Source organism: Bubalus kerabau, chromosome 4 (assembly GCF_029407905.1).
Source record: "Bubalus kerabau isolate K-KA32 ecotype Philippines breed swamp buffalo chromosome 4, PCC_UOA_SB_1v2, whole genome shotgun sequence".
Classification (NCBI taxonomy): Eukaryota; Metazoa; Chordata; class Mammalia; order Artiodactyla; family Bovidae; genus Bubalus; species Bubalus kerabau.
Genome location: NC_073627.1, coordinates 162,709,738 through 162,781,563, shown reverse-complemented (window position 1 = coordinate 162,781,563; position 71,826 = coordinate 162,709,738). Strand labels below are relative to the sequence as shown.

The following is a 71,826-nucleotide window of genomic DNA, read 5'->3' as shown; positions in this document are numbered from 1 at the left end:
TGAGATATCCTAACTTTGTTCATTTTAATACTTTTCTACAGGCCAAACATATATTTTAAAGCTCCCCAAAAGAGATTCTATTATGAATTAGAGGTGAGAACCAGTAAAAAGATATAAACTTTACCCGGAAGGAAGAGATATGTAATGGGAAGTATCGGTAGCAGAAAATGTTAAAATCCCTCTGTCCATGGGATTCTCCGAACAAACATACTGGAGTGGGTTGCCATTTCCTTCTGTAGGGGATCTTCCCAACCCAGGGACTGAACCTGGGTCTCCTGCATTGCAGGCAGATTCTTTACTGTCTGAACCACCAGGAAAGTCGACAGAGAAGGTATTATACTTTATTGACAAAGAAGTCTAAAGGGAAACCCAAAGACAACAGAGAATAGATAAACAAGCACAACAAGGGAATTTTAGTCTCTGACAGCAACCGCTATCACAAAAATAAATAAAACCTCACCCTAAACACCTACTTAGCTCAGTTCCCTTACCAGTTACATTATGTCTAACTTTAAGCAGAAAATTATATGGCATCCTAAAAGACCAAAGCCAAAAACACTCATTGAGGTTTAAGAGATAGAGCCAGCACCAGAATGAGACACAGATATGGTGGAGATGTTGGAATTATCACATCGGGAATTTAAAACAACTAGGCATAATATGCTAATGATTCTAATAGAAAAGTGGGCAGCATGCAAGAACAGATAGGAAATGTAAGCAGGGAGATGGACACTTCAGGAAAAAAATTCAAAAGAAATTCTAGTAACAAAAACCCCCACAATGTAACAGAAAAAAAGGATGCTTTTCATGCGCTCATGAATAGAATCAGCGGAAGGGGAAGCATCAGTGAGCTTGAATCAATGTCAACAGAAACTTAGAAGCCTAAGTACAAAGGGGAAAACAAGAATTAAAAGAGCAGAACAGAATATTCAAGAACTGTGGGACAATTTAAAAAGGAAGTAACATAAACATAAGGGGAATACCAGAAAGAAAAGGAAAAGAGAAGAAAAAGAAGTATTCGAGGAAATAATGACTTCACATTTTCAAAAATAAATGATAGACATCAAACCACATATGTAGGAAACAAGCAGAACGCCAAGCAGGAAAAATGTTAAAAAAAAATTTATGCATAGGCATCTCATACCCAAGCTACAAAATACCAAAGAAAAAAAAGAGAATCTTAAAAGAGGCCTGAGGCTCAAGAGGGAGGGGATATATGCATATATATAGATAGCTGATTCAAGATGTTGTACAGCAGAAACTAACAACATCGTAAAGCAATTATACTCCAATTAAAATATTTTTTTAATTATATGGTTTCATGATTGATTGTGAATAAACTGAATTTCAATTCTAAAAAAGAAAAATCCTGAAGGAAAAAGCATTTTTCCTGCAGAGGATGAAGAATAAGAATTGTAAAAAAAAAAAAAAAAACCAAGAAGAAAGTGAGGTAAAATACTTAAAGTGTGAAAGGAAAGAAAATCCCACCAACCCAGGGTTCTTTGTGGAAGAAAATTGTTCTTCAGAAGTAAAAGAGAAGTAACAACTTTCTCAGACAAACAAAAATTGAGGAAACTTGGGCCTTGCAAGATATGCTTTTAGGAAGGTGTTTTGTTTTGTTTTTTTCCAGAAAGAAAGGAAATGATAGAGGTCAAACACTAAGATTTGCATAAAGAAAATAGCTTTAGAGAAGGAATAAAATAAGACAAATTTTTTAAAAAGGCAAATTAAAATCTTGTACTTATTTTTTTGAAAGAAGGTCTATATATTCAACAGTTCTTTATTGAACACCGACTATGAACCAGTAACTCTTTAGACTCTGGACAGCCAGAATGTCATCCTGGAGCTTATCCACTAGTAAATATATCCACAAACCACTTTCTGATTCTTCAGTGAAAACTATATTAATTATATTGCTATGAAGTTTGACTATTTAATCCAGATTAGAGACAAATGACATTCTAAGATTACTTATTCTCGTTTGGTCCAACAAAAACTCTGGAGTGAAGTCACTCAGGTGTGTATGACTCTCTGTGACCCCATGGACTGTAGCCCACCAGGCTCCTCTGTCCATGGAATTCTCCAGGCAAGAATACTGGAGTGGGTAGCCGTTCCCGTATCCAGGGAATCTTCCCAACCCAGGAATCAAACCCAGGTCTCCTACATTGCAGGTGTCTTTACCGTCTGAGCCACAGAGAAGCCCATTTGATGCCACCGATAATAATTTGTTCCAAATGATACTAGCCAAAAGGTATGTAGTGATGATAACTTCTTGATAAGTGAAATGAATGAAAGCAGTATTATGAAGGATGGGAGGGAGGGATTGGGATGGCATTGCTGTTGAGTACCTGTACTGCCTGTGAAGTGATAGTGTTATTAGAAAAAGGACTTGGATTAGTTTTATTTTTAAGTTCTTGTTATTTGTGTATGTGGCTGCACTGTCTTAGTTGCAGCAGGTGGGCTCAGTAGTTTTGGTGCACAGGTTTGGTTGCCCTTTGTAAACCAAAGGACAGCTACTTAGAAAGTACAAAAAGAAAAAGAAGAAGTAAAACTTATATGCCAACAGAGGTTAAAAATGAAATCACATAAAGTGTTCAATTAAACCCACAGAAGCCAGAAAAAGTGGAAGTCAATACAAGAAACAAACAACAAGGCAATGAATACAGAACAGTAACAAATATTTTAGATTTATAACTCAACTATATACATAATAATTAAAACATCAGTGGTCGAAATACCCCAACTGAAAGGCAGGGACTGTCAAAGTGGATAAAAACAAACAACACTCAACTGCATGATGTTTGGGGGAAAAAAAGGTAATGGAGATACAGACAAGCAGTAAAAGTGTAGAGAAAAATATGCTAACACTAAAACTAGAAAGGTGGGATGCTTATATTAATTTCAGACAAAGCAGACTTCAGAGTAAGGAAAATTATCAGGATTACAGAGTGGCAACATGCAATGAAAAAAAAAAGTCAATTCTGCATAATTTTTCCAAAGACATAACAATCTTTAATGTGAATGCACCTAACAACAGAGTGTCAAAATATACATGAAGCAAAAATTGATAGAAAGGCAAGGAGAAATAAAAGAATCCTCTATTATAGCTAAAGACTTCGATAGCCTCCATCAGTAACAGATAGATCCATCAAGCAGAAAATCAGTAAGATCCTAGTTGAGCTCAACAACACCATCAGTCAACTGCATCTGTGACATCTATAGTCTACTTCATCCAAAACCAACAGAATACATGTTCTTTTCAAGCTGACATGGAATATTCACCAAGATAGATCACATCTGGGCCATAAAACACTCCTTACCAAGTTTTAAAGAATAAAAATCTTACAATGTCTGCTCTCAAACCACAATGGAATAAAACTATAGAAATCGATAACAGAAACAACTGGAAAATCCTAAAATATTGGAAATTAAATAATAATTTCTCAATCACACATGGTCACATGAAAAAGGATTTAGAGAAATGGAATATTTTGAACTAAATGGAAGTAAAAATAAAATGTATTAAACTTTGTGGGCTGCAGCACAAGCAGTGCATGGAGGCAACTTTGTAGCAATGAATGCACATGTGAGAAAGGAAGGAAGATCTAAAATCAACAGTCTAAGATTTCATCTTAGAAAACTAGCAAAAAGAAGAGCAAGTTAAATTCAAAGGAAGAGAAAGAAAAGAACAAATAAAAACCAGAGCAAAAATCAACACAACTGAAAACAGGAAATCAATAAAGAATATCAACCAGACCAAAGCTGGATGTTTGAAAAGATCAGTAAAAGTGAGAAATCTCCCATGAGGTTCATGGGATAGAGAGAAGTGGGGGGAGGTGGTGGAGAGAGAGAGAGAAATGACAAATTTCAAGGAAGAAGCAGAGACCATAACAACTAATCCCAGGGATGTTGACAGAATAATCAAGTAATATTATGAACTACTACTATGTCTATGAATTTGATAACCCTGATAAAATGGGCCAAATCCGTTTGGTAGAACTTAAGAAAAATAGACAATCTGAATAGGCCTATATCTGTTAAAGAAATCAAATCAGTAATGAATAAAATACCCAAACAGAAAGTACCAGGCCCAGATGGGTTCACTGGTGAGTTCTACCAAACATTTAAAGAAGAAATTTTACCAATTTTCCACAGTCTCTTCCAGAAAATAGAAGCAGAGGGAATACTTCCTAACTCGTTCTATGAGGCCTGCATTACCCTAATATCAAAACGAAAGACATGACAAGAAAAGACAACTACAGACTAATATCTTTCAAATGTCCATGCAAAAATCCTCAACAAAACATTAGCACATCTAATCAAGCATAAGAAGAATTATATACCATGACCAAGTGGGATTTATCCCAGGTATGCAAGACTGGTTTAATATAGGAAAATCATTCAGCGTAATCCACCACATCAACAAGCAAAAGAAGAAAATGGTTTGCTCATATCAAAAGATGCAGAAAAGCATTTTTGAGGAGAGTATGTAGGGACTTCCTTCATACTGTTAAGATGCTGAAACTTTGAAATCCTGATTTTGCCCACATCTTCCTGGATGCTACTTCCCTGTGGCTTTGACGGTAAAATATCTGCCAGCAACGAGGGAAACACAGTTTTGATCCCCAGGTCAGGAAGAACCCCTGGAGGAGGGCATGGCAAACGAATCCAGTATTCTTGCTGGGAAATGCCACGGACAGAGGAGCCTGGTGGGCTACAGACCATGGGGGTCACAAAGTGTCGGATACAACTGAGACTAACACTCCCAGATCCTACTGTACTTGAATGGTTAATAAAACCACACTTCAGTTCAGTTCAGTTGCTCAGTCGTGTCCAACTCTCTGCGACCCCATGAATCACAGCACGCCAGGCCTCCCTGTCCATCACCAACTCCCGGAGTTCACCCAAACTCCCGTCCATCGAGTCGGTGATGCCATCCAGCCATCTCATCCTCTGTTGTCCCCTTCTCCTCCTGCCCCCAATCCCTCCCAGCATCAGAGTCTTTTCCAATGAGTCAACTCTTCGCATGAGGTGGCCAAAGTACTGGAGTTTCAGCTTTAGCATCATTCCTTCCAAAGAACACCAAAAAAAAGTTTCTCCTAAACCCTGTTTCAAATTGCTAGTGTCCCCCTCCTCCCTGTGGGAAGCAACAGGATTTTTTTTAATCTTCACTATGAGAACCTGGCAGAGCTCCTGGAAGTAAAACTCCTCACTTCAAGGGATTCCTTCTAAGACTGGCCTTCTTGGTGTTTTTAATTTTCAGACTTATCCACACATATAGTTTTTTGATACCTTGATGCTGGTTTCAAAGGAGGATTTCTCTTGCAGGTGTCTGCTCTAGCAAGTGTGATTCTCTGTAGCATATCTGTTTCCCCAGTTTTGGTGATAGAAGTTTGCCCTTTGACCTCAGTTCTCTGATGGGTCTAAGAGTTGCTCATTTATTGCTTTTTCAGACCTTTGTTAGGACACAATGATGGCTTCCAAGTTACTTTTATGCTGGACTGAAAATATAGAACAATTTGGATGGAAAGAGTGGAAGCGAAGACAGTGAGATGACAAAGTGATACATTTGGACTTGCCTGGTGATCCAGTGGTTAAGAATCTGCCTTCCAATGCAGGGGATATGGGTTTCATCCCTGATCAAAGAACTAAGATCCCACATGTGACTAAGCCTCAACTACTGAGCCCAGGTGCCACAACAAAAGATCCTGCATGCCACAGCTCAGACCCAACGCTGCCAAATAAGTAAATATTAAAAAAATAAACGGGGATCAATTCTTTGGAGTGAAATTGAACAGAATCACAAATGGTCACTGAGTCATTCTAAAGAGTTGTGGCTGTTAATAGGTAGGGAGCAACAGCCTCTGTGGTCTGGGCGCTTTGAAGAAAGAAAAGGGATTTCCCACACCTGTTCTTTGCTCAAACTCCTCCGTCTGAACATGGAGGCAATTAAATTTAGAGGTATTTCAGCCCCAAACAGCTAAGAAACAAACAGTCATTCGAACAGATCAAAGATTCAACTATTGTATTAATACATTGTATTCAGGTAAATATTGTTATGCAATAAAGGATAACAATTTGATTAAATTGTTTCTTTATTCAGAGTTTGGTCAATTAAATTCATTCATTTATTCATTCAACAAAGTCCTCCGGATATGCCAGGCACTGTGCTAGAAACACACATAATTAACAACACAGTCCGTAACAGGAGGGCACTTCAGCTAGTCAGAGATACAGGCACAAAAACAGAAACTTAGAAAACAACATGGGGGACTTCGCTGGTGGTACAGTGGATAAGAATCCACCTGCCAATGCAGGGGACATGAGTTTGATCCCTGGTCTGGGAAGATCCTAAGTGCCTCTAAGCAACTAAACCCGTGTGCCACAACTACTTCGCCTACACTCTAGAGCCCAGGAGCTGCAACTACTGAAGCCCATGCCCCTAGAGCCTGTGCCCTGCAACAGAGATGCCACCTAACTGCAGTGAGACGCTCATGCATTGCAACGCAGAGTAGCCCCCACTTGCTATAACGACAGAAAACCTCCCACCCGCCCAACAACAGAGATCTAGTGCAGCCAATAATAATAAAGTAAATGAAGGCAAACAATCTGGCACAATAAATGATAGGAACACAAGATTACAGAAGGATAAGGAGCGACACCTAATCCAGCCTAGAGCAGGAAGGAAGGAAGAGGAAAGAAAGAGATTGGGAAAGTCTCCCGTAATACAGCAGTGCCTGAACAGAATATTAACAAGCCTGCCTTCTCCCTCTGTAAACCTCACAGCTCAGTTCAGTTCGGTTCAGTTGCTCAGTTGTGTCTGACTCTTTGTGACCCCATGAACTTCAGCACACCAGGCCTCCCTGTCCATCACCAACTGCCGGAGTCCACCCAAACCCATGTCCATTGAGTCGGTGATGCCATCCAACCATCTCATCCTCTGTTGTCCCCTTCTCCTCCTGCCCTCAATCTTTCCAAGCATCGGGTCTTTTCAGATGAGTCAGTTCTTAACATCAGGTGGCCAAAGTATTGGAGTTTCAGCTTCAATATCAGTCCTTCCAATGAACACCCAGGATTGATCTCCTTTAGGATAGATTGGTTGGATCCCCTTGCAGTCCATGGGACTCTCAAGAGTCTTCTCCAACACCACAGTTCAAAGCATCAATTCTTCGGCGCTCAGCTTTCTTTATAGTCCAACTCGCACATCCATACATGACCACTGGAATAACCATAGCCTTGACTCGACGGACCTTTGTTGGCAAAGTAATGTCTCTGCTTTTTAATACACTGTCTAGGTTGGTCATAACTTTCCTTCCAAGGAGTAAGCATCTTTTAGTAAATCTCACAAGCTAAGAATAATGTATTTTCCTTCTCATTACTCTTTTTGCCAAGTCCTAATGGCTGTAAATCATAGGAATGAGAACTAGAAATAAATGGGGAATGCAACAGGGTATGCATATTTATACAACAATGATGAGGCATTGTCAATAAGCAGGAGAAATGACATGGGGCATTGTGCATCATAGAGGCATTGCAGTGTTTGAAATATCTGCAATGTTTGTACTTTATGGCTGAAGTTAGGCTGCTTCAGTATCTGGCCAAAAACATATTGGGGCATCAGTATAGAAATAGCACAGCCATGACACACTGATGTTTAGGTGATACTCTGTTCTTCAGACTCCCCAGAACCAGAGGATTTCTGCAATCACACATTTACAGGAGATACTACATTTAAGTAGTAAGCAGGAGCTAGGGAAAAAACTCAAGATCATAATGTAGAAACCTTTACTTCACAGAGGAGGAATCTGAGAGGAAACCTGCCTCTCTGAGTGCTTGCAGCTCTTTACCAATAGACATGAAACCAGAATGCAGGTCTAGGTGATTTCTTTCTTTCTTTTTTAATGGAATAATATCTAAGTGTCGAGCTATGTGCTGGGTACAAAATATGAAATTTATACTCACTGATACTTCTCTACTGTCCTCCACCCAACCTCCTGCCACAATATCATACAATCTCATTCATAAATATTTTTTCCACAAAAGAAACACTATGTGTTTTAGGGATACAGAATTTTTCTAAGTTGTAAAATACATCACCATATACTGTGGGGAAGGGGTGTAGACATGAGCTGGAATGGGACCTGAAGAAGAAATAAAATTAAGACAAAGCTGGAGGAGGAGAGCAGATGATAAATGAGCTGCCTAGGCAGACACCTCTCTTCCCTGGAGAGTGGGGACCAGCCCCCAAGCAGACTCCGCCTTGGGATCTCTCTCTGGCATTCCCCAACCAGAAGCCCTGCTGCTGGAGGATGGAGACACCAGGAGGAAGACCAGAGATTCACCCAGTGGAGCTGTGCCTCTCAGCCTGAAGGGACTCCTGTTTCCTCGGGCCCATGTGGAGCCTGTGCCCGGAAAGCTACCCACTCCCTTGTCCTCCTCTCTGCTCAAATGCTCAGAGAGGGGGCAGCCCCGGCAGAGAAGAGCTGCTGGCCCTGGCCCTGTCCCTCAGGGGCTGGTGTGCGAAGTTGTCTTGACTGCTTCTCTTCTCTCCCTCAGGTCCCAATTAATGGATTCTGACATGGATTATGAAAGGCCAAACGTAGAGACCATCAAGTGTGTGGTGGTGGGGGACAATGCTGTGGGCAAGACCAGGCTTATCTGTGCCTGGGCCTGCAATGCCACCCTCACCCAGTACCAGTTGCTTGCTACCCACGTGCCCACGGTTTGGGCCATTGACCAGTATCAGGTATGCCAAGAGGTAAGGTTGCAAGTCTATGGCCTCACTCATCTGGGTTTCTTCCCCAGGGATCTCTCCAGAGGGGCCTTATGCTGAGCTCACGGAAGCCCTTTAAAGGTTGAGTAGAGGCAGCTGAAGAGCACAGTTCCTTGGGAGAGGCCTGAAGGGAGCCCACTCCAGGGGAGGAGTCCCCAGCCTTTTGTGTTTGTCTGAGCAGAAGCCTGGGGCATCTTGTGTAACATAGACCCCAGTAATGGGAAGCCCTGGAGCTGGGAAAGGGGTGGTGCTTTGGAGAGATGAGAGCTGCCAGGAGAAAAGAAACTGCTGGCTAATGATACCCAAAGACCCAAGGCTGGGAAACATCTGATGGCAGGTACAGCTGGGAACAAGGATGGGCTCCTTGGGAGATCGCATCACTCCCGTGACTGTCTGCCCTCTGGAGTCTCTTCTGTCCTGGCCAGCTCTTGTTAGGGGACTCAGGTGTTCTAGGACACACAGAGGGAGACACTAGTTGTCCCTCAAGCCCCCATGCTGTGGGACCCAGGAGTGAGCTAACCCCACCCCAAGTTGGCATGCAGGGTCCCCAGGAACCATTGCCTTCGCTTCCCCCCCTCCTCCCTGTCCCACCCACCCCCCACCCCCACCAGATGCTAGAACGTTCCCGAGACGTGGTGGACAATGTGAGCGTGTCTCTCCACCTCTGGGATACCTTCGGAGACCACCACAAAGACCAGCACTTTGCTTATGGGAGGTAGGGAAGGCCCCCGCTGCCTGCAGGGAGCCAAGTGGGTGGGGTTTTTCCCCGAGGTATGAGGACACTCTGTGAAACTGAGTTAAAGGAATTTCACTCTGTGAAACTGGGAGGAAGGAGTGGAGAAAACAGCCTTGGGAGACCCTTGACGGGAAGGCAGCCCGGGCTGGGCAGGGAGCCGGCTTTGCAATCAGGAGGCCAGGTTTCAGTTCTCCCCTGTTAACCAGTAACGCTGGGACTTTGAGCAATTAGGAAGGCTGTTCTGAGATGAGTTTTCTCAGATGAGATGGTAAAAGTGGTCATGTCTAAATCTCAAGAGAGCTGTGAGGTCAACCCAAGAGTCTTTGAAAGCTCTCAAGTGCTAACTTGGGGGTATAGAAATAGGAGGTGCTATGATTAAATGTTTTGGGGAAGATCATGTGAGCCGATCCATATGACATTTGTGGGATTGCAGTGTAGGGGTGCCGTTGGGTATGTGTTCTCCCTTGTTCCAGCAGCAGGGAACCTATCACTAGCTTTTTTTGCCTATAACCTCACTCTCTCCCACCCCCAGATCTGATGTGGTGGTTCTGTGCTTCTCCGTTGCCAACCCCAACTCCCTCCACCATGTCAAGACCACGTGGTACCCAGAAATCAAGAACTTCTGCCCCCGAGCACCTGTCATCTTGGTGGGCTGCCAGCTGGACCTGCGTTACGCTGACCTGGATGCTGTCAATAGGGCCAGGAGACCCTGGCTAGGTAGGGAGTCCTGGTGCCTAGGGAGGGAAAGGTGGCAGATGGGGAAGGGGAAGAGGGGGTGGAGGGAGGTTGTGTGTCTCTCAACTCCCTGCTCAGCCCTGAGAGAATGCACAGAGCCTCACTTCTCTCCCTCCATTTGAAACAGATTCACATAGGGGGCCAGTTAGAATGATCATTCTTTCATCCATCCATCCATCCATCCATCCATCTATTACACACTGAGTGGGCAATACTGGGCTAAGCATCATGAGGAGAGAAGGAGAAGGAGAGGTAATCTTTGTATGAAAGGAGCTTATAATTTTGCTGGGAGACGAACTGGATAGGTGAATATGTTAAAAACCAGCATGCTAATTGCCAGAGAGGCCGTCAGCCCTCCCACTACTCTGAGCCGGGGAGATCACCCAGGCCTGCCATAGAGGCCTACCTACCATGGAGGGCTACCTGGAAGAAGAAGGGCTTAGAAGTCAGCCTTGAAAGAATGGTAGGATCTGGCCAAACAGAGGAGAAAGGGAGTGGAAATGAGCAGGGCAGAAACGGGGCTTATACCCAGATCCTCAGCAGGGACGCCCCCAGTCAGGTGAAAAACACACAGGATCGGGGGAATGCATCTCCCTGCCCCCCAGCCCTCCACCACCGACATGAATTTGGCTTCCCTTCTTGAACGTGCCAGGCCCATGAAGCCCAATGAGATCCTTCCCCCAGAGAAGGGCCGAGAGGTGGCCAAGGAGCTGGGTATCCCCTACTACGAGACGAGTGTGGGCGCAGTTCGGTATCAAGAATGTCTTCGACAACGCCATCCGGGCAGCGCTTATTTCCCGCCGGCACCTGCAGTTCTGGAAGTCCCACCTCCGCAATGTGCAGCAGCCCCTGCTACAGGCACCTTTCCTGCCCCCCAGGCCGCCGCCCCTGCTCATTGTGGTGCCCGACCCCCCCTCCAGCAGCGAGGAGTGCCCCGCCCACCTCCTGGAGGACCCGCTGTGTGCAGATGTCATCCTTGTGCTTCAGGAGCGGGTGCGCATCTTCGCCCACAAGATCTACCTCTCCACATCCTCCTCCAAGTTCTACGACCTGTTCCTCATGGACCTGAGTGAGGGGGAGCTGGGGGACCCTCAGAGTCAGGGGGTCCCCGCTCAGAGGACCACCGGGGTCACCCTGATCAACACCACCACCATCACCACCACCTCCACCACCACCATGGCCGGGACTTCCTGCTCCGGGCAGCGAGCTTTGACGTGTGTGAGAGCGTGGAGGAGGGCGGGGGCTCTGGGCCTGTTGGGCTCCTGGCATCCACTAGCGACGGGATCTTACGGGGCAATGGGACAGGGTACCTGCCTGGGCGGGGTCGAGTGCTGTCTTCCTGGAGCCGAGCCTTTGTGAGCATCCAGGAAGAGATGACAGAAGACCCACTGACTTATAAATCCCGGCTGATGGTGGTGGTGAAAATGGACAACTCCATCCAGCCAGGGCCGTTCCAGACTGTTCTCAAGTACCTGTACACAGGGGAGCTGGACGAGAATGAGCGAGACCTCATGCACATCGCCCACATCGCTGAGCTGCTTGAGGTCTTTGATCTGCACTTGATGGTGGCCAACATCCTCAACAACGAGGCCTTCATGAACCAGGAGATCACCAAGGCCTTCCATGTCCGCCGGACCAACCGGGCTAAGGAGTGCTTGGCCAAAGGCACCTTCTCAGGTATGAAACAGGCTTAGGAGCTGGTGTCCCAAAGGCAGGGGACTTCCCTCCAGGCTCTTTCTGCAGAATCTGGGTTGGTCCGAATAGCATTCTGAGTCATCTCAGCCACTGATGTCCTGGAGATACTGCGGCTCTGCTCCTGAAACCTAGAGCCCCCAGCTTGAGATTGTGGTCATGTGGTGCTCACAGAGTGTGGCTTCAGGAGGAAGCAGTCATCTTGGAGCAGTGTCGACCCGTGGGGCTGGTTGTCCCATATTCTTTCACCCCATCCTCACGTGATGCATCTTCTCTCACCCAACAGCTGTGACCTTCATCCTGGACGATGGCACCATCAGCGCCCACAAGCCCCTGTTGATTTCTAGCTGTGACTGGATGGCTGCCATGTTTGGGGGGCCACTTGTGGAGAGTTCCACCAGGGAGGTAAGGCTAGGATGGAAACGGCTGGGAGGGAGAGAGGTTTACTCCCTTTCCATCTGAGGCATCTGTTACTTCACAGTACTTCCTTCAGCCTTGACTCTATACAAACCACCAAGTGATGGGCCCAAGAGAAGTTTATGAGATGGCTCCTATAGTCATGGACTTTGCAGTATACCAAGATGGACAATTATGGTCACATCCTAGCTCTATAGTTGAGAAAAAACTTTTTTCTTAAAGCAGTAAGAACAGATTTTTATTCAGAAACTATTGCAATAGGGGAAGAGAGACCTCAGTATAGAAGTGGTTTTAATTCTTAATTGAGCATGATCAAGTGGGGTTTATAGTCAAGGTGTAGGGTGGGAGTCAGAGGGTAGAAAATTACTAAGAGGAAACATCAGGAGTCAGTGGGAGTTCTAGCCAAATCAAGACTGGAGTTCAAGTCTGATCTCCTTTCTGCCCTTCTCTGAACTCTGACACTGACTGTCCATCCCTCAGCCTTGTAGTTAACAGTGTCCTCCTTTGTGAATCTACTTAAAGTTCCAAGGGTCCACACCAAGTTTCTCCAGCTGATCTGAGGTTTCCCTTGAGTATGGGGATGAGGTCTTTTATTTCTGCTGAGTACCCTTCTCAGCTCTGGTCCCTTAGTCAGTGCTCAGCAAACAGTTGAATGAAAAGCTGAACAAAGAATGTTAGAGCATAGCATCCTATAACCCTGAGAAGGGATTTCCTAAGATTTCTGGGTCTGGAAGATCCTTTGGAGGAGGGAAGGGCACCCTTTTCCAGTATTCTTACCTGGAGATTCCCGTGGACAGAGGAGCCTGGCGGGCTACAGTCCATAGGGTCACACAGAGTCGGACATGACTTAAGCGACTTAGCACACACTGGAAAGGGAGTCCTTCTGGGAGGTGAAGAGGAGAGTTCGAGGTTTGAGTTGCCTCTGCTCCCTGAAGCATGAGTGGGTTGAGATGTGCAAAGTGTGAGATGGGAACTCTTCAGAGCCACAGAAGCATCTGTAAAGTTCCAGCCAATTCCCAGTGCAGCCTGGAGAGGCTGGCGGCTGATGAGAAAGCAGTTTTTGTGTTGGTCCCGCTCTGGAGAGATCCCAGAGGCCCAGAGCTGTAGCTTTGAGCAGCCCAGAGAGACCAGCTGGTGTTCGCTCCATTCATCCACATCCCATTTGCACTGCTCCCCGAAGGATAGAGTGGGGCTGGGTGCAGGTGACCAGAAGGACTCCTTCATGGTTCCTCCAAACCAGAAAGATGCTAACGCGAGTCCAGGTCCTTTTAAAAGCTGTTGGAGCCCTGCTCACAGGTGCTCAGCAGATGGGTTCATTGCAGGCTGTTGGTGTGGGAGATTAGCCTTTAGGGAAGGAGGGGTTCTGAGCAGGTCCAGGGACCGCAGAGGGGTGGCAGTCTGTCTATGGGAGACCAACTGTCCAGGCCAGAGCCTTCTGAGTTCTTCAGAACTGCTGTTCTTTCCCTAAAGCTGGACCTTGCTGCAGCCTGCTCCATTCCTTCCCATCCACAGGTGGTATTTCCTTAGACAAGCAAAAGCTGCATGCGGGCTGTGCTGGAGTACCTGTACACTGGCATGTTCACCTCCAGCCCTGACCTGGACGACATGAAACTCATCATCCTGGCCAACCGCCTCTGCCTGCCGCACTTGGTCACCCTCACAGGTAGCTAAGCCCAGGGGAAGAGCCTCCAGGGAGGAGGAGGAGGAGTCAGGGGATCCCCTGGGAGTCATGATTTCTTCTCTCATCTGTCTCCTCCTAGGGGACAGGCCACCAGCACCAAGGGGATATGTTAACATAGCGTGAGATACATCGGTGCATATTGGGGTTGCGGTGAGGACGTGGATGTAAAGAGATGTGTGAGAGGGATGCTTGGTGGGGTCACCTTATAGGTCTCTCTAGAGGTTATTGCGGTGCAGCACGTGGGCACCAGTAGATGCCAGGGCTCGAGGTTCTCAGCTTGGCCACACTCAGGCAAGCTTAAGAAGCCAAAAAGAACAGAACACCATTCCTCATTCCTACCCTTGCATCTCCTCCTTCTGCCTTTCCTTTTTCTTCCCCTTTCTCATTTCCTTCTTCTCTTCCACCTTCACTTTCTCTTTCTTCTTCTAGAAACACAGTAAACATTGACCTAATTGTTGGTCACTCCTAATTCTTTGATTCCTGGAAGATCCTGTGAGCTAGAGCTCAGGTTTCAGGATGGACCAACCCCAGAGGCTTAGGTGGAGCAGGGACTGCGGCAGGAGGGAGACCAAGGAGCAGCGCTTGGGGTGCCAGGGCAGGAGGAGAGATGGTGCAGTGCAGATGAGAAGCCGTCTGGAGCCCTTGGTGCCCGCCGACAGGTGGAGCTCCTGAGCTGGAGTCAGCATGTGTGTTCCATTGATGTTGGTGTTGGTACCTGTACTGGCATTGATGTCCAGGTTAATGTCCTTGGGTGGGTCGGCGGCAGAGAGCAAAGCCTCAGATACTGAGCTGAGGTTCAGGGAAGGACCTGGTGTTAGACCTGCTGTGGCCCTTGGCAGATGATCAAGATTGGGACTTGGCTATGAGGGAAGCAGCGATCCTATGATGATAAATGAGTTGAAAAGTGGCGCCTGGTCCCTGGAAGAGGTGGAAATGATAGACCAGAATCAAATATTAAGAGCTGAGACTGCAGAGGCAGGCCAGGGGACACTGAGGGCTTTAGGGCAGGGAGTAAGAGGCTTCTAGAGATTTCAACTGCAGAATTCCCTGGTGGTCTGGTGGTTAAGGCTGCACTTCCACTGAAGGGGGCACGGGTTCGATCCCTGGTAAGAGAACTAAGATCCCGCATGCTGAGTGATGCCACCAATAAGTAAATAAAAAATAAATAAGATCACAGCTGCAACAATTTGAAAAAGTGGTACAGCATTCCCAGAACACAGAAAACAGTCTAAACTCTTAGACTAAATAACTTTTGAAAGACTTGCTGCAAAGAAATGGCCCAAATGAAAAAAAAATGTATTCAGGTGTTTCCTTAAGTTTGTTTCATCATAGCAAGCAATCAGAAACAAGTCAAACAGGCACACTGGTTAAGCACACGTGGATGGATTTTGCAAGGTAGCCATTAAAAATGTTACCTCTCACTGCTGCATGGAAAGGCTTATAGAAAATAACATTGAATGGCCTTTCCTTTGAAATGCTTCATAATCGCTAAAAATCATCTTTAAAAAATATGTTTCTATGTACCTTGTCAAGGAACAGTGGAAAATGCCAAATGTTGTATAATAAGTGACATGTTTTGTGATATAAGCTTACTATGAAGTTATTAGTTTAAGCTTAATTTTTAAAATATTAAATATTACACAAAACATGTAATATGTGTTCATCTTAATAAATTATTACAAACCAAAGTGGCCCTTGCTCGCCACACCGGAGCCCCCAGTCTGTCCCTCTCAACCATAGGCCCTCCCCACCCCAGAGTAACCGTTCTGCCTATTGTGCTAAGATTTGATGAGCGCTTTTCCTTACTCTTCTTCATAGTCATGTCATCCAAGTGTGCATCCTGAAACACTATAGCATGATTTTATTTTTTGTATATCTTTTAAGGTTTTTTTTTAATCTGTAAGTACCTTGTCTGTTAAAAACAAAAACAGAAATTTCCCTTGTGATATGTTGGAAAAACCCTCTGATCCAGGGAACCTAGATTTATTTACTGATCACCTTTCTGTATCCACCATGTTTCCTTCCTATCAACTGGCCTTCAGGTCTAGAGGCTAGATTAGATCCAGTCTTCTTTTGGTGAGACTACACTTTGTAGGCTGTTTCTGCTTTTCATCAAGAAACATAGATCATATGCTTTTCTCTCTTTTTGTGGTGTTAGCAGCCTTTGAGTTTTATTGCCTGGATCCATTTATTTATTAAGTGTTGTGAAATGGTAATATTCCAGGTCTTTTTTTTTTCTTTTTTAATCTGTTAGAATACTTTCCAAAGGAGGGAAACTTTCCCTCACCTATAGTTTGATTTCCCAGTAGAATAGTTCATGTAGGAAAGGCAGGTGAATATGTGGCATTTTAATTTACCAGTTGTTTTTCTTTTCTCTCATATTCATGTACTTATTTGGCTGCAGTGGAGTCTTAGTGGTGGCATGAAGGATCTTTAGTTGTGGCATGTGGGATCTAGCTCCCTTACCAGGGGTTGAACCTGGGTCCCCTGCATTGGAAGTGTAGAGTTTTAGCCACTGGACCATCAGGGAAGTCCCTGTTTACCAGTTTTCAAGACACACATTTGTTTCCTATCATCCTTTGAGAGTGACCAGTTGATTTTTTGTTATTAATATTACATGTGATTATGAATTTTTGGACTTGAACATACTCTATTGGTTTTTAGTTCAGGTCACTTGCTCAGTCGTGTTCGACTCTTTGTGACCCCATGGACTGCAACATGCCAGGCATCCCTGTCCATCACCAACTCCTGAAGCCTACTCAAACTCATGTCCACTGAGTCAGTGATGCCATCCACCCATCTCGTCCTCTGTCGTCCCCTTCTCCTGCCTTCAATCTTTCCCAGCATCAGGATCTTTTCAAATGGGTGGATTCTTCACATCAAGTGGCCAAAGTATTGGAGTCTCAGGTTCAGCATCCGTCCTTCCAGTGAATATTCAGGACTGATTTCCTTTAAGATTGACTGGTTGGATCTCCTTACAGTCCAGGGGACTCTCAAGAGTCTTCTCTAACACCACAATTCAAAAGCATCAATTCTTTAGCACTCAGCCTTCTTTATAGTCCAACTCTCACATCCATACATGACTACTGGAAAAACCATAGCTTTGACTAGATGGACTTTTGTTGGTAGAGTAATGTCTCTGCTTTTTAATATGCTGTCTAGGTTGGTCATAGCTTTTCTTTCAAGGAGCAAGCATCTTTTAATTTCACGGCATCAGTCACCATCTGCAGTGATTTTGGAGCCCCCCAAAATAAAGTCAGTATTTCCATTGTTTCCCCATCTATTTGCCATGAAGTCATGGGACCGGATGCCATGATCTTAGTTTTCTGAATGTTGAGTTTTAAGCCAACTTTTTCACTCTCCTCTTTCACTTTCATCAAGAGGTTCTTTAGTTCTTTGCTTTCTGCCATAAAGATGGTGTCCTCTGCATATCTGAGGTTACTGATGTTTCTCCCGGCAATCTTGATTCCAGCTATCGGTTTTAAATCATTGCAATTAGCTTTATGGAAACTCAGATACTCTGCTGTTCCTTTAACCTGTAGAAGTCTTCTCAAGTTGGCTGCAAAGTCTCTAGAGGAGCTTTCGATGCTCTGGAATGACAAGATGTGCCAGGTTCATTGTGTACATTTCCTGCCCCATACCGGGTATCAGCCATTTCTCTAAGAAGTCTTGGCTTCCTGTAGTTGGAAATGGGATTTCAAGGCTACAGTATTTGCATTAGCAATGCTTTTGCTATTGGGATGGCTGTTGTTTCTAGGTTTTTTCCCATGGACTCAGCTGAGACATATTACTTTTAAAGATAAAATACTTTATCAGTTTATACTGCTACAGTTAAAATTCAAAACTCAAAGTGTTTACTTCTTCCCTAGAAAGGTCTTAACATGAAATGCAAGGTTAGTACACAATTTGTTACAAAATCTAAATTAAAATGAACAACTTGATTTAATCCTTAGTTCTAATCTATAGTTCTCAGCAAATTTGAGATTTAATACCCCCTCCCATCAGTATCAATGGCTGATTCTCAGGGTTGGGGGCTTTCACCCCACCTGTATAACTCCTTGCTGCAACATATGGAGCTTAAAAAACTTCATAGGTTATTCTAGTCTCCGCCTTCACTTCCCACCTCCTCTCCAGTGGGAAAGTCTTGCTCCAATCCTGGTTTTCTCACTGGTAGGAGCCGACTTAAATCTCCTGTAGCCTTTCCTGGCCTGTTGAGACTTGCTCTGGACCTCTCTTTGCCCTGCTGTGGGCCCCTGCTGGGGTCGGGGCGGGGATAAACAAGTGCCTGTCCACTCCTGTGGTTCTTCAGCCCATTCCTGGCTGTGTGTGTGTCACAGAGCAGTACACAGTGACTGGGCTGATGGAAGCAACTCAGATGATGGTGGACATCGACGGGGACATCCTTGTGTTCCTGGAACTGGCTCAGGTAGGATGACAGGGAAGGAATCTCTCCAACATTCTCAGCTCTGGGCTCTGCCTGTTGGCAGCAAACGGGGAGGGTTCGGGAGGTGGTGGGTAGGAAGGAAACCCATTGACAGACTTGGTTCCCCCAGTGGGCAGACCCATCTTATCCTGCAGGCCAGAGGATTCACCCCAACATGCCAAGAGAAGAGGCTGGCTGTGGCAGGAAGGGACGGAGACTTCAGGCAACGTTGGGCCGGAGAGGGAAACCAGAGCCCTGTATAGACGTGGTTGCTGCCTGCTGGGGTCATTTAAGGCACACTGGGGACTCTCCATCTAAGATGGACTTCCTTCCTCCATTTTCCCAAGTGATAGTGTCAGTTGCTCAGTCATGTCTGGCTCTCTGCGACCCCGTGCACTTTAGCCTGCCAGGCTCCTCTGTCTATGGGATTTTCCAGGCAAGAATACTGAAGTGGGTTGCCATTTCCTCCTCAAGGGGATCCTGCTGACCCAGGGATTGAACCCAGGTGTCCTGCATTGCGGGCAGATTCTTTACTGTCTGAGCCACCCAAAACAGGCAAGCAAAATCTCCCCTACCAGCCCTCAGGGTGCCAAACATTCTAAAGATTAGTTTATGAAGTTAAAATATGGCAGATATGCCTGGGAGGCCAGCTCTCTAAGCCCGGTTGTCAGCACCTTAATGCAGGCTGCTCTGGTCCAGCATGGAGGATGAGGGGTCAGATCTGAGGAGGGCAGACCCAGTAAGAGGCTACCTCATAGGACTGTGGGTTTCTGGGGCTGCTGGGGGCAGGTCACAGGTGAGGTGGTGGTGGTGGTGGGGCCAAGGAGCAAATCCATGTCATTCCGTCATGGTTTTGTGTGGCCTTGCCTCTCGAGGTGGGTTCTTTGTGACTCAGGGCCTTTGCCCACCTGCGCCAAAGCTCTGGCTCTGAAGGCAAAAGTAGACATCTGTGTGCAGACCTTGGCCCAGAGGTCCCAGCACAGACATGCTCCTGTCTGTTCCCAGTTCCACTGTGCGTACCAGTCGGCTGACTGGTGTCTTCACCACATCTGCACCAACTACAACAATGTGTGTCGCAAGTTCCCCCGAGACATGAAAGCCATGTCCCCAGGTGAGCATCCCCAGCGGCATTTGTCATCTCCCTCTCCTTGGGCCCAAGCCTCTGACCCAGGGCGCCCAGAGGCTGCCAAAGACCCCTGTGGGTGGGGAGTAGCCTGCAAACATGCACCCAGCCCAGCGGAGGGGGTCCTGGAAAAAGCGCTGGTGGGGAGGGCGGCCCCCCCGCCCCGGCCCACCAGAGACCTTGGGCAATTCACTCTGCCCCTCTGAGCTCCTGCTTTTCACAGGTACAGTCAGACTAGAGGTGGTATTTTTTAGATGTTTGTGGACCAAACTCCACATTAAGAAAAACATTTTTGTTTGTTTGTTAATTTTTACAATGTTGGTTGGTTTCTGCCAAACAACAATGCAAATCAGCCATAATTATACATATATCCCCTGCCTCTTGAGCCTCCCTCCCATCCCCACATCCCACCCCTCTAGGTTATCAAGAATTACATTGTATCTTGTGACCTAGTACACACATTGAAAAATTCATCAGTTGTTTTTAATACTGTTCACGACTCATGACATTAATTTCATAACCTAGGAATGGGCACAAGTCACAGCTTGGACAACACAGATCTGGGCATCCTCTGGGGTCCCTGCAGCTTGGTCTCTGCTTAATTGATGTCTCAGGTCCTGGGGCCTGACAGGAAGCCAGGGGTCCAGGATTCATGGGATCCAGGGAGAGGTGTGGCTGGCCTCCCCCAGTTTCTTCACTGGGCACCGTCTGCTCTGCTGTGACCCTCCTCCCCACTAGTGCTCTACCAGGTCTCCCACTCCTGCTCTCTCCTCGTCACCCTTCTAGCATTTTCTTTCTAAAGCACAGCTCCAACTGCCTCACTTCCCTGGCCCCAAACTTTCGTGGAGCCCCCACACCTTCTAGAAGAAGTCCAAACCCCTCAGCCTAGCCTTCCCTCCCATCTGACCTCCTGCATACCCCCACCCCCCACACCTCCCCTCTCAGAACCTCATCTCTGCCAGCTGCACCTGCTGTCGGCCCAGCCAGGCTGAGCATCTTCTTGCCCACAGCTCTTCTCACCGTTTCTCCCTCATCCGTTGTTGCAGCCTGCTTTATTCTCCAAGCCTTGATAGGATCTTCCCTCTGCCTTTGAAGAAAAACGCAAGTGGAAATGCCTTTCCCCAGTGTGGACTGTCGGCTCCACTCCTTGGGCAACTGACTCTCTTTGGGGGCTCAGTGAAGGCAGGGCTTCCGCTTCTGGTCCCCAGGGGTTGGCATGTGGGCCTAGGAGGACCAGAGGCATGTTCCATGGCAGCGGGGCAGGGGTGGGAGTCCCTCTGCCCCTCCTCCTGCGTCTTCCTCACCCAGCTCTACTGCCGTTCTGCCCCAGAAAACCAGCAGTATTTCGAGAAACACCGGGGGCCACCCGTCTGGTACCTGAAGGAGGAAGACCACTACCAGCGGGCCTGGAAGGAGCGTGAGAAGGAGGACTATCTGCACCTGAAGCGGCAGCCCAAGCGGCGCTGGCTGTTCTGGAATAGTCCATCCTCTGCGTCCTCTTCGGCCGCCTCCTCGGCGTCCCCATCCTCCTCCTCGGCTGTGGTCTGAGATGCTGCCACCCTCTTCTGACCCTGCTGCTGTTGTCCCCACTTGTCTTTGCCCCTCTGCTCCTCCGCATCGCCCCTTCCACCTCCCAGGGACAGAGGACTCGCATAACCAGGACCCTTTGCGTGGAGCTGCCCTCACCAGCCAACATAGCTCAGCACAGAGAGGAGGGAGCCTGGCCTCGTGGACCAGAGCAGTGGCCCTGTGCAGAGGTCCTGATTCCATGGCTGGCCGGGAGACAACTCTTGGAGGCGGGCATCAGGGAGAGAGCTGAGGACTGTGGCCTCTTGTCTGTGGGTCGCAGAACCCTAGCATCAAAGGGGAAACTCTCCTGCTGGGAAGCTGTGTGTCCTGGTCTGCGCAGGCGGCCCCCTCCCAGGGAGCAGCAGTGGGCAGGCAGGGTCCTACCTCTGTTGGCCCCACGTCTCCATTTATGGACTTGAAGGGTTATAGAGGCTTTGTGGGCCTTTCCACGTGGAGCCTACTCAAACCCTCACTGGAAAAGTCAGGGTAGAAATTAAGCCTTCAGAGCCCAACTCCAGGCTTCCACCTCTGTGGTGCAGCTGCCAGAAGCCGCAAGCAGAAGGCTTGCCCTCTGCCAGCATTGCTTCCGGGGCTGTGGGCAACCAGGCCTGAGAAGGTGGCAGAGGTTTTTCAGAGCTTCAGCCCTGGAAGCAGTGCTTCTTGGTGCAATGAGAAACTTCTCTTTCCCCCATCCTTTACCGCTCAGGTTTGGAGATGGAAACAAAAGGAAACACTGGAACAGGGGGAGAGAAAGTAGAGGGTGATGGGACCTGAGTACAGCAATCCCATGCTCCTTTGGGCTCCTCCCCCCTGCTGCTGGCCAGCACAGCTTCTAATGGGAAGAGGGTAAATTTTGCAAAAATACGCAGACAATGAACAAAATCACTACCGACAAAAACATTGTGGCCTCTGTCCCCTCAAAAGAAGAAAAGCAGAAAAAGACCCTGGATGGCTCTCATTCTTATAAAGCCAAGCAGGGGACCCCATGTGGATGAGGCAATGGTCAAGGTGGGAGAATTGACTCCGATGCTTTTCAGGAAAGCAGTGTCACCGGCTGTGACCGAGGACGTCCTGGCCCCACTGACTGACTCTGGAGGGCACGGTGCAGGCCTTCAGCATGCTGGGGATGAGGTTGCAGGGGCGGGGAAGGTGGGCTCGGGAATCACCATGGTGTTGGACCCATCGTGAGAATCAGTCTGTTGTCAACTTCAGCAGGTAACTCCATAGGATATGACCGTGTTGAAGGGGTGGGATGCGGTAGGGGTCAAAGGTCAGGGCAAAGGGCACTGACATGGAGAATAGGAGTCTTTGTAAAGAAGGATCATCATGAAGTACGTGACCTTACCCAGTGCTGGTTGGTGATAACAGGGAAGAATGGGGGAATTGAACAGGAGCAAAACCAAGGTCAGTCCAGAGAAGAGGAGGGAGGAGACTGGAGGATGGTGGAGGATTAAGACAGTATCTTGCAGCCCCATGGGGGAAAGCTGGGCCACAACTGACCCTGTCCCCCTTTTCTGATTCTGATTTGTATCTCACTCCACACACCCTTGTTAGATTCAGAACACAGGGTCCCTCTGATGAAGGTGGAGCCAGAGAGACTGAGCTCCTGTCCTCAGCACTCCAGAGTCATCTCATCTAAGAAAGATGCTTTAGGGAGAGGAACTGGGTTTTGGTCCCAGGGCCCGGTGTGGGGGGCTCCACCTCCAATAATCTGGCATAGAGCAAACCCCCCCAAAATGGAACCTCTGCATCAATTTTGTGGTGCCAAGACCTAGAGATTTGAGGTCAAGGCCTTGTCAAGAGAAGGAGCAGGAGGTGGCCGGTCAAGTGGGTCTTGAATGACTGTGACCCTTGGTGTCTGAGCCCTAGACCTCAAGGCCATGGCTGCCTCCCCTCCAAGTTCTCCAGGTGGCAGGCTTGGAAACCAGACATGTGCTGCCCTCTACTGGCTGGTCAGCTCACTTCTGCTGAGCTCAGGCTGAAGCTGAGGTGAAAGGGACAGAAGGGGAGCCTCCGAGGTGGGGTGTGCTGCTCTGCACCAGCCCCTTCACTCTGGAAAGGGTGTAGGAGGGGCCTTGGGGGCCTCTCAAGAACTCTAGGGGGATGGGAGAGCCAGGACCTGAAATCCAACGGCAGGGGAATTAGGTCTCCATGAGCTTGCAGGCCTGAGTCGTCTGGCCCAAAGATGAGGATGCAGAAAGGCCAGCAGGGACAGAAAGGAAAGGTGGCTCAGGAGTGGCAGGAGGCTCACAAGTGAGAGGCCACAGCAGGATCCCGGCAGGCAGGGTCTCGGCACCCCTTCCCAATAGCTCCGTCAGAGCCAGTCCATACCTCCAGGAGCCCAGCAAGCCCAGGTGGGACTCAAGAGATACCACCTGGGGAGGCTGTGAGGGACCTCGGCCAGCCCAGTCAGGGGAAGGGCAGGGAGGAGAGGGATGGAGGAGGGGCTGAATTCCAGTCCCCCAGGAACCTGGTGCCCAGAAATCTTGAGTCAGAGCGGGAGACACATTCATACAGGGCAAGCTTGAGCCTGAGGCATAAAAGCAAGAAGGAAGGAGGAAGAACACACACACCTGCACCCGTATCACTCAGAACTCTAGAGGAGAATGGGAGGATGGGGGAGAAAAACATACACATGCCTCTTTTTATATAAAATTGCATATTTAATTTGGTCATGAATTCATAAACACATGAGTATTTTGTACCTAATGGCCTTTCTTGTACTGTTTGATATTTCCAACAAACTCTTCTAAAATAAGAACTTCCAACGGAGAGAAGAGTAAAAAGATAAACCACCACTAGTGAAAAAATTAAGTGCCTATCTTGGGTCAGGTGCTCTTTGGATTGGATATAAAACAAGGAAACTTCATGCTCTCACCAAGCTTACCTTAAATAAACATGATGAACACTGACAAGGCTAATACTTTAGGTGGGCACTAAGGAAGTCCTCTGAGAAAGGGATAAGTGACCTGACACTTGATTGAGAAGAATTCATTTCTATCTCCCTCTGAAGATGAAGGCAGAGTGTCCTCCACAAAAGGAACAACAAAAGCAAGAAACACGTGACTTCCGGGGAACAGAGGGGCAGTAGGGCAGGACCTCTGAAAGGGAAGAGGAAAGGGCTATTGCACCAAGGCCACTGAGGTAGGACCCCTACCAAACTCCACTGGAGCACCATACCCTGAATGTCCCTAAATACTCAGCCAATTCTAGTTTGGGTCCAGCCATGCCAGTCTTGGGCACACAAAGTTTTGAGATGGAAAAGATAAACTGAGGAGTACTACTTTCATAACATCATCCTGCCATGACTGGAATACTATAGAGATAGGTGTGCTGGAAGGAGGGCTGAAGTGCTTACAAAGTATTTTTTACAGTAAGAGGAAGTGATCTGCCCTCCCTGAGCTGAGGGTGCTGCAGTGCATCTTCCACACTAAGAGTACTCAAGCAAGGAGACCTCCCACCAAGAACTGGGAGGGCAAATGGAGGAGGAGCCAGAGAAGGGGAGGAGACACCAGGAGAGGCCCGCTTGCATGTGTTTATTCTGAAAACCAGATCACAATACAGACAGGGCAAGATGGCAGAGCAGAAAGACCCTGAGCTTGGGTCCTCTCACGGGCAGCCCAAATTACAACTATTTGCAGAGCAAGCACTGATAAAAAAGACAGGAACCCACCAGCATAGATCTTCTACAACTAAAGACATAAAGCAGGAACCACACTGAGATGGTTGGAGTGGGCAGACTCACACTATCATCAAGTACCATACTCCTGGGTGGACAACCCACAAAGTAGGGAATTATATTGCAGGGTTTTTCCACCGGAGAGTTCTGAGCCCCAGTTGGGCTCTCCAGCCCAGGGATCCTGCATCAGCAAGATGAACCCTCAGAGCCTTTGGCTTTGAAGGCAAGCAGGGTCCTAATTTTGCGTATCCCACAGGACTGGAGGAAACAGACACTTCAGTCTTCAAGAGCACACACATGCACTGGGACCTAGGGCAAAAGTGGTCACTTGATGGAAAGCTGGGTTAGAGCTGCCTGCTGGTCTTAAAGAGTGTCCCAGAGGGGCAGTGGGTGGGTGTGGCTCAGGCTGTGGGTATAGACACTGGTACAGCTGTACTTTTCACACTGTCCATGGGATTCTCATGGCAAGAATACTTGAGTGGGTTGCCATTTCCTTTTCCAGTGAACCATGTTTTATCAGAACTCTTCACCGTGACCCACCCATCTTGGGTGGCACTGCATAGCATAAGCTCATAGCTTCATTGAATTACGCAAGCCCCTTTGCCATGACAAGACTGTGATCCATAAAGGGGATTGGCAGAGGAGCCTGGCAGGCTAGTCTATGGGGTCACAAAGAGTTGGACACAACTTAGCGACTGAACAGTAACAGCCATACTTGGAAACTTCTTCTGTTGGTGGACACGGGTGCTTATAGGCACTATTGTGGGATCTTCCCCCTAGCTCATTAGCCCCAGTAGCTAATGAGTTGGGTGGGATTGATCAGCCCCACCCAACAGCCTGTAGGCACCACTGCTGGGATGTGGTTATTGTTGTTTAGTTGCTAAGTCATGTTTAACGCTTGCTGCTACTGCTAAGTCGCTTCAGTAGTGTCCGACTATGTGCGACCTCATAGACTGCAGCCCACCAGGCTCCCCCGTCCTTGGGATTCTCCAGGCAAGAACACTGGAGTGGGTTGCCATTTCTTTCTCCAATGCATGAAAGTGAAAAGTGAAAGTGAAGTCGCTCAGTCGTGTCTGACTTTTCGCGACCCCATGGACTTCAGCGCACAAGACTCCTCCATCCATGGGATTTTCCAGGCAAGAGTACTGGAGTGGGGTGCCATGTCTAACACTTTGCAGCATGCGAATGGACTGTAGCATGCCAGGCTTCTGTGTCCTTCACTATCTCCCAGAATTTGTTCAAATTCATGTCCACTGAGTCAATGATGCCATCCAACCATTTCACTCTCTGTTGCCCCCTTCTCCTCCTGCACTCAATCTTTCCTAGCATTACGGTCTTTTCCAATAAGTCAGCTCTTGCATCGGGTGGCCAAAGTATTGGAGCTTCAGCTTCAGCATCAGTCCTTCCAATGAATATTCAGGGTTGATTTACTTTAGGATTGACTGGTTTGATCTCCTTGCTGCCCAAGAGACTCTCAAGAGTCTTCTCCAGCACCACAGTTCAAAAGCCTGAATTCTCAGCCTTCTTTTTGGTTGAACTCACATCTAATCATGACTACTGGAAAAATTATAGCTTTGACGATACAGACCTTTGTCGGAAAGTAATGACTCTGCTTTTTAACACACTGTCTAGGTTTGTCACAGCTTTTCTTCCAAACTGCAAGTGTCTTTTAATTTCATGATTGCAGTCACTGTCCACAGTGCTGGGATGCTTCAGGCCAAACAACTAACAGTCCCACCCATCATCAGACAGCTGAGTAAAGACAGTCCTGAGCCCACCGCCACCTCTAGGCATGCCTCTAGACATGGCACTGCCCACCAGTGGGCCAAGACCCAGCTTCCCCCGCCAGTGGGCAGGTAAGGGCCCTGCCCTCCAGGAAACCTTCACTAGCCTCCAGACAGCCTCACCCACCAAGGGGCAGAATGCAAGAAAACCATAGTCCTGCAGACTGTGGATGCAACCTGTACACAGCAGGTGACACCCTGTCCTAGGACCAACTGGGCCCCAACCCTGCCTGTTAGCAGGCCAATACAAGCTTCAGGACATGCCAGATTCGATCCCCAACTGTGTCAGGAACTACCCCCTACCCCCACCCTGCCCCAGTGATCTGACCCCAACTCGGGATACCTGGGCCCTATAGCCAGACTCCAGGGCATGGCTCTGCCTGCCAGTCATCTGGCACTAACCCCAGGACCTGGCTTCACCCACCAGTGGGTGGGCAACAGCCCTGGCGTTCTCTGGACCCTGGCCATGCCCACCAGTGAGCCAGCACTAGCTCCAGGTCCCATGGGGCTCTGCAGCCAGCTTCCTTGGGACCAGGCACCACTAATGAACCGCTGGCAGCCTCCACACAAGGTAGGGCCCAGCAACCAGGCCTGTGACACCGCCTACAGAGCCCACCCCCAACAACAGAGGGAACACCCCCTAGAGCAGGGGTCCCCAACTCTCAGGATCTAATGCCTGATGATCTGAGGTGGAGCTGATGTCATAATAGCCAAAATAAAGTGCATAGAATTGCCAATAAGATATTGAAGACAAGTAGTAAAACAGAGCATCCTGGTCTTATTCTCGATCTTACAGGAAAAGCTTTTTGTCTCACTACTGGATAAACTCTTTGAAAAAGCCCTTTGATTTTTTTTTTTTTTTTTTTGATGATTACTTTTTCCTTCTAAAACCCAGGAACAATATTAAGCAAAATGAAGAGGCCAAGCCTCAGAGAAATGTGGCTCGGTATTTTAAGAAGTATGAATGTATAGTTGGCCCCTCAGAGGACTTACAGAACAAAGGAGTTTGACCACAGCTTAGTTTGCCACTTCAAGCAGAGCTGTATTGGAGAATCCCAGAAGTTTTAAAAGCAGATAAGTTTTCTGGACTCTTAGAATCTCTTACCAAAACTTCGAGATCAGCTTCGAGAAGTCTTACAATAAGTAGGAATGACTTGTCAATATTACAAAACTTATTTCCTAGCTTCCCTTTTATTCTGGTTTGAAAACCAATAGCCAGGTCAAGATTCTAAAGTAATGGAAAAGTATGTTTAGTCACTGGAAAATTCTTTCAGGGACAATATAAGCATATGTATCATACAAAGCAACCAATTATCTATTTCTTTCTTGGGAAAGGTAATAATATGAACAGACTTGTTCACAAAGGAAAAATCGATCAACGTTTTAAAAAGACTGCTGCTGCTAAGTCGCTTCAGTAGTGTCCGACTCTGTGCAACCCCATAGATGGCAGCCCACCAGGCTCCTCCGTCCATGGGATTCTCTAGGCAAGAATACTGGAGTGGGTTGCCATTTCCTTCTCCAATGCATGAAAGTGAAAAGTCAAAGTGAAGTTGCTCAGTCGTGTCTGACTCTTAGTGACCTCATGGACTGCAGCCTACCAGGCTCCTCCGTCCACGGGATTTTTCCAGGCAAGAGTACTGGAGTGGGGTGCCATTTAAAAAGACAGCTGATATTAATTCCTTGTGGCAGAGTGGAGATGCACAAAAGGAGGGAAAAGCCCAAGAACTTTTGCTTTGGTTCAAGGGACGAATTGAAAATAATTGTTTGTGCAAGGATATAGATCAGTGGGAAAAAATTACAATACCCATCATACCTGCTTTTTTGGATCAACTTAGAAGTGGTAGAAGCACAGAAAAAATAATCTTTTTATAATACCTGGGGTTTTCCACTGGAGACCCACAGGCTTCTGACAGGTTATGTGAAAGTCTAATCTTCTCCCTCCAGTTATGTGGACACAATAGCACTTAATTTTTTTTAGACCCAAGATCTATCCTTTAATTTGACAGATTTATAGATACAGCCTCTGACTTTTTGCCCCTGTATGTGCAATATTTATATTTCTTCTTAAGCATGCTATGAGTCCCATACGGACTGTGGTGAAAAAGGAAGGAATGAGAGATGTGGAAGCTATCAAATGTCTTCCTTGGTTTGGACAACACCACTGAAGGCAAACTAAGGGGGAGTTATGGATGGAATTGAGCTTCCCTGGTGGCTCAGACAGTAAAGAATCTGCCTGAAGGGCAGGGGACCCGGGTTTGATTCCTGGGTTGGGAAGATCCCCTGGAGGAGGAAATGGCAACCCATTCCAGTATTCATGACTGGGAAATCCCATGGACAGAGGAGCCTGGTGGGCTACAGTCCATGGGGTCACAAAGAGTTGGACATGAATTAGCGACTAAAACAACAAGCTCTTCCCTTTTCCTATCCTGACACCTTGACAAGCCCACATTGTACATGAAAAGGAAAGGCACAAGAACCTTTCCTGTGATGTGAATGGAAATTAAACCACAATACTGTGGTGCCCCATTTTTACTTCTTAGACTAGCAAAGGATTTAAGTTCAATGTGGCGAGGGTGTAGGGAGACAGGGAAACTTGTTTACTCTTCAGTTCAGTTCACTTGCTCACTCGTGTCCAACTCTTTGCGACCCCATGAACCACAGCATGCCAGGCTTCTCTGTCCATCACCAACTCCCAGAGTTTACTCAAACTCATGTCCACTGAGTCAGTGATGCCATCCAACCATCTCATTCTCTGTCATCCCCTTCTCCTCCTGCCCTCAATCTTTCCCAGCATCAGGGTCTTTGCAAATGAGTCAGCTCTTCACATCAGGTGGCCGAAGTATTGGAGTTTCAGCTTCAGCATCAGTCCTTCCAATGAACACTCAGGACTGATCTCCTTTAGGATGGAGTGGTTGGATCTCCTTGCAGTCCAAGGGACTCTCAAGAGTCTTCTCCAACTCCACAGTTTAAAAGCATCAATTCTTCAGTGCTCAGCTTTCTTTATAGTCCAACTCTCACATCCGTACATGACTACTGGAAATACAATAGCCTTAACTAGATGGACCTTTGTTGACAAAGTAACGTCTCTGCTTTTTAATATGCTGTCTAGTTTGGTCATAACTTTCCTTCCAAGAAGTAAGCGTCTTTTAATTTTCATGGCTGCAGTCACCATCTGCAGTGATTTTGGAGTAAAAAAAAATAAAGTCTTTCACTGTTTCCACTGTTTCCCCATTTTTTTGCCATGAAGTGATGGGACCAGATGCCATGATCTTAGTTTTCTGAATGTTTACTCTTAGCGTGAGTTAAAATGGTCCAGCCTTTTTTTCTTTTTTTTGAGGGCTTTATCATTATCTGAGCAAAAGTATAAAATTCTCTAACCCACTGACACAACAATTTCACTTTGAAGCATTTACCCAGTAGACAATACACATACATGTATGACTCATACAAGTATATGCTACCCACTCCAGTACTCTTGCCTAGGAAATCTCATGGACAGAGGAGCCTGGTGGGCTACAGTCCATGGAGTCACAAAGAGTTGGACACGACTGAGCGACTAACACACACACATACACACACACAGACAACAGCTATTATCTCTCCTACTCACTTGACACAAGCAGGTATTGTTGTTGCTGTTGTTCAGTCGCTCAGCCGTGGGCAACTCTTTGTGACCCCGTGTACTGCAGCACACCAGGCTTCTCTGTCCTTCAGTATCTCCTGGAGTTTCCTCAGACTCATGCCCGTTGAGTCGATGATGTCATCCAACTGTGCATTACCTTCTATTTTATTTTCGTTTTGTAGACTGCTTGTATTCTGACCAGACAATTCTGTCAATATAATAGCTTTCTCATTCTCCCTTCCCATTTTTTACTTCTGAAGTCTTTTTCTTTTCCATACTGTGTCTTACATATGTTGTCTAACACAGAGTTTGTTCAGTGGTCATCGATCTTGATTTCATGGAGACATTTTTCATTTCCTGGGTCTATTTAAGCTTCCCATATGGCTATTATTGGGCCTCCGAGGCTGAGTCAGCTGGGGGCTGTGTCTGCCGTGCAGAGAGGACAGTAGACTGGAGCAGGTGTGCTGCGTCTGCAGTGAAGTGGGTGCGAGTTTCCCAGGCTGGGTAACTTGAGATATCTGCCTTTACTCTGTGCTGAGGTATCAGCTGGGGTCGGGTTCCTCTGTAATTCCACTCCGTCCCCCTTGTGCCCAGATCAGACTCAACCCAGAATGACAGGGCTTTTCACTCGTAGCCCAGCACCTGCTTGAGAGAGGGGCGCCCCCCACGACCAGAGTGTCATCCCTGCTTCCTGCAGTGCTCTGCCTGGTGCTGACTGTCTAATAAGAAATAGAGTCTCGTCAGTGTAAGACCAAGGCCAATCTGGGGGAGAAAGCTGTTTTGATCAGAAAGTTGGGAGAATCGCTAAGCTTTCACTCTGGCCACATTTTTGGAAGAGTTTGCTCTGACTTCTTAGTGATGAAGAGTCATGCTGGGGGATCCTTTGGGTGCTGCTGCCTCCATGTTCCCTTGTTGATGTTTTCCGGGTGAGACCCCTGAAGCTGCAGATGGGTGGTCTCTGCCACAGGTTTTTGGAGGTCGCGGTGCTCTGGATTGGCTGTTAACTGTGGGCATTGGATCCAGCCTGGGAGGGAGAGAAAGTAACAGCTCCAGACTGGAAAGTAAAACCTGCTTTGCTCCCCGGCTGTGGAAGAACGCGCTCCCTGAGCTGCCTGCAGAGTTGTCAGAAGTGGCGATGACCCTGTGGGGGTTGGACCCTAAGCTGCCGCTGAAGTTCCAGATAAACAAGTGGGAGAGGAGTTGGTAGTGGGCCGGCAGGCCCCTTGCTTTATTGTAGGAGGGAGCCAAGGTGGGGGTGACCCCCTAAGTAGGAACTAGGCTTTGGACGAGCCGCCTCCTCGCCTGGCATTGGGTCATGCGTCAGTCATCTGTCCTGTGTCCTCAGTGTGCACAGAGAGGTCCATGACCACTCTCCATTCTGCCGAGGGAGCCTGGTGCCTTCCTCTAAGGGTCGGGCCTGGGCAACTAGAGCAGCACGGGGCCACTCAGGGTTCGGGGTGTAAATATTTTTAGCTTCCTGGCCACCACAGGGTCTCGGGTGGCTCCTGAACTAGCTGTAGTGTCTTGACACAAAGTTAGGCATCGATTTTCTGTAAACGAACAACTGTTCAGAAACATATGTATGTTCCAGAAAGCTTTATTTACAAAGAATCTCGGTGCTGGAGGTGGGCATGGGCCATGGCTTGCTGACCACACAGCGCAAAGCTCGGGGTGGACTGCTCAGTCAGCATGTGGGCTTGGGAAGTCACCAGACCCACTTCCCTGACTGGGGTCTGATGAGGCGGTGGCAGGCCCCACTGCACACCTGGGCGGGCTGGATGTGTGGCAGGTGTTGACCCTGAACGTGGGGTGTGCCTGAAGCATGTCATCCATGTTCCAGTTTGTGCCCTGATTCCTGGGTCACGTGCTTTGACAGTGTCCCACTTGAAGAGGGTGATCACTGCCAGCAGTCTTCCTGGAAGTGGGCTTAGGAGTCGTTGGCAGGCTGCTGGCTCTGTGGTTCTGGTTGGGGGCTGGCCTCCTGTTTCTTCATGCTCAGGCACCTCAGAAGGCTCTCTATGGCTGGGATTCTTGGGAGACTTCTGGGGAGCCTGGTGTGGAGAGGGTTCAGGAACACCTGACTGGGGGGCCTGGTGTTGCGATGCCTCCTGGAGTTACCTCCCTCTGGGCCGGCTTCCACGTTGAGTGATTTTGTTTGCACCACCCACACTGAGCAGAAGTGCAGGCTGCCTCAGGGTTGGGGGGCGGGTCCAGTGTGGCAATGCTGGTGGCATCTGATGCTTCACTTTTGCCCCTGTTCCAGTCAGCTGTCGGCCATGAATACCAGTCAAAGCTCTCCAAGCACTGCTTTCAGGTTGACTCCGTCTGGGGATTTGGAGGCAAATTTGGTGTCCAGATGGACAGGTGAGTGAAATAGGTGAGTGAAGCGTTGTGAGCAGACAAGAATCGGGGTAGTGGCTTACCCTTGGGGATCAGGAAGGGGGCTCCTGGGTGCTGGCCGTGTGCAAGGGCTTCATTACCAAAAAGGTATCGTGTGTGCCTGTCTCTGGCCCATGTGTGAAGCTCCCACAAGATGGTTTGAAGACATCAGGAGAGGGCAGTGCTGGAACCCACCCCTGCTTCAATCTACCTCCGCATTCTCACCAACCATGTAATCCCACCATGGAATTATCCATAACATGACTTCTGTCTACACGGGGTATCCTGTGTTGAGCTTGCTGCCAAACCCTACACAAGGGTGAGAGACCAACGGCAGGGCGGTTAGGACAGATGTCAGGCAGCTTCCGGGGTCTTCTCTTGCAGAGGTCATAAAAGAGCCTTGGTCAGAGACCTGCTTCTCAGGTACAACACCAGTCTCAGACACCAAAACTCACTCTTTATCAAGCAAAGAGTTGGCATATGTTTTAAGTAGGGTATCCAGTAAACTAAGAGGTCTATGCTAGTGGGATCTTAGAGCAGAGAAAACTGTGCCAGAACCTTGAGTCCATGAAAGAGAACAAGTTGACATGGATGAACTGACCACCCAGAGCCACCATAAGAAGTATATTAGTTAGCTTGCACTGTGTAACAAACAACCTCAGATCCTAGTGGCTTAAAATAACGTGTATTGATTATCTCAGGTTCTTTCGGTGGGGTCAGAAATTCAGAAATGGCTTAGCTGTGCGATTCTGGCTTGGGAGTCCCTCATGAGGTTATCGTCAAGATGTCATGGAGGGCTGCAGGTTTCTGAAGGTCGTTCTGGGGCTGGAAGATCAGCCTGCAAGATGGCACACTCACAGGGCTGTTGGCCGAGCCTCAGCTCCTCCCCACACAGACCTCTCCTCAGGCTGCTTGAGCGTCCTCACAACATGGCGGCTGGCTTCGCCCAAGGCAGGAAGTCCAAGAGAGAGTGAGGAAGAGTCTGAAATGCCTCTGACGGCCCTCTTTTCAGTAGTTACATGCTGTCATTTCTACCTTATTCTATTCATTAGAAGCGAGTCACTAAGCTCAGTCCATACTTAAGGGGAGGGAGATTGGGTTCCCTTCTGAGCAGAGGAACACCCCAAAACTTGAGGACATAATTTAAAACCACCTCAGCAAAACCCCAGGGACAGCAGTATTCTGGGAGCTTCTTTCGGCTTAGACTTTGTGACGGACTACGGGACGGTACCAACTGTCGCTAGCCCCCCTCCCTCCTCCCCAGTCAGAAAGTGGCCTCAGCTGGCTGTGTCTACAGGGCCTAAGACCTCTGGGTGTCGGCCACCGTGTCCTCACTCTGGAGATCACACTCATTCTCCTCTAAGCATCGCACACCTGGAACCCAGCATCCTGGGCAACCCAGGGAGCATACCACATCCTCTCCCACAAGTTGGCTCCAGCACCAGTTTTTAAATATTTACTAATTTGGCCATGCTGGGTCTTAGCACCAGTTTTTAAATAGTTACTTATTTGGCCACGCTGGGTCTTAGCTGCATCGCGCTGGATCTTTTAGTTGCAGCACGTGGGATCTTTAGTCGTGGCATGTGGGATCTAATTCCCTGAGCAGGGATCAATCCCAGGCCCTTTGCATTGGGAGCATGGGGTCTTAGCCACTGGAGCATCAGGGAAATCCCAGTAGCATCATTTTTTGAAGCAATAAGACAAATGGAGCCTTCGATTTGATAAAGTCTCAGCCAATTCTGATAAAGAGTGCCTGGTCACATTTCTGAGTTTTGGGCAACTCGGCAGGATGTCAAAAAATTGGGCCCAATCACACGTACAGGCTCATTCTATGATTTCCAGGACACAACCATAAATAACAGTTCATGTTCAACAGGCCCAAAGAGAACAGCCATTGTGGGTTATCTACTGTTGCACAGTGAACCACCCAGAACTTAGTGGCTGCAAACAGCCACACATTCTCTCTCATCAGGCTGTGGGTCGGGGGGCTGATGGGGGCCTGATGTGTGGTCGATCTCCAGTGGGGACACTCCTGCGTCCACAGTCGGCTGGTGGGTTAGCTGAGGTTGGCTGCTCAAGGGTAGCCATGGTTCATGATGGACAAGCTGGCTGTTGGCAGGGATAATGATGGGAGTCTTGTCCTCCAGCAGGCTGGCCTGGGCTAGTTCACAGGGAAGTGGCCAGAGAGCAATGCTCTCAAGGCCCTGGAAGCTTGTCACTTTGCCTCTTTCTGTTGGCCAAGCCAAGTCACAAGGCCAGCCCAGAAGCTGTAGAAATATGCCATGCCTCTTTACAGGAAATGTTGCGAAGTAATGTGGCAAAGGGGGCAGTTACAGGCCAGGGCAGGAGAATCATGGCCTCCTACAATCCCCTCCATGTGTGGTCTTCTTGACTTGAAGCTGAAGAAGAGATTGGATAGAACGAAACATCTTCCCGCTGTTGTTATTGTTGTTCTGTTGCTAAGTCGTGTCTTACTCTTTGCAACCCCATGAACTGCAGCACCCCAGGCTTCCCTGTCCTTCACTATCTCCTGGAGTTTGCTCAAACTCATGTCCATTGAGTCTGTGATGCAACCTGACCATCTCATCCTCTGTCTCCCACTTCACTGGATAGAACTGAACATCTTCCTGCTAAAAACTCTTTAAAAGCAAAAAAGACAGCTTTGAAACAGAGTTAGAAAGATCTATTTCAAGCCAAGGGCCAAAATCGCACTGAATAGTGATGTGTTACTAGTGGTCTCATTAAAGTCAGGGACAAGTCAAGGATGTTGTGATCACCTCTGCAAATTATCAATGCTCTGAAAGTTCTAGAATGTGCTATCAGACAAGAAAAGTCAATAATAATTGTAGTTGCTGAAAGAGGGAAATAAAATAGCCACTGATTGAAGATGATATGATGGCCTACCTGAAAAACTCAAAAGTATCAGCTGAAACATGGTGATAATAGAACAGCTCTGTCAGGGAGTCAGATGCTAACAACTCTCCAGAGTTATTGTTGGCAAAAGAATCAGTGTACCTGCTGGAAACTGCAGCGGAGAAAGGATGCAATCCAAAAAAGCAAGGTGCTGGGAGAAATAGAAATACTCTATGATTAAACTTAAGAGGAATAAAATACCAATATGCACAAAATCGTAAAGTTCTACTGAGGAACGAAGGATGGAAGGAAAGGATTGGGGGAGGGAGGGAGGAAGTTTGTATAGATGGATGGATGGATAAATGAACAGATAAATGGATAAATGAACAGATGATTGGATGGATTAATGAGTTGATGGGTGGATGGATGGATGGGTGGTTGGATAGATGGATGGATTGATAGACAGATGGAAGACGGATGGAGGAGTGGATGAATGGAGTAGTGAGTAGATAGATGGCTGGACAGATGACTGGCTGACTGGATGGACAGGTGGATGCATGGATGGGTGGATGGATGGATGGATGAATTACTGAGTGGATGGATGGATGGATTAGTGAGTGGATGGATAGATGAACAGATGGCTGGCTGGCTGGAAGGGTGGATGAACGGAGGATGGAATGAATAAAGCAGATGTTTACACTCCAATTCTAGAAACATACTCTACAAAATTGAGTAGGAGCTGGGCAATAATTGTTTTCCCCAGAACAGTGACAAGTGTTTGGAAACGGCCTAAGTGCTCATCAGTGAGCGGGGAGGTACAATCTGTGGATACCCCACAAGGAACAGCCCTCCCCCTCCTTCCTGCCACCTTCCCCATCCCCAGGAGCTCATCAGGATTCTTCGCATGCCCCACCCCCAACCCCATCCTCACGGGGGTGCTGCTTGAGTTCACCACCTGTTAAACTCAACTCATAAGAGGCTCCCTTTACTGAGATACTTTAATAAAACCTCCGGGGAACCCTCAGCACCTTCATTTCTAAAAAGGTGGCTCTGGTGAACCCTCGGGCACAGAGAGCAGAGCAGACACGCTAGGAACAAGCGCATCAGCGCGGGGTGATTGACCACCCTCACGCTCACACTTAGAAACAAGGAAGACAAACGGACGAGAAAGCCTTCACGCTTTTTGTGTAAAATAACCATGAGCCTGAGTCAGGCTCCACCTGCTCCTCAGGGCAGGTACCTCTGGGAGGTCACGTCTCCTCACCAGGGTTCCTCTCCAGAGTGGACACACCAAGCGTGGGGACTGAGCTGTGTCCTGAGTCTGCACTCGAGAAATGAGGAGCTGGCCGGCCCTGATCTCCTGGCAACAATCCACGTTTCCACCAGATTCGTTTTCATTTTTCCAACTAGGAGGACCCTCTTACAGGACTTTCAAGGTCTTTCCACGTGGAGGAAACTTGGATGAGCACGATACGACTTGGTGTGACCTGGCGGATGTACGGACTCTTAAACCCTGAGAGCCCAGGGTCTACAGCTCCTGAAAAGGAATCTGCTGAAGAGGACAGGCCTGACAAGTCAAATGAGGGAAAAACAATGCAGCCTGGGGGCTAAGCCTTTTCTCTTTCACTTTCTTGACATTTATATTTACATTTCTTTTAATACATTTTCAAAAACTTCCTTTTTTTTTTTTTTTTTTTTACAATTTTCACGTTTGCAGAAGTCCCTTTTTCATGTTTTCAAAAGCTCCCGTTTCTCTATTACACTGCCGCTGCAGCCCATCTGTTACAAAGATGATCTGTCTGAAGTATTGAATCATCTATCTTAACAACACAACTGCCGCAAATGAAAAGCTGTCATGGTTTTGAATGCTAGAACCTTATTTAATCTGGAACAGTGGACATCTGTATAGAGAAGCCCGGAAGCGACACAAACGGGGCGCGAACTCTCCCTACGGAAGGAGGGAGGTGCACCGTTCTGGACGTGGGAGGGGCGGAGGGGCCGGTCAGGGACATGATCTCCTGGATCGCCAGGCGCAGCTTCAGCAGGTGCAGCGGGTTGCTGATGCCGATCTCACGCTGGATCTCCGTGTCCAAAAGGGGAGGCACGATGACGCCGCTCTTCACGTTGGCTCGCAAGCAGCCACGTACCAGGCTGGCATCCCGACTCAGAACTGGGACTGGAGACAGGAGGCAAGAGGTTATGCATGGCCGTGGAGGGACTGACACACGGGGCCCAGGACGGGGGTGCGGGTGCGGGTGGGGGTGGGGGGGCGCATACACACCTCCAGCCAGACCACAACAGTTGGCCCGTCCCACTGTGAGAAGGCACGCCTTGTCTCCAGGCTTCCTCCAGCAACTCATGCCTACAAGTAACGAAACATTCAAAATTCAAGAATCACTACTACACACGGGTATAAAACAAGTTAACCTAAGTATTTATTCTCTTTATAAATTTGCAAAAGTGAAATAGTATGCATCTCATCATTTTCCTTTAATCTTCTAAGCCATCTACTTAATGAGAGTTCAGACATATTACAAAGAACCCTGAGTCATGAAATGCTGAATGAGTCCCCGCAATTCCTTATAGAATCACATCCTTCCCGATGAAAGAGTTATTGCCAACCTTAAAGGATTCAGAAGTCTGCACATCCAAGGGAGGAGGGTAGTCAAGGAAAAACATCCACTCTTCCCTTTCTAAACAGTGAGGACAGATACATAGAAGAAGAAACCACACCGGGGTCTGAGCAGAGGAACCTGTCCCTGAGAGAGCTTCAGGGATGCACAGCATTTCACACCAGACACACAAAGAGCAGCGCAGACTTTCAACACAGAACACTCTAACACAGCAAGCAAGGAGAGGGGTGGATGGGGGCTGTTTCTATCCTACACTGCTGTTCAGCCAATTAGCTATGTGCTAAATTAAGATACTGGTCATTCTTTTTTGACTAGGCCCCTGCGTGGCTTGTGGGACCCTAGTTCTCCAACCAGGGATCAAACCCCAGGCCCCATGCAGTGGAAGTGCAGAGTCCTAGCTATTGGACTGCTAGGGAATTCCCTAAAGATACACAGTGGCTTTTCAATACACTCAAATGGCATTAGACTTTACTTAAGATTGTGAAGTCTATGTGTGGTTAAAGCTCGAAATGGTTCACATCAAATTTCAAGTAACTATTCCTTTAAGTCAACCTTAAGTTTCCTAGAATAGTAAATATTCTGTTTTCTAGGAATAATTATACCAGAAAACACAACAGGTATCTTAATAGCTCAAGAAGTGAAAGTGAAAGTGAATTCACTCAGTCCTGCCCAACTTTTTGCAACCCCATGGACTGTAGCCTAGCAGGCTCCTCCACCCATGGAATTTTCCAGGCAAGAGTACTAGAGTGGGTTAGTTACCATTTCCTTCTCCAGGGGATCTTGGATCTCCCAGGGATCAAACCCAGGTTTGCCACATCGGTGAAGGCAGATGCTTTACCGTCTGAGCTACCAGGGAAGCCCCTTAATAGCTCAGGGAGAGTTTTTAAAAAAGGCAAACTTTTTAAATTCCCATATCCCAGGGGAACAAGGCATGTATCACGTGCCTGGAGTTTGCGTCCCAACCACAACCACCATCCAGAAGCAAATGGAAGACTCGCTTGGCTTCTGCTGGGGTTTATTTCCTTCCTCGGCTATAGGATATTGCATCACTCTGCTGTCACCGGCTCACTCTCAGCTGAAACCTAGCTTTACAGAGACAGCTTCAGAGACGAGCCTGGGGGGCTACCTGCTCTGTGGAACGCTGTGGTGACCCTGCTCGGGCCACCCTGCGGGGCTACTTAGCTCAGACCTCCTCTGCCCCCTCGAGGGTCAAATTTGAGACCCCAAGTACAATTCATTAAAACACTTGCTTAGCAGTCAACTGACGTGGCATGCTTCCTTGCCTTAAAGTTAGAGTCACAGGAGAAAGACATTCGGAAATACCGTGAATTCTATGGGGAACAGACACGCCCGAGAGAAAGCCACACCATCTGTGGATGACAACGGGCACTTTAAAGCAGGACATGAGCACCACGGTCAAGCTGTCTTTCCTAACAAGATGGCTGTGTGAGCTTCTTCCCATCAAATGCTACACACGTGGCACCACCCAGACAACAGGTGTGGCCTTGTTTTCAGAGACTGACCGTCCACACAGCCCAGCACCTCCTACGAGGGTTCGCTGGGCTCCCCTTCACCAACACCATGCCCCACTCCTGCAGCGCTGCTCAGCTCAGAGCCTGGAGCTGGGGACGAGCCCCACGGGGAGGCTTCAGGACACACACAGCTCAGCACACCTGCTGACTCGGCTTCCCCTGGAGCTGGCGCGTGACAGTGTCCACCAAGGGGAAGAGGAAAGACAGCATTTGGAGCAGGAGGTACGTGATGCCTGAGGGGAGTCCCCGCACGCCCGGGACACTGCGATGACCAACAGGGATGCGGACGGTCCCGCGGCCTCGGCCTCCCTTCCTCACGGAGCGTGTCCAGCACCTGGTGAGCCCGCAGTGCTCTCCCTGCGAGTTTCCACACAACGTGAAAATCTGAGATTCACCAACCCTCAAAAATGCTCTGAAAGTGGATGCGTTGGCTGTGTACATTTAGCAATTAAAAGAATAACTTTGAGACAAATTGGGCTTAATAGAAAGAAAATAGTTTTGAGAAACAAACTGATTCTCACATCTATAATGCCAAAAATGTTAAACTATATTCAAGTGATTTTTTTTCTGGAATACTAAAACATTTTTTCACGTTTTATAGATAAGGCATTTTCCCTGAGTCAATGTTGTCTCTGGTTGACTGACAGAACTAAGATTATCCTCTGTGGTCAGAAAATCTTCGTACTTTGAATTGTTCCCTATGAAGCCACCAGAACCTCCTAGAGTTTGCCACGTGTAGCAACAGAGCAAAGAACAACCCACTTGTGCATGTGCGCACACACACACAGAGTTAGACATCCACCTTAACACCAGATCCAGAGAAACCTGCCTACCAGAAAACACACACACGCACACACACACCCCTAGACACAGGCACCAAATCCACTGGGATTCCTTTAAAATTATCCTACCATCACTTTCAAGAGGCACAGGGCTCCTGAAACTGACGACGAGGCGCACAGGCTCCTTACTTGCGGGCGTCCCTCAGGTCCCCGTGGCTGGCCGTGCACAGCACCCCGTCTGCAGCCGGTCCAGCCGAAGGGACCGCAGAGAGGTGGGGGTCGAGGTTTCACATTTGATGGTGGTCTTGTCATCTCGTACCTCTTCCCGTAAAGCTGGCAGCTGAGGGAATGAGGTAAGTGTAAAACTGGGTAACAATAGACTGTGTCGAATATGTGAATCTGGAGCTCTGTGAATCTGGAGGTCTCAGGAGACACTGGCAGCTAGCTGGTCACGTGGAGTAGCTGTCCCCATGACGGCGTTTCTGTCATCGAATGTGCCGGTGCTGATCTAGTGTGACCACCCCGCCCCCCCAGGTGGCAGGGACCCCCATGTGACAGCCCCCAGGCTCGCTCTCTCTGCCTCATCCACCCTCTAAAAGTTTCCCCAGACCCTCAGTAGGAGTGGGCGCTGCTGCGGGTGTGAGTGTGAGTGTCCTTGTGCCCCATGTGATGTTCCACGATTACCCGCAGTCTGTGTTTGCACGCTTCCTCCCGCACTCTTGGGACCAGGAAGCGTGGCGGGAACGCAGAGGCTGGATTCTGCTACAGTCAGGACTTACTCCTGCTGAGTTTCGGGGTGAGTACAGGCTGGCCTGGTCCCGCAAGGGCATGGAGGCGACACCCTAGGACTGGAGGGTCGGCGGGTCTCCGGAGGTCAGCCCGGGAGAGCCCTCAGCAGCAGAGAACATGACCTTGGCACCTGGCTGCCGCCGGAGTAGTCAGAGCACGGCCCGAGTCTCCCTCGCGTCCATGCACACGGGTGTCCCTCCCACAGCGGCAGTGCTGCTGGCCACGCCCTGCGTGCACGTTCTCAGAGGGAACAGGGCCCAGAGCATCAGGGTTCACGAGGCTGCCCTGCCCTGGGCCTCTCCGTCCGGAGGCCAGTGTTTAACACTGAAGTGCACCAGCACTTGGGGGTCGGCTGCCGCTGAGGGGCCACCGTCCCTTGCAGGTGCTGCTCTGGGTGGTCCTCTGGTGGGTCCAGCCCGGGAGCCCAGCCCTGCTCCAGCCGCTCTGAGAGCACGAGGCTGTCTGCTCTGTCCTGTTCACGGCTCAGCTGGAAAGCTGGATTGAGTTTTAAGTTTTTTTACCAGCGGCTTTTAGCTATATGTCAGAATAAAGTCAGCCACAGAGTTCTCTCCTTGATCTGCTTGGTCCTTCGTGTTTCTCTGGATTCTCAAAGCAGCTGAAGCCCAGAATGGGGTGGGGGTGGGGTGTCTGAAGGGGCAGGGGCTCCGGCACCAGCCGCCGTCCCTGGACTGACTCGTCTGTTTGTTTCCAGTTTACCTGCACTAATTCTGCAGGCGATTATACAGCGTCCAGAATACGACAAAGACTACATTTTGAACTCAATGCAATCTTTAATCTGTGAATACTTGTTATATGGACCCTAAGATATTTTATTACAGAGTTTTTAATTAGTGAAAAATTCATGAATACCACAGAGAAAATATTTTAAAATTTAATGTTTCTTATATTTATGTAAACTTATGACTTCATTTATATACTTACTTTTTCTTGTATATCCGGGCTATGAATCTCCTTTCAGATCAGTTCATGTTCTGATACCTGATTTTAGTCTTTCAAATGAATGTACTGTAATGCTTGTCTGTATAAATCCTATGAACAAATATAGGGCTTTTGTAAATGATGCATTTATTGTAATTATTCTTGTTTAATTTTTAAATGTTAAACCATGAGAGAAGGGGTTTTACTGCGATTGTAAAATCATCATGACGCGGTGTGCATTATCCTTCCAGAATGTAACCAAGCTGTCCAACAATCACTCTGAAATGAGCGAACTTAATTTCAACCAATTGTTGTATTTTAACGACTGACTTAAACTGTACTTTTTTTTCTAGGAAGACATGCTTTTTGTCTGCAGTGTGAAGCGATTTCAAAGTACTGGGTGTTAAATGTGAGCTTCTAATGAAATTTGGGCTGAAAGGATGACTAGAAGAAGACTATGAAAATCTCTCCTGTAACCTAGTCTCTGTGGACCTGGATCCCTCGCCTCCAGTGAGACTCTTCGAGGACCAACCGCGGTGCCCTGCACCCGCTGCGGAGCCATCGAGCTGAACACTGAGGGCGCCACATCCCAGACAGACAGACAGCAGAGTGCAGCTCTGACAAAGGCCTTATTTTTCTTACGTAAATCATCTTTTTACATCTGTTTGTAAACATGTTTAAAGAATGGACCTAGGGGTACATTTTTAGATTTTGATGACATAGCCATTTTGGATAGTTTAAGTAGCAAAGGTAACTTTTACTTTTTCGGCAGCACATTAAAAAAGCTAGTAAGAGATGCGTTCAGATGATGCTGCCTTATGCAGCTGATATCTCGGTAGACAGAGACAGCATGTCTCTCTACATGTGGGTTCTGCCTTTAATTTCCTTGTACAATTCATTGTTACCATTCTGTTTTTCTATTAATCTTTTGTGATCTTCCTGAATATGTGACAAAGTATGTCCAGTCTACTTTTGAACTATTTTTTATCACAGTATTATTTATTGCTTTCTTTCAATAAAGTCAGAGCTTCCCTGGTGGCTCAGAGGATGAAGCGTCTGCCTGCAATGCCGGGGACCCGTGTTCGATCCCTGGGTTGGGAAGATCCCCTAAAGAAGGAAATGGCAACCCACTCCAGCATTCTTGTCTGGAGAATCCCATGGACAGAGGAGCCTGGCGGGCTACAGTCCACGGGGTGGCAAAGAGTCGGACACGACTGAGCGACTTCACTGCACTCACTGCTTCAATAAAGTACTGGAGCAAAATTTCCCGCTGCCAATAGAGAGTGCCGAGGGTAAGCTGTACTCTCAATGAGAACAGACCAGAGCTGGTAATGGGAGCCCGTGTCATCACACGTACATTCTGTTAAGAGAAACGGATGGATACAATGGAAAGGCTAGAAGGCGGAAGTATAGGTGTCCCCAAAGGACGACCGACTAGGTGTTCGTACCCTTGGCTCCGGAGACAAGAGGCTTCATCACTTCAGCATCTGTGGGGACAGGGCCCCTCTGCTGCTGAGGCGTGGGCAGCGGGCCGAGGGTGGGAACAAAGTGCAGGTGTCAAGGCTCACCGTGGATCCCAGGGCGGGGTGGCCGAGGGCAACCCTGACGCGGACCCGAATGATGCACTAGGGAGTGTGCGTGTGCATGCTTGTGTGTGAGAGCTTTTTATGTTATTTTAGTCAACAGTCTTTATTATTCATATATCCATAGAAACAAGAATGTAGCAAAGGGAGGTGGGAGGGAGATTCAAGAGGGAGGGGATATATGTACACCTATGGCTAATTCATGTTGATGTATGGCAGAAATCAAATTGATATTGCACAGCAATTATGCTTCAGAAAAAAAGAACATAGCAAGGCGGTCAGGAAAGTATGAAAAAAAGATTTCTCATATTTATAATCAACTCTGCGTACATCTGGGAGCAGGCTGCACACCATCATCACACCTCCCGCCAGCATCAGACGTTTGCCCCCAGCATCAGGCCCTAGTCCAGGATCAGGACCTCCCCCAGCATCAGACCCTAGTCCAGCATCAGATGTTCCTGCCCCAGCATCAGGGCCCTCCTCCAGCATCAGGTCCTCCTCCAGCATCAGGGCCTCCCCCAGCATCAGGGCCTCCCCCAGCATCAGGGCCTCCCCCAGCATCAGGACCTCCTCCAGCATCACACCCTCCCCCAGCATCAGGCCTTAGTCCAGCTCCAGACCTTCCCCAACCATCAGACCCTAGTCCGCCATCAGGCCCTCCTCCAGCATCAGGCCCTAGTCCAGCATCAGACCTTCCCCCAGCACCAGACCCTAGTCCAGCAACAGGCCCTCCCCCAATATCAGGCCCTAGTCCAGCATCAGGCACTCCCCCAGCATCAGGCCCTTCCCCAGCATCAGGCGTGGCAGCCCCACTTGTCTGACACTCCTGAGCACACTTAGGCAGCCCCAGAGCAGCAGGACGATAGCTCTTGCAGGAGGTGCATCTTTAGGAATCACCTGCGGAACAACAGTAGCAGCTGGGGTCTGTTTCAGGCCAAGGAGAGGCAAAGAAGAGGCACTTGTGCCGGAAGCAGCGGTGGGTGTGGGCACGTTTCAAAGCTCTGCTTCCTCCCCGAGGGGGCTTTGATCTCCAGCTCTCTCACGTGGTCACTCGAGGGCCCCAGGGCTGTGTCCTTCCAGATTCACGGTCTCCTCGATATCTCAAGCCCAAGTCCTGAGTTGAGTCCCGGTCTGGTGTGGCAGAGGGCTGGGAACACACAAGCTCAAGGGCTGAAAGGATCCCAGGGGAACAGTCGGGCCCCAGCGGGTGGCAGAGCAGGGGATGAGGGTGGCCGCCCACAGAGGGCCCCGCAGCAGCACTGGAAGGAGAGCAGGGATGCCTTAGCTCACTCGGGGACGTTGCCCGGCCTCAGCACCCAGATGTTACCACCAGCAGCTCTGGGGACGCAGAAAGCTCACTCGGGCCGTGTGAGTGGGCTCTGCTGACCATGGCCTCGGTTTTCATTCCGGTTCCATTCCGGTTCCAACTGTCCTCCAAGGGCTCCTCTTCCGAAGGGCGCATTTTCTTGATGTGGGTGAACGCATCCCTGCTTGTTTCTGTCAGCACTGTTGTCGGTCATCGTGTGTTTTCCTCTTTACAATCTGTGCTTGCTGCTCTTCTAACTTAGGAGCAGCCCTTATTTTCTGCATTTCCTAGTTGTCAGCGTTCACTGGGGCTTTCCAGGTGGTTCTAGTGGTAAAGATCCTGCCTGCCACTGCAAGAGATAACAAGAGATGGGGTTTGATTCCCCTGGAGGAGGGCATGGCAACCCACTCGTCTTCTTGCCTGGAGAATCCCATAGACAGAGGAGCTAGTGGGCTACAGTCCCTGGGGTCACAGAGAGTCAGACACGACTGAAGCAGTTCAGCACACACTCAGGTTTTAGTTCAGTCGCTCAGTTGTGTCCGACTCTTTGCCACTCCGCGGACTGCAGCACTCCAGGCTTTCCTGTAATTTACTATCTCCTGGAGTTTGCTCAAACTCATGTCCATCGAATCAGTGATGCCATAGAACCATCTCATTCCTGTTGCATCCACCAGAGAGGTGGCTGGGGCTCGGCAAAGTGCATGGTCACACTGCATGGGTGTGAACCTGCCCTCACCACTCCCTAACCGCATGACCATCACTGTCTCCTCCTCTGTAAATAGGGAGGTGGCAGCACCTGTTTGGTAAGGGGCACACACAGCATCTGGTATATAATCAATGCACCATCCATCTCAGCGTCATATTTATTAATAATAAGGAGAGCATTTAATAATCTTCTTTTTCTCTCTTCTCACTTAACTGTGCTCCAGACCATATCTGTTTTACTTACCCCTATACATCCCACACCCAGCACAAACAAGACACTCAACAAATCTCTGGCTGAAGAGGCAGGAACATACCCTGTCCTTCAGGAGATGAAGCCGAGTGAGATGGGGGCCTGATAACACTGTGTGATGAGGAGATGCCAGGAGGACCTGTGTGGCTGTGGGATGGAGTAGGGGGCATGGGCAGAACCCATGATGAGCTCCTGGGGATGGGGAAAGTGGCAGGAAGAAGAGGGTGCTGTTCCTTGTGGGGTGTCCACAGATTTTACCTCACCCCTCACTGATGAGCCCTTAGACCGTTTCCAAACACTTGTCACTGTTCTGCAGGAAACACTCATTGCCCAGCTCCTACTCAATCCATTTCGTAGAGTATGTTTCTAGCACTGCAGTATAAACATCTGCAATATTCATTCCGTGCTCTGTTCATCCACCCATCTGGCTAGCCATCTGTTCATCCATCCATCCACTCACTAATCCACCCATCCTTTAACTCTTAATTCTTCCATCCATCCACACATCCATTCATCAACTGATCCAATCATCTCGGACCCTAAAGAAGACAGACGCCTCCTCTGCTCCTCCCAGGAGGACACCCAGCGTGAGTGACAGGAGCCTCATGGGGACAGTGGGGGAGACACAGAAGAGACATGCATGCAGACCCTCCTCCCTCTGAACGGTGAGGCACCCACCTGGTCCTAGCGCCTCCTTGCCGGGGTGTCCAGGCCGGCCCTTCTCCTTCTTGCCAAACAAACGACCGATGGAGGACTTGATGCCCTTCTTCTTTGGGGCTTTCTGCAGCGAGTCCTGGCTGCTGCTGGGGTTGCCCCCAGGGCTGTCTTGAGAGCCTGTCGAGCTTTGGGGAGAGAAAACAACCTTTAACCGGTGCCCTTGTGCAAACACACACCCCTCCACAAGACCTACTGATAGAACTGGCCACCCAGCAACACCCGTGCCTCAACCTCACAGCAGACAGTGGAGTCTGCTTCACCAACCACACTCCACACGAGCAATGCAGGCTTCCGGCCACAAACAACGGCCCTGGGAAGCTGAGATTCTCTGCCTGGAGCTCTCCCCTGAGGAGGGCTTCACTCCAGACAAGCTGGTGCAGAGGGCCCTCCAACCCTCCCTCAGGGTCGTTGCTTGGCAGGTGACGACCCTCCCAGAGAAGGCGAGCTCCCCTGCTCTGGGCAGTTCCCCCCGCCTCTCACAGGGTGACCATCCCCGGCCGTGGCAGGAGAGTGACGGTCACCGTGCGCAGGGCTGCAGGTCAGGTGACCACATGTGCCCTCCATCGAGTGCTGCCTGGCTCACGACGGGAGCTCAGCAGGTGGGGGTCTGAATGAGGACAGGGTCAGTCACAGGAGGTGACAGACAGTCTCCTGAGAGGAGACCCCTGAGAAAAAGGGAGGGACCCTCAAGAACAAATCCGAGAGGCACGGAGCCATAACCATCAGGAACGCGTCCCAGACTGGGCAGACCTCTAGCAAGAGCAGGAAGAAATCTCCCACAGGAGTCAACACATAGAGACGGATGTTTTTTAAAATCACTGAGGTCACTGAACTCTTCTACCCCGGCACCTGAAGTTCACCACTAAACACAGGCACCGAATCCAGTGGGATTCCTTTACAATCATCCTTGCAACTCTTTGAAGACAAGAGGCGCAGGGCTCCTGAGACTAACGACGAGGCGCACAGGCCCCTTACTTGCGGGCGTCCCTGATGTCCTCGTAGCTGGCTCTGTGCGGTGACCCCCTGTCCAGCCGGTCTAGCCGAAGGAACCGCAGCAAGGCGGGGGTCGAGGCTTCACATTTGATGGCGGTCTTGTCATCTTGTACCTCTTCTGGTATAGGTGGCAGCTGAGGGAGTGAGGTAAGTGTAAAACTGGCTAACGATAGACTGTGTCAAAAAAGGCAATCACACAGGCTTTACATTATAACCAGAAACTTATTTGAAAACATATTAGCGATGCTATCCGCCAAGTACAAAAAAATGTGTTGTTCTAGCTTAATGCCATCTTAAAGGACTGTCTTGTTCAAGAGAAGCAGGGCCATGGGGCAGCGAGAGCACCCTACTGAGTGCAGAGATCCTGGCCAGGAGCCTCCCTGCAGCCAGGCTCCGCCCTCCTTTGCATCCAGCGACCAGATGGCCCCGACAGGCAGGACAGCGGAGCCACGCCAGCACTGTGAACCCTGCATGGCATGAACTGCCCTGATGAAAGGACTGTGTTCATCGCCAGATGCTGCTCAGGAGCACTACTAGCAAGAGTAAGAAACCTCTCAGCAAAGCCGTCCAGACCTTTCTGTTTGAAGGAGAAAAGGAAACAGCTTGTAGCACCACCCAAAATCATGTTTAGTGATGATGCAGGTTACTGAACCCATGACAGCAAGTGAAGTACAGAAAAGGTACCTAACCCCTCCATGCGAACACCATGTGTCTGGCTTGTATTTCTCAGTAACATACAGACTGGGGGCTACACACTGAAGTACTTGCAGTTTGAGTGTAGTTCGCTCACTGTGGTTTACATAAAGTAAACTGCTGCTGCTAAGTCACTTCAGTCGTGTCCGACTCTGTGTGACCCCATAGACGGCAGCCCACCAGGCTCCCCCGTCCCTGGGATTCTCCAGGCAAGAACACTGGAGTGGGTTGCCATTTCCTTCTCCAATGCATGAAAGTGAAAAGTGAAAGTGAAGTCGCTCATTCGTGTCTAACCCTCAGCGACCCCATGGACTGCAGCCTTCCAGGCTCCTCCATCCATGGGATTTTCCAGGCAAGAGTACTGGAGTGGGGTGCCATTGCCTTCTCTGGATAGATAAGCTGCTCCTAAGTCACCTCAGTCATGTCCGACTCTGTGTGACCCCATAGACATCAGTCCACCAGGCTCCCCCGTCCCTGGGATTCTCCAGGCAAGAACACTGGAGTGGGTTGCCATTTCCTTCTGCAATGCATGAAAGTGAAAAGTGAAAGTGAAATCGCTCAGTCGTGTCCGGCTAGTAGCGACCCCATGGACTGCAGCCTACCAGGCTCCTCCGTCCTAGGTCTTCACTAAGAACTGATTGGTTTCAACCTAGAGGGGTGGGATGGGGAGGGAGATGGGAGGGAGGTTCAAAAGGGAAGGGATGTATCTGTACCTATGGATGGTTCATGTTGAGGTTTGACAGAAAAGAACAAAGTTCTGTAAAGCAATTACCCTTCAATTAAAAAATAAACTAATTAAAAAAAATGATCTCGCCTGGACTCCCAGCTTTTCCGCTGGTCCTGGGTCTGAAGACAGGAAAGACAGTGGTGGCAACAGTGTGGGGAACAGATTAACCCCTTCGGGGTCCAGACAGGTCTCACTTATACAGTTGCTACTGGGTGTGCGAGCCTGGGCACGGTGCCCGGCCTCTCGAAGCCTCAGTGTCCATGTCTGCTGAATGGGGATAACAGCAGCCTGGACCTCACCTGGGTGTCTGCGGGATTACATGACAGACTCGGAAAGCATTTGACACGGTGCCTGGCGCACAGAGTCACCTGCACACTGCTACCCACCATCATTAAATTGGCTTCCTCCAAATCTAACATCTATGGCTCTGAGTCAGTCATTTGTTTTTAAAAAACTCTAAGCGGAGATTCCATGGTAGTCCAGACATTAGGACTTGGCATTTTCACTGTCGGGACACCAGTCTGATCCCTGGTTGGGGAACTAAGATCCCATAAGCTGTGCAGCATGGCCAAAAAAATAAGTAAAGAAAATTTTAAAAGTAATAAATAATACTATATCTACTATAAATAAGCATGAGATGATTAGAAGGCAAACAAGTGGGATATAGGCAAACTGTTACAATGGTCCCAACGAATGACCTATTTCCAACAGAACCATCAACATATTTTAAGTGGTGGGTGAGTTTCATTACTTCCATTAAAATGTCAATTCTTCACCAGTACATAACCACACAGTGTTCATTCACGTAAAATGATAAGGACTCTCTAATACTTCACAGAGAAACAAAGGCATGCTAAATTACTAAATAGTTTACCTTTCAACAATGCTTCCTTAAATCACTAGGCTGATAGATGCATGCAAAGAAAGGAAGAGAAACCAGATTTATTGTGACTTTGAAACTAAAACTTCAAGAATCAGCATAGACAAACACAGTATAGCAAAAATGATGGCAAACATAGAAGTGAGATGACGATTTAGAGAACGTGTAACTGGAAACAGAACATTTTTTTTGACCACAGAAATTAAATAAGCTATTCAAGATTTACTAAACACTATAAATTATTACTCAGGAAGATACAATTCTATTACAACATCATGATTTATTAAAGCACAGCATTCTCTACAATAAAGGGCCTTAACAGTTGTCTCTTCTCAGCCAAACTTCTCTATACGTTAGTTTCTCTTAATAAAAAAGATGTTATACTTTAAAATAGTGATTTAACTGATGAGGAAGTTACCATAATACCTATTTTAACACTGAACAAATCTAACCACCTATTGGATATTAATGTAAAATGCTTACCTAGAATTTGATTTAAAATTTCTCAAAATAAATTGATTAAAGCAGGTGCCCTGTGAAAATATGTAAGAATGGAAGCTAGCATAATAGCAGGTGCAGTCTTTACATTTTATTCACCAGAGAAGATAGTTTTTTAAAGAGTCTAGTAGAGACATTAACTGTGCAAAAGCTGATGAGATTTATAGTCTTAAATACAAGCACCAACATAGAAAGGATATTGTGTCAAAAGTCCATTAATTCTACACTTAAGAAGATCATTTCTATAGGTAAGGATAATCTCATTTATGAATTACACATGATATGTAGTTGAGGATCCATCTACATTACGCTTCTAAGTACATAGTGATAGGCTAATTCAAACTTACTGCTCTGGGGGAAAAACACCATTTAATGAGACATGAAGACAAAGCACAAACCCGACTAAGTGCACCCACAGCACTGCTATGACCTGAACAGGTGGGAGGACGGGGAAGGGGAGATGGATGGGTGAACTACAGCCTCGGGGGCGAGGGGGGGCAGTGGTGGGAAGCTGCGCTCTGAATTGACAACCACTAAGCAGACAACAGGATGAGCCAGGAAATCAAAACCAATGATGAAAGCAGACGCACCGTCAGAGAACTCCAACAACAGGACAAAATATACACAACTGTTCTTTTACAAATACTCGGAAGGAAATCAAGCATGAAACCACAGAGAAATCGTCAAAGAATTTTAAATATCAACGAATTAGCCAATGATGCAAATTAGAAAAACAGTGTCTCCAAAGACCACACAATGGACTAGTTACCACTTCACATGCCGCTACAATGATTCACACTTAATTTAATGATATGCTGACTAACAATGCAGCTAACATGAAGTGGGTGGAACACCAAAAAAGGGACAATACAAGTGCAGTGACAAAGCAGAGTGTTGTGAACCTGATTTCATGGGTAAACAGCGATGCACTCACAAAACCTAAGCAAGCAGGGAAGAAAGCTGGGACACGTGCTTCAGAGCCGCACACTCTGTCACCAAAAGCCCTAGGTCGTCATCCCGTTTTCAGACTCGGAAGAGTGAAGAAGCCCGACCTCTTCCCTGGGGCCCTGGGGCACCGGGCTTTTAACCTGGTTTCACACGCAGAGCTGGCCTGAGCGCACGGCCAGGCCCATCAGCAAGCAGACCAGTTTAGATTCCTGGTTTGGTTCCCGCCGCACGCCCTGCACCCTGCAGCCAGGCATCCCCAGTGGGAAATGTGCTGCCCGGTTTCCACACGCCGTGAGAGCTGCCTACGGTTACTCTCACGAAGCGGTCTGCTCCCTGAGAACAGCAACTTCCTGCAGCTGCTGTGCCCAGCACAGGCCAGGCCCAGCGTTACAGAGGCAGGCTCTGGCTGAGTTCATGATGACGTGCTAAGCCGGTGGTCCAAATATCAAGACTAATTTGTCGCTGTGCGATTATGGAATGATCTTGCTCAGTTGTGTCCAACTCTTGGCGACCCCATGGACAGTGGCCTACCAGGCTCCGTGGTCCATGGGATTTTCCAGGCAAGGATACTGGAGTGGGCTGCCATTTCCTTCTCCAGGGGATCTTCCCAACCCAGGGATCATACCCGGGTCTCCTGCATTGCAGACAGATGCTTTACCGTCTGAGCCACTAGGGAAGCCCGATGAAAGACTAGGCAGTTTTAAAAATCTTAGACCTCTGAGCGTAGCAAATGTACCTGATTTTCTTCTGGGTAAAAAGAGAAAAAACAAACAAAGAAAAGAAAAATAGTGTGCTCGGGGAGGGACGCGGCATGGAGGAGGCCGACACATACCAGAGTCATGATGCCCTGCTTGTCTACCTTCCGTGCAGGGCTGTGCCGCCTCCTTCGGGGCTTGGAGCGCCCTCTGATGCGCGTGCAGGAGCCGGCATGCGAGGAGGCGGGATTCAGGTTGAGGGAATTCAAGGATTTCAAACGACGAAGGTTGCTTGAGCTCCCCTTGCCCACCCTGCTCTCAATCCCCTTGGCCCGCTGCTCTGTGTTCTCCTTCTTTTCTTGGATCAACCTAAAATAGAATAAAAGCATTACCTGCCTTTGTCAGCAGAGGAATGTGTCTGGACAACAAATTTGGGCTTGCATTCTGTGTCACGATTAGCAAATTCCAGGAACAGTTGCTCAATTAACATCTCAGCAAAAAGGTTCAACTCTCCCTCTTTGGAATATTCTCAAACTTAGAATAACTTATCATTGAGTCTTACAAAGTGGCCCCCGATCATTCACGTTTGATTTGACTTATTTACTCTATCTAACATTCTGATGGGGTCTGGGTGGTGACTCTCTCTGTGTCAGAAGACACCTGAATTGACAACCTTTACCTTCCCTGCTCTCAGGGCAGAGATGCACGTCAGTGCTTCAGGTCTTTTCCATTGGGAATCGGGAACTCTGTATAACCAAAACAGCGATTCACGAGTAAGCTGGAGTTTCTAATCACGAGTCTCCAGACCAGATGAAGGGCTGAGTTGATCTTTTAATTTTTTTTTAAGGTTGTATATGTACAAACGCATCACTTGATGAAGTTCTCCATCAGCTTTGTGTGAGTTTCTGGATTCATGTCAATGTGCTGCATTAACCTAGAATTCACAGTTACTGCTCTTCTCCCCTAATGTGTCGTGGATGATTTTATATACAGGTTAAATACATGATTATGCAAATAAAATGGTTTTCAAATTAAAATACAAGATCCTTACAGGTAGTAAACTCTTCAGTTTCACTTCTACTTATACATCTTGAAAGTTTTTCACTGTTGACAAGCTGATAGACAGAATTTACCTTTTACATCAAGTCAACTTGTTGCATAAGAAAAAATCACTTTTACCTGACCACTTGCTGTAAAAACAAAAATATTAATATATAACCGTTCCAAATTTCCTATGGGGATGGGGAAAGACAGTCTTTCTGAGCTTGTCTGTGGCTCAAACACGGCCCATAAGGCAGTCTGTCTCGGCATCAAAAGTGCAGGCGGCACTATCTGCGTTTGCTGGCTGTGCCGTTCACCCCTGCCTTTTGCCCGAGCCCCCCGCACTCGACCGGCAGAAACAGGCACCTCGGCCAGGGCTGACGGGACGAGAACAATCTGAGCAGCAGCTCTGCCAGGTCCTGTGCAGGGTCACCGGCCTGCGGCCACTCTGAACGTGGACTCGGGACGGGAGGCACAGGTGCGTGGGTGTGGCACCAGGCAGGCCTCAGGGCCCCCAGCCACACGGCTGCACCCAGACCCCAAGGCCCCCTGCTCACCACAAGGCGGGCCTTTGGGTTCTATCCTGTTTTGTAACTGTTAGAACTGCCAAGACTGTGTCTAAAGAAAACATTTTAAATATATTGATGAGATGAGAAAAACTCAAACACATGTCCTGAGAGTAACATACAGTAACATATCACTATCTTACAACAAGCCAATCTTCACACTGTATTAAGTTAAAAAGGAAATGCAGATCTGAGTGGGAATTTGCCAACCCCAGAACCCCAGCTTTTCTGTTCCAGGTTGCTTTTCACCAGAACGTGGGAGGCTCCGAGGGACACACGAGGGCGAACCCTCAGTGCCGGAGGATGCACGGGCCGCAGGAGACACCGCCTCGGCACCTCACCCACCTTGGGGCCCAGAGCCGAGAGGGGGACACCCCACAACACCCGCCCCCGCAGAGTGCCGACACCACACTGTGGACAGAATGCCCTGGCTGACTGAGCTCTATAATCAAGGGCAAGCTCAGAACTGAAACTTCTGGAAGCAGACCTGAAGTCCGTTTTCTTACTAAGGAACACTCAGACTTCTCTAAGCAGAAGACAGCTCCTCAGAGGAACCGAGTTTCTGGGGAGTTGGGCTCAGGCACACCCACCGGATCTCTTCGTTGATCTTGTCCAGCTGCTCCTGAATCAACACGGCCAGAGTCTCGGCATCGGCCTGCCCGCTGGGCGACAGCAGAGAGGCCGAGCTGAAGAGGGTGACCCCGTCACCCTCGCCGTCATACACTCCCTCGTCACTCTCGAATGCCTGGGCCACGTTGGCTAGCATGCTGGCTTGCTGCCCGTGCTCCCGGTCCTGATCCTTCAGGGGCTGCACCTGGGCACGACAGGACCACGTCTCGTCAGCGACATTCTGGGCAGCTCAAGTCTATCAGGAACTGAACACAATTTTACATGGAAGCCCTGACTTTGGACACATGGGCCATGCTTATGAGACACTGCCATCTCTTAAGCGAGCAGTACTGAAGAAACGGGCAGGAGGAGAATCCAGTTCCTAGATGGCCTGGTGACACTCAGGTCTTAGTGTGGACAGAAGGCAATCCTATGAGGTTATTCACAAGGGTGGGCTGATGGAGTCAGAGACAAAAACCGAAAATTAAAAAAATACATTCATGCTTCCGTCAGCCAGGCTGAAGGAAAATTAGAAAAAAATCCTTCAGCTCTGCAGCCGCTGGGTCCCCCTCAGCGGTCATCACTGGTCCTAGTTCACCGGGGAGTGCCGTCCTCGCGGGTTCCCAGCCCTCCATTTCCCAGGCTGGTCTGAACACGCACAGACAGGAGCGAGCAGGGGCAGCCAGGGGATGGGAGGGCCAGCCCCCCGCGGCTCTCCTCTCGGGGCACAGGCCCTTGGGCTGTTCTGGGGATGGCCCCTCACACCGCAAGGGTGGCTCTGTCATCTGAGATGCACGGGAGAGTGCCTGCTGGGCCCCGTGCCGCCCTCTCGCTCTCAAACCTCACACCCTTCTCTCCACAAGTCTCCCCCCACTGCCCCACTCTCACCCACGTCCTGCCTTGATTTCCCAGATATGACCTCAAAGCAACCAAGGGGCAGCCTCGAGGTGCTGGCTTGCCGGCTCCCTGTCCCCCGTGGCCAGTACCCGCACCCGCTGTCTTTGTCACGACCCCTCCCCAGGGCTGGGCCACCCCTTTTTGAGCCCATGGAAATAAAACCTGTCACGGCTTCCCCAATAAGGCATCGGCATTCAAATATTTTTAAAGCAAAACAAAAATTGACTTTGAATTGGCTTAGTCATAAACAGCATCCCAATCGCAACAGCCTCTGAATAGCAGTTCTGAAAGTAAGGAAGTGCACCCCCGATCAGGAGACCTTGTCCTCTCTGCCTAAGCAGGGAGGGAGCCTCACTGCAGGTCTCAGGATGGGAGTCAGAACCACAGCCCCCCGGGAGCCCGCGTGTGAGGCTCTGCAGTCAGGCCCAAGAACACAGGTATGGTGGGGACAGTACTGACACTTGAGGCTGGACCTGGGATCCCCACTCCATTTCCTGAATGGTCTGCATCACTGTGTGGCCAACCCTTCTGGGAAACCTCTCTCAGGACTCTCTGATGCGAGCCCCCACCATCGCCCTTTCCTGACAGGCCTTCTGTCACAGCAGAACTATGGTTCTCCTCCTGCCTAGGAGCAGCCATCCTACACACACACACCATGTCTGGACCAGCAGTTGGGCATGTGGGACTCCAGCGCCATGTCCGAGGCAAGCACCTCCACAGCTGGGCACCATAGGCCTCAGGCTGTCACCCTTAGGTTTGTCTGAGGGGCACTAGTAAGGTCCAACTGTATCCCGAGCAGCTCCCCGGCCTGGCTGGTCAGAGCAACAAGCAGCCTCTTTGAACGTGGGGACCCCCTGGCCCCTGCCCACCACCTACGGGTGGCCACATCTGGCCCTGCTCCCAAGGTTGGGTGCCTGGACCAGCAGACAGGGCTATACACACACACTCGACGGCAGAGACCTGAGCGGCAGAGACAGCAGAACTGGCCCCCGCCCAAGCCACGTCTCTGGCCCGGACGCGGCCTCCCCATCAGCACACGCACCCACAGCAGCTCCTTCTTGTTCTCCTCCAGTTGGGCCTCCATCTGGCGCAGCCTCTCCTTGATGTTACGGTGTCTCTCTTCCACCTGTCGGCCAAGAACAGCGTCAGCTCCGCTCGCAACGACCCTGTCCTGATGACACGCGGGCTGTGACCGCAGGGGTGGCAAGCGGGCTATGCTCTGTGCAGACCACTGGCTCCGGGTTCGCGGGGGGCATGCCCGCTCGCCTGCTCACGCAGCCAGCGCAGCTTCGCGTGTGACACGTGGCTGACGGAGGGTGCTGGTGACCGGCTCGTGAGAGGAGACGTGCTCGCCCCCGCCCCGGGCCCCGCACCCGCGGCCGCTGCACAGCCTCCTCAGACTGCCTGTGGCGAGCCAGCGCGGGCAGGGCAGTGGCAAGCACGGGACGCACAAGAGCACACATTCTACCTTCCTAAGCTGGGAGGTCAGTTCCAACAGTTTAGCCTCCTTAGTGACAGAGCTTCCGGAAGACCAAAGTTCAGACTACAAGGCCGACCGGGGACAGACAGCAGAGATGTCAGGGGAGAGAAGAAACCAACCCTTGAGAGGAAGATCACAGGCAGAAGGGTGCCCCCTTGGCGGCTGTTAGTGACCCTGCTCTGGGAGGGTTTGGGAGCACCCGGCACCACCGGCCTCCCGCGAATGGCAGGCCCCTCAGCCGCTCACTGAGCTCTGGGCAACGCTCCGGACAGCCGCACCAGCACAGGCCCACCTCTCCATGCCCAGCCAGTACCCACCAGCAGTGTGGGGCAACACCTTTCCCACCAGAAGGACGGGGTGGCTGGCGGGCTGTGAGGAACATGCCCCCAGCAGGGCCACGGGTCCGGGACGCGGCCTCTCACCCGTGGGCTCCCGGGGACTGCAAGCTGGGAGTGGGGCCCCGGGTCTGCACCGTGCCCCGCTGTGACTTACTCAACAATGTATGAATCAAGACTTAAAACTGTGTTCATTACAGAGCTATTTTGGCCATCTCTTAAACGAGAATGGGATTTTTCTAGCTCTCTATCCTGCTAGGCTTTGAGGTGCTGACTGAACTCTGAGCAGCAGTGACTTGGAGCTGAAGCGTCCTGGGGACACTCAGAACACAGGACAAAACTGGAGGGAAATTAACGGAGGGATGACACGGGAGCCGGGACTGTCTGACACTCAGGGCGTGCTCCCATCTCAGCCGGGCAGCACGCTCCCCGCGGCTGCGCTCCTTTGTGGACTGAGCAGCACGGGGAGGGGCACGGTGGGACAGCATGGAACAGGCCCTCCCCGCGCCAGCCCCGCAAGGACCCAGAGCAGCACCTTGGAGAGCGCAGCCACCCGCTGAGCCAGCTCAGCCTCCACTTCTGGCAGCGTCTCCGCCCTGGGCAGCGTCTGCTGCAGCTTCTGCTCCTCCAGCTCCAGGTGCTCCTGCAAAGGTCGGTTTTTATCCTCCTCCTACAAAGGGAGAGCAGAGCATCAAAACAGGCCAAGTGGTGTAGCCGCTGCCGTTTTTAGTAAGCTGAGACAAAACCTAAATGCACGTGTCTACTGGATTAGTTCTGTTTCGGAAGCTGCGTCACGGGAATTTTTCTCTCTGTTCCTGGGCTTGGTCTCAGTGGGCAGAACACCTCCTGCCAGAGTATTTGCTTTTCCTAAACGTCCCCATGAATAGTATGAAAAGGCAAAATGATAGGATACTGAAAGAGAAACTCCCCAGGTCAGAAGGTGCCCAATATGCTACTAGAGATCAGTGGAGAAATAACTCCAGAAAGAATGAAGGGGTGGAGCCAAAGCCACAAGAATATCCAGCTGTGGATGTGACTGGTGATAGAAGCAAGTTCCGATGCTGTAAAGAGCAATATTGCATAGGAACCTGGAATGTCAGGTCCATGAATCAAGGCAAATTGGAAGTGGTCAAACAAGAGATGGCAAGAGTGAATGTCGACATTCTAGGAATCAGCGAACTGAAAAGGACTGGAATGGGTGAATTTAACTCAGATGACCATTATATCTACTACTGCGGGCAAGAATCCCTCAGAAGAAATGGAGTGGCCATCATGGTCAACAAAAGAGTCCGAAATGCAGTACTTGGATGCAATCTCAAAAACGACAGAATGATTTCTGTTCGTTTCCAAGGCAAACCATTCAGTATCACAGTAATCCAAGTCTATGCCCCAACCAGTAACGCTGAAGAAGATGAAGTTGAACGGTTCTATGAAAACCTACAAGACCTTTTAGAACTAACACCCAAAAAAGATGTCCTTTTCATTACAGGGGACTGGAATGCAAAAGTAGGAAGTCAAGAAACACCTGGAGTAACAGGCAAATTTGGCCTTGGAATACGGAATGAAGCAGGGCAAAGACTAATAGAGTTTTGCCAAGAAAATGCACTGGTCATAACAAACACCCTCTTCCAACAACACAGGAGAAGACTCTACACATGGACATCACCAGATGGTCAACACCAAAATCAGACTGATTATATTCTTTGCAGCCAAAGATGAAGAAGCTCTATACAGTCAGCAAAAACAAGACCAGGAGCTGACTGTGGCTCAGACCATGAACTCCTTATTGCCAAATTCAGACTTAAATTGAAGAAAGTAGGGAAAACCACTAGACCATTCAGGTATGACCTAAATCAAATCCCTTATGATTATACAGTGGAAGTGAGAAATAGATTTAAGGGCCTAGATCTGATAGACAGAGTGCCTGATGAGCTATGGAATGAGGTTCGTGACATTGTACAGGAGACAGGGATCAAGACCATCTCCATGGAAAAGAAATGCAAAAAAGCAAAATGGCTGTCTGGGGAGGCCTTACAAATAGCTGTGAAAAGGAGAGAAGCGAAAAGCAAAGGAGAAAAGGAAAGATATAAACATCTGAATGCAGAGTTCCAAAGAATAGCAAGAAGAGATAAGAAAGCCTTCTTCAGCGATCAAGGCAAAGAAATAGAGGAAAACAACAGAATGGGAAAGACTAGAGATCTCTTCAAGAAAATCAGAGATACCAAAGGAACACTGCATGCAAAGATGGGCTCGATAAAGGACAGAAATGGTATGGACCTAACAGAAGCAGAAGATATTAAGAAGAGATGACAAGAATACACAGAACTGTACAAAAACGATCTTCATGACCCAGATAATCACGATGGTGTGATCACTGACCTAGAGCTAGACATCCTGGAATGTGAAGTCAAGTGGGCCTGAGAAAGCATCACTACGAACAAAGCTAGTGGAGGTGCTGGAATTCCAGTTGAGCTATTCCAAATCCTGAAAGATGATGCTGTGAAAGTGCTGCACTCAATATGCCAGCAAATTTGGAAAACTCAGCAGTGGCCACAGAACTGGAAAAGGTCAGTTTTCATTCCAATCCCAAAGAAAGGCAATGCCAAAGAAAGCTCAAACTACCGCACAATTGCACTCATCTCACATGCTAGTAAAGTAATGCTTAAAATTCCCTAAGCCAGGCTTCAGCAATATGTGAACCGTGAACTTCCTGATGTTCAAGCTGGTTTTAGAAAAGGCAGAGGAACCAGAGATCAAATTGTCAACATCCGATGGATCATGGAAAAAGCAAGAGAGTTCCAGAAAAACATCTATTTCTGCTCTTTTAACTATGCCAAAGGCTTTGACTGTGTGGATCACAATAAACTGTGGAAAATTCTGAAAGAGATGGGAATACCAGACCACCTGATCTGCCTCTTCAGAAATTTGTATGCAGGTCAGGAAGCAACAGTTAGAACTGGACATGGAACAACAGACTGGTTCCAAATAGGAAAAGGAGTACATCAAGGCTGTATACTGTCACCCTGTTTATTTAACTTATATGCAGAGTACATCATGAGAAACGCTGGACTGGAAGAAACACAAGCTGGAATCAAGATTGCCGGGAGAAATATCAATAACCTCAGATATGCAGATGACACCACCCTTATGGCAGAAAGTGAAGAGGAACTAAAAAGCCTCTTGATGAAGGTGAAAGTGGAGAGTGAAAAAGTTGGCTTAAAGCTCAACATTCAGAAAATGAAGATCATGGCATCTGGTCCCATCACTTCATGGCAGATAGATGGGGAAACAGTGGAAACAGTGTCAGACTTTATTTTTCTGGGCTCCAAAATCACTGCAGATGGTGACTGCAGCCATGAAATTAAAAGACGCTTACTCCTTGGAAGGAAAGTTATGACCAACCTAGATAGCATATTCAAAAGCAGAGACATTACTTTGCCAACAAAGGTCCGTCTAGTCAAGGCTATGGTTTTTCCTGTGGTCATGTATGGATGTGACTTGGACTGTGAAGAAAGCTGAGCGCCAAAGAATTGATGCTTTTGAACTGTGGTGTTGGAGAAGACTCTTGAGAGTCCCTTGGACTGCAAGGAGATCCAACCAGTCCATTCTAAAGGAGATTAGCCCTGGGACTTCTTTGGAAGGAATGATGCTAAAGCTGAAATTCCAGTACTTTGGCCACCTCACGCGGAGAGCTGACTCATTGGAAAAGACTCTGATGCTGGGAGGGACTGGGGGCAAGAGGAGAAGGGGACGACAGAGGATGAGATGGCTGGATGGCATCACTGACTCGATGGACATGAGTCTGAGTGAACTCTGGGAGTTGGTGATGGACAGGGAGGCCTGGCGTGCTGCGATTCATGGGGTCGCAAAGAGTTGGACACGACTGAGCACTGATCTGATCTGATCTGATCTGAAACGTCCACAAAGAAGTCTTTAAAAAAAAAAAAAGTTCTTATATATTAAAGAAGATCAGTTTTCTGTACAAGCATATTCATTCTTATTGACAAGTTAAGGGAATAAGGGTTCAGTACTGACCCTTCTTAAAACATCACCAGAATCATCATTTGAAGGGAACCCTACCGACCGCAGATGGCCACGGGCTTGTAAGCCACAACACGGCTTTCATCTTCTCTGAAATACAGACCTGATCAGAGTGTGCCTGGTGAAATGCCAGTCAACTAATATTTGTAAATGCACGATTATTCTTTTAACAGATCTTCTTACTCTGAAAAACTTTCAATGTAGAACATTTAGATTCTTGTTTGAAAAAGAAAAAAAATTAAGTTATCTATACGCTCGGGTTCCTGAGAGGTTAGCATTTGCTTCTAAGCAGTTTTCTTATGCTTTCTGTGTGGGTATTACTCTATGTACACACATAAACAATATGATATGCTTTAAAACCCTCAGAAAACAACAGCATATGGTACATAGTATTTTCTTATCTGCCTTTTACAGCCATTATTTTGTATATCGTAATGCTCTTAATTAGCATTTCGCATCATAAATTTCAATGGCTTTCTAGGATTTTATTTTTGTGGTGGGGCCAATGATACACTTTGTCACACACACCAGACTGACTCACTTTGTTTTGGAGAAGCCAGATTTGGTTTTCCTGGGTAAGTCCTGATTATCTGAGACCACACGGGAACAGGAGCGAGTAAAGCTCACCAAACCATAGGAAGTACACACCCTAATCAGACTGGAGCTCTAACCCTGCCTTTTGTCACAGAGACCCCAGTTCCCAACAGGCAGCCAGCTGCCCTGAAGTTCCCTGCTGCTCTCTGCTCTTTCAGGAAAAATGCTAACAAGCCAACAGATTCAAGTCAAGTAAAACAAAAGAGTCAGGAGTGGAATTCCACAAAATGGTTAAACCAAATCCCAAACCATTCAAACCTGTAAGTTGCAGTCACCCTCAGTTTTTAAACATTGTATTTCTTTTCAGTACAGTTGATTTATCATGATGTACATCCACACTTTCGAGCACAGTATTTTCAGGTCATAAGAACTTTACACTGGGACTTGATTTCCAACATGGGAGTCACATGAAAAGGTCTTTACCTTCCTTCCTCAGTATTCACTACTATAAAAGTCAGACACAGGTCAGTAAAGGCCATTCATTACCTGTCGATGCAGAGAATCCTTATTTGTGATTTCATTTTCAGGTTTATCATCAAGGTCATGCACAGAGGAGGCTTTGCGCTGTGCGGCGAGGTAGCGTTTCTCAAGTGTAGTGATTCTCTTCTCCATGTCCTCCTTCTGGGCCATGGCCTACACCGGGCATTACAGAGGAGAAAAGTAAGTCATTATCATGGAATACTCCAGCACACTTAAGAGTAAAAAAGCTGGACTAAATCCTAAGTTTCAAATCAAACACAAAATTAGCATCCTCAAAAGTAAACTCCTAGACATGGCAGTTTTCTTAGACGTGAGCAAAATCGCGCGTACCTCAGATGTCACATTTGCCACAATGGCACCCATCTGTCTTAATGTCTGTCTGGCCACTCGATTTACCAAGCTTCTTTTCTACATAATAAACCCAAACAGCAAACAAAAAGTACACTAAACTACCCTGTCATTGCAAGAATTCCAGGAGGGAAGGGATCTGGCATGAAACGAGGACCTCTGTCTCCTACACCATACAGGCGTGCTTGACCCAGAACAGGGAGGGACCTTCAACAGATCCAACAGGGAGCTCTGAGGTTCATTTCCTCAGGTAAAGTTGGAAAAATCTCATGCAATTTCCTCAAAATTAAAGTAAGAATATCAATGAGTGGAAACACAAGTCAAAGTGTAACACAACTGGAAGCAGCCTTCTCAAGCCTAGTTCTTCTAAAGCAGAGTTACACCACATGTGTGAAACGCTCACACCAGGACCAGAACTTGCTGCCGGTGCAGCTCCTGTCCGCCAGCTCAAACTCCATTTCAGGTCCCTCCGTAGTCACTAAGTAACCAATGTAGTCCTGACATTAAAAGTGAAAGGTTCTAAAAACGCTTTTTCCAGAATTCTCTACATATTAAACTCTGCCACCTAATCTCCTCCTATTGCCAAAGAGTAATGTGAACAGGTTATACAAAGATGTGCAAATATTTCTGTTTTGAGTTCTCACACAGAATTACTCACACCAAGCTACTAAACAAGTCCACCTGCTGGAAAACATGTTGGAGGGGTTCTCTCTGAGACGGTCTCACGGTGGAGGGGTGGGGCAGGGTGGGCTGTCTGCCTGTGTACAAAGGAAAGCTGAGGAGGAGGCCTGAGCCCCCAACACTCTTCTGTTTTCACAATCACTGTTAGGTAGTTTCTCATAAATCATGATACCCGCAGACATGACCACCAGAAGCATCATGATTCTACATGGTTACACAGCACGGGCCTGAGGATCTGAGGGTGAGCAAATGCCACTCGTCTTGTCTGACCGCCGTGTCACTGTCACACATCCCTTCAAGGAGCGGAACCTCAGAAACTAGAGAAGATGGCCAGGCAAGCTGCCTCAGCAGAGCCCACACAGCATGCTCCCATCTCTCCGAGAGAACGGGCTCCACAGACGTCACCAGGCTCGCCTGAGTGAATCAGAAGGAAATTTCAGCATCATCGGGAATACATTCAACAGGCAGGTAGGGGGATGAACTGGGAGACTGGGGTTGACACATATACACTACTGATACTATGCATAAAGTCAACAATGAGTAAGGACCTACTGTACAGCACAGGGAACTCTACTCAGTGCTCTGTGGTGAAGTTAATGGGTAGGAAATCTAAAAAAGGAGATGTGTGTGTGTGTGTATATATATGTGTATATTTATGATTGATTCACTTTGCTGTACAGCAGAAATTGACACAGCAGTGTAAAGCAACTATACTCAAATCAATGAATGAATGGATGAATGAACTTTTTAAAAAGGAACACACTAGGCCCCCTAGAACTTGTAGAAATGAGCAGCCCACACCCAGGGTGCAGCACAGCGCTAGGGCTACCCTTATGTTGGTCCACTGCCAACGGACCGCCTGGACCAGGCCTCTTCTACCCCGAGACCTCGACGCAGAGGTGGGGAGGCAGCCAGTTGCGGTCTCGCCAGAGCTCTGCTCTTGCTCACGCAGCCATCCCCAGGCTGAGACCACCGGGAGAACGAGGGACCCACATTCCACCTCAGGACAACAGACACGTCCACCGTCACTCACTTCGCGGAGGTCCCGCTCTAGTTTCACGTTTACTTCCTCGGACTTGAGGAGGTCCTTCCTGGCCGTGTCCAGGTCCTCCTCCATCTCTGTCACCTGGGCAGAGAGGGCTGCCAGAAGCTCCTTCATCTGGCTCAGGAGCTCCTTCCTCTGGCTCTCCCGCAATTGGTTGTTTATGATTTCCTGGAGCTGGATCACCCGAGCCAGAGAGCCGTCGCGGGTTCTCTAAGGGGGAAAGGAAGCCTTAGACAGCCTTGTTTTGGGAGGCAGGGAACACAGCACTTCCGGGCAACCGGTGAGGTCAAAACTGCCTTCTGTGCTCTGGAGCTCACACGACTGCCACAGTCTCACAGAACTACATGGTGCTTTGGTGAGAGGTCCCAACAGCCCTGCACAGACTGGATGGTAAGACGAGAACCAGATCGAGTGGGACCGGGGACTTGCCTTTCCATCGGCGCTTGGCATGTTTTCTTGCTTGGGATTTACATCAAGCACCCCGTCCATCAGTATCTTTTCCGGGTTTTTCTTCTCTTTAAGAATCATCAGCTAAAACCAAAAGTTTGAATCAGAATAAAGAAATAAGTCAAGACAGCAAAACTCCATTTGGAAAAACTCAACTCAAAACTGAAATACAGCATAAAAAGAAAATACATGGTGATGCTATCCATCCCAAAGAGAACCAGGTGATTAGAGTCAGAATTTTGTCTTCTACTGGACAAAGGGGTACTTAAGAGATCCTGCAGCTCTGAGCCACAAGTCTAGGTTACTAGTCATTAAAATAACCCAAGTGGGAGGGTCCTCAATCAGAAAGATAAATAACATCTGATGTCCACTACAGCCTTCATACTTCTTTTAAATGAAAGGATACAAATGACAAACCCTTCACGGAAATTACACGATGACTGATCAAACTTATCTCTTTATGTGTGGCACCTAATTCTTCTTCTAACAAACTACACCTTTCAAGTGCTCCTCGTAATCGCTCTCAACTGAAATAAAAGGGGCCGAGTCACTGTGTGTTGAAGTGTGTATATATGTTAGTGCACGTCTTAGTGTACACTCACCCTAATTTAACACGGCTACTGTAACAGAAGACATTTAATACATCTCATTGATCTTAACGTCAAGAAAATCTGCTTATTAACAGCTTTAAATTCTAAGTTAGAGAGGGAAAAAAAAGTTCCTAAAATAATCCTATTACCTAGTTTTTAATTGCAAATTGATATACAGAATATAATAAATCTTGAGACATTTATGCCAACTAATACTTTTTACCTGGGGCTTCCCAGGTGGATCAGTGGTAAAGAATCCGCCTGCCAATGCAAGAGGGCAGGTTCTATCCTTGGGTCGGGAAGATCCCCTGGAGTAGAAGATGGCCACCCACTCCAGTATTCTTGCCTGGGAAGTCCCAGGGAGAGAGGAGCATGGTGGGCTACAGTCCACAGGGTCGCAAAGACTTGGACATGACTGAGCATGTACACAGGCAACACTTTTTAACCATATAACATTCTGACTTCTTACAGAAAAAATGTATTTACAAGAATTCAAGAAGCTCAAAAGTCAACCAGTTACATAAATACATGCATCATCCACCTAACAAGGCAGCAAGTGTCCAAATCCAGGACAGCCGGGTGGCGGGTACCTTCTCGTCCAGGGCCTTGTGGTACTCAAACAGTGATTTCAGGGCTGTGAGCACCTCCACCTTGCTTCTCATGCCGGCCGGGGACTGCGCCTTCTGCTTGCCCATCTTCCTCCGGAGGGACGGCACATAGCGTGAAACCAGGCATTCCAGGTGCTCCAGCAGCAGCTGCAGGGCGGGGCCAAAGGAACACCTTCAACCTCATACTTGAATTCAGGGCCGATAACTCCTCTCAGCCTCATGCTAACACCGAAACCATGCTAAGGCAAGTCGCAATCCCGCCAGTTCAGTCAAAAGTTAGAGTGGACTTCCCCAGTGGCCTAGTAGTTAAGACTCCACACTGCTGCAGGGGTCCTGAGTTTTAATCCCTGGTCGGGGAACTAAGACCTCACACACACTGTAGCATGGACAAAAATGTAAGTTAAGAGAACTCCCCCCTCAAATGTACTAAAATTATATTAGCTCTCATCATCAATTTGAAGCAAAGTATGAGAACCCCGATCTGATCCACCCCGGTCTGCTCAGTGGGAAGATGTGAAAAATGACTTGAAAACCAGACAGAGTTTAAAGACAGCAACACGGAACCCAGTGGTGACCCCCGTGGGGCAACTGTCCACACGTGAGAATCCCCCTACTGACCCTGGTGTTGTTCCTTTCAGCTCTCATCTCGGCAATCTCTTTTCCTCTTGCTAGAAGCTGCTCTTGGCATGCACTGACTTCTTCCGTAGGTGATGCCAACTCCTAGAAAACAGTTAAATGAGTAAGTAACTAAATGCAAACACAAATTAAAAAGAGAGCGAGACTGAAGACTGACCCTGTCAAGTCTCTCCAGCCTCCACACAGAGGGTCTCCCTGCCCCTCCAGAGAAGAGGGGTCCGCTGACCCCAAGACCACACAGACCACCACAACTCAGACCAGCCTTTAGCCTCCACCTCGATCTGGCAGGCACGCGGCAGGGGAGAACCTGGAATCCAAGCCTGCCTTCTCAAGACCCAGGGAAGTCTGAGAAACTTTCCTAAACATAAACCTAACAACAAACTGGACAAAGAGGTTCTTAAACGACACACAGACCAGTGACCTAGAACCACTGGGGACAGGGCAGAAGAAAGGGAAGATCTACAAGGCCACCAGGCTTTGGAGTGTTCCTCTGGGAAAAAGGCTGATGGCACCCCACAGCCATCTGTTAGCCTGACCCCACTGAAGCCACACAGTCATTCAATAAACTGGTTAAAGGGTTAAATTCATGTTTTATGTATTTTATCACAATTTTCGTGCACACGGTGCCATCTACGTGGTGAACTTGCTCAAACTGAACCACACGGCATCTTTCATTCTTCTATTTTTCTTCACACACATAAAAAAATCCTGGGCTGCATATCCCCTACTACACACTGAGCATTCAGCACCTAGAACACTGCCCAACACTTGTAAGAGGCATGTAGTAGACATGTGAACTATGAGGGTGTATGTTATACATGTAAGCAGTAGGTAGCCATCATTAAAATACTGGACACACTGTTCTGTGCTTTGTAAGATGGGAGACGATAAGGGGCTTAGCCTTTCTGCTTCAAGGACTGACTCTATAGCTCAATCCACGTGCCCCAGTGACTCCTCCAGCCAGCGTTTCCCTTCAGAAGGTGGGGCCCCCGGCCATCCTCCACGCAGCACCTGCACAACCACTTACAAGGTCAACCTGCTGGGGTCGATCTTGCCCAGAAGACCAAAATGCCCTGGCTGGCAGGGACCCCCGGCAGGGCCCACAACCATGCTAACAAAATGAAACACAGCCCCAATGCTTCACTGGGTAAGGGACAATCCCACGGGCCCAGCCCCCAGCTGTTCTCACGTCAGTCCACTCCGCTTCCAGAACTTGGGCCGAGGCCGAGGTCTTCCTTGTCTTGGCTTTTGCCTTGGGGTTGCAGCGCTGGAAAAGTGCCCATAGGCGGGCCCTTCTGCGACCCATCCTCGCGTATGGGGGCAGTCCCCCACTCGGGGGCAACTGCTGTTTCACGGTTAGATAGCTCAGCACTGGAGCTATCACCACCGATCTCACACTACGGCCACCGCTATTCACACTACAACCACTGCTCTCACACTCACCACTCTCAGACACCACTCTCACACACACCGCTCTCACACACCGCTCTCACACCCCGCTCTCACACACCCCGCTCTCACACACCACTCTCACACACACTGCTCTCACACTATGACCATCAGCACTGCTGTCTCTAGAAGAAATGGCATGAAGGCTCTGCCTCCAGCATGTCTCCCAGGAGCCCAGAACCTGAAACCCACTCAGTCACAAGGGGCTCCATGGCAACAGGGGGGCTGGGCTCAGGCCCATCATCAGGGGTGCACAGAGGGGGGAGGGGCTGCCAAAAAGACGTCAGGGGAGTGTGGTGTGTGGGAGAAGGAAAGCCATGCCCACAGCTCAGGCCCACCGTCAAACATAACCCTGCAAGGATACTGGTTCACAGTCGAACCAAATAGTATAAACTGCTTCAGAAACCACCAGCACTAGGAATGAGCATGTCTTCTAAGTGGGCTTCTGCCTCCTTCACCCCCCAAACAAGTCTCCAGTGAGGCTACTGAAAGGGCACCCCTGAACTCAAGGGTGCCCCCAGAACCCACTCAGGTGAGGAGGACTCACCGCGCTAGCTGCCCCTCACTCTCACCCTGAGCTCGGTCCTCCCTGACTGACTCCCTCCCTCGAGCTCAGCAAGGGTTTGACCAACCTCGCTCCAGGCACTTAAAATGAACCCACAGTGGATACAGGAGTTCCGTCAATCTGCTGTGAACTCGCCCTCTTAACGTCGACCCTGGGATGCCAGACAACTCTGCCCTGTGGTGGCTGCACGGTGGAGGTTCAGGGGTGTCCCTGCCTCGAGCCGTGACAGCCCGCGCCTCCCAGACCCAGCCAGGTGCTGCCCCTACCTCTGCGCCCGAGTCTCCCACCCCCTCTCCTGGCCCCACTCCCAGCCTCGCGGCTCTCCACTCACCAGGGCACAGGCCACACTGCTCCTGGCTCAGCTGGGACCTCAGCTCTCAGTTGAGGACCTCGGTCCCCAGGGTGCTTGGGACCCTCTATCCACCCATCTCAGCAATTACAGACTCTGGGAGGGACAGAGTACAGTTTGGAGTCCCGCCCGCAGTTCACGCTGAACACATTCTCTTTTTTTTCGCTTTATCTGCTGGAGTTCTCGGAGATGTCTTTTTAAAACCTCAACTGTTGCTTTCAAAAAGACTGTAAAATCACTGTGCTCAACTTTAAGAATAAAATCTTCATTTTCAACCTTAAAGTCAAACTGGAGGGAAGACTAAAAGCAGTCATTTTTTCAAACTGAAAAAGGAAACACGCATGTGACCACGTCACAGAATACAGTTCACGCAACCCTTGCCTCCTCAGCCTTCTCCTGGACCACAAGCAGCCCGTCATCACAAGGCCTGCCCTGGGCCGTCAGGGGCAGGGGAAGAGGGCAGACCGGCTCCTCTGTCCCCAGGCCGCATGGGCCGCTTGCTCCACCTTCTTCCCAAGTTGAAGTGGCACTGACACAGCCCAGGGAAGCTGGGGATTCTGATCAAAAACACAACCGTGGGTACTAAGCATGGACCTCTGGTTCTTGTTTTCCCCGGTATGAAAGATGATCAATATAATTACTGTGAATTTTACATGTGGCTTCAGATGAGAGAAGACACCCAGGGCTTCCCCACTTCCAGTTATAGACACAGGCAGCTTGTGGGTCAGCCTACCAAGAGCTAGAGAAGCTAAATACACTTTAAAAAGAGGTCCTTAGGCAGCCACAATCCAAGATTTCAAACAAAAGCCCAGTGAGGGAGCTGGACACTGAGAGGGCCACTCCTTCCCTCGCGGCATCTGAACAAAGCTGACTCTTGGAAGAAAAGGCAGGGGAAAAGTCAAGCAGAGGGTACTGGCTAACACAGCTCTGGGTGGTTCCTTGGGCTGGGAAGACAAAAATTCGAGCTCAGGCCTGACAAGTCAGTCCGGATGTTAGAGACTAAGCTCCCCAAGAAAAGGGAGGCACAGAAAACGTACCCAACACTCTGCCCAAACCGGCTGAGCACTGAGTATCAGTCACCTCGTGGTGCTCGGGAGACAGATGGTGGGCCTCAGGACTGGCTGAGAAGAGGCCATGGGAGGCATCCCAGGCTTCCAGATGGACATGCTGGAGGGCTCCTCCTTGCGGTCGGGGGGAAGGTGGGTGAAGGCTGCTGAGACTCAGCTTACAAGGACACCCCAGCCTCAAGTCACTCAGGCCCTGAGTGAACAGACGTCTCTGTCCTCACTAGAGGTCTGCCTCAGAGGAACCTCTGGAGAAGACAGCATCACCAGAAACTCTAGGGTTTTCCATAGATAATGTCCAACATGCAACCAAAACAAGCAAAAAGGGTGTAACAACAAACAGGACCAAGAGAAAAAGAACTGAAACCGATCCAGAGGTATCAGATGTGTATCAGCATATCAGAGGTATGCTAGAGGTATCAGATGCAAACTTCACCAGTTCAAAAATATACTTGACAAAAGGAAAAATTTCTGAGAATCAAACCCGATTCTAGAACTTTCAAATAACAGTGACTGAATTTAAGAACCCAGTCTCTGGGCTTAACATCAAATTGGACGTAGCTGAAGAGAGGATCAGTGAACTGAAGAACAGATAGGTTAAAATATATATATATATATATGAGGGAAAAAAGTATAGAATATAGCGAAGGAGCCTGTTGTTAAACCACATTGTTAAAATGTGGCCCCTCATGGTAGAGAAAAGACAGAAAGGGGAATAAGAAATGCCTCCAGGGGCTGAAACTAAAGAGCCTCTTAATGAAAGTGAAAGAGGAGAGTGAAAAAGCTGGCATAAAACTCAACACTCAAAAAATGAAGATCATGGCATCCAGCCCCATCCGCTGCTGCTGCAAGTGGCTTCAGTCGTGTCCGACTCTGTGCGACCCATAGATGGCAGTCCACCAGGCTCCCCCATCTCTGGGATTCTCCAGGCAAGAACACTGGAGTGGGTTGCCATTTCCTTCTCCAGTGCATGAAAGTGAAAAGTGAGAGTGAAGTCGTTCAGTCGTGTCCGACTCTTAGCGACCCCATGGACTGTAGCCCACCAGGCTCCTCCATCCATGGGATTTTCCAGGCAAGAGTACTGGAGTGGGGTGCCATTGTTTTCTCCTAGATCCATCACTTCATGGCAAATAAATGGGGAAACAATGGAAACAGTGACAGTCTTTATTTTCTTGGGCTCCAAAATTACTGTAGATGGTGAAATTAAAAGACGCTTGCTCCTTGGAAGGAAAGCTATCACAAACCTAGACAGCATATTAGAAAGCAGAGACATTACTCTGCTGACAAAGGTTCATTTAGTCAAACCTATGGTTTTTCCAGTAGTCATGTATGGATGTGAGAGTTGGCCCATGAAGAAGGCTGAAGGCCAAAGAATCGATGCTTCTGAACTGTGGTGTTGGAGAAAACTCTTGAGAGCCCCGTGGACTGCAAGGAGATCCAACCAGCCAATTCTAAAACAAATCAGTCCTGAATATTCATTGGAAAGACTGATGATGAAGCTCCAATACTTTGGCCACCTGACGCGAAGAACCGACTCATTGGAAAAGATCCTGATGTTGGGGAAGACCGAAGGCAGGAGGAGAAGGGGACGACAGAGGATGAGATGGTTGGATGGCATCACCAACTCGATGGATATGAGTTTGAGCAAGCTCCAGGTATTGGTGATGGACAGAGAAGCCTGGTGTGCTGCAGTCTGTGGGGTTGCAGTGGGTCAGACACCGAGCGACTGAACTGACTGACAGGGACAGTGGCAAGAGTTGGTTCAAGAATCAGAGCATTGACTCAAAAATGAAAACTACACATTGGTTTCAGCAGCTCTGTGGGTGTCTAAGGGAAGAAGAAAATGTTCAAGCGCTCAGAGGAAA

At 48.6% G+C, this 71,826-nt stretch overlaps 1 protein-coding gene and 1 pseudogene across 1 annotated transcript; one reads left to right on the top strand and one right to left on the bottom strand.

Moving 5' to 3' along the window:
• The first annotated feature begins 8,551 nt into the window (after positions 1-8,551).
• Positions 8,552-21,375, top strand: LOC129651738 (rho-related BTB domain-containing protein 2-like; annotated as a pseudogene).
• Positions 21,376-37,346: 15,971 nt separating this feature from the next.
• Positions 37,347-67,644, bottom strand: LOC129651035 (liprin-alpha-1-like). The gene is given in 21 exon segments (XM_055579765.1): positions 37,347-37,597; positions 37,600-37,636; positions 37,748-37,788; positions 37,791-37,828; positions 42,145-42,163; positions 46,634-46,827; positions 47,678-47,829; positions 49,990-50,019; positions 52,274-52,505; positions 54,334-54,557; positions 56,292-56,375; positions 56,718-56,792; positions 57,600-57,734; positions 62,186-62,332; positions 64,242-64,463; positions 64,683-64,784; positions 65,134-65,225; positions 65,877-66,045; positions 66,517-66,618; positions 67,457-67,505; positions 67,562-67,644. Coding segments are annotated over 21 exon segments (2,478 nt in total).
• Positions 67,645-71,826: the final 4,182 nt, after the last annotated feature.